Source organism: Sphaerodactylus townsendi, linkage group LG01 (assembly GCF_021028975.2).
Source record: "Sphaerodactylus townsendi isolate TG3544 linkage group LG01, MPM_Stown_v2.3, whole genome shotgun sequence".
Classification (NCBI taxonomy): domain Eukaryota; kingdom Metazoa; phylum Chordata; class Lepidosauria; order Squamata; family Sphaerodactylidae; genus Sphaerodactylus; species Sphaerodactylus townsendi.
This window is the reverse complement of record NC_059425.1, coordinates 192,836,190-192,907,692: the sequence shown is the minus strand read 5'-3', so window position 1 is coordinate 192,907,692 and position 71,503 is coordinate 192,836,190. Positions and strand designations below refer to the sequence as shown.

Below are 71,503 nucleotides of genomic sequence, written 5' to 3'. Positions count from 1 at the left end.
GCCGAAGGAATCCCGTCAAGGCCGGATGGCAATGAGAGGAATGGGGGAGGGGTGGAATCCACCAGCATCTTTACACTAGGACAGCAATGGCGAACCTTTTCGAGACCGAGTGCCCAAATTGCAACCCAAAACCCACTTATTTATAGCAAAGTGCCAACATGGCAATTTAACCTGAATACTGAGGTTGTAGTTTAGAAAAAATGGTTGGCTCCGAGGCGTGCGTTACTCAGGAGTAAGCTTGGTGGTAGTCGGTGGCTTTGCTTTGGAGCAACCGTGCAACTCTTCCAATGGGTGAATCATAACCCTAGGAGGGTTTACTTAGAAGCAAGCCCCATTGCCAGCAATCAAGCTTACTCCCAGGTAAAGGATCACACTTTAGCTCTTTGCATGAAAATCAGTGGGGTTTAACAACAGCCGCCAACAGGGTTACCTACACCGCTTCCCCAAAACTAGGGTCTTAGGCTTAATGCTAGCCAATCGAGCCCAGCTGCCCAGGCCAGCCTTAGATGTATGCAAGGCTCACAGAGAGGGCTTCCTGAGTGCCACCTCTGGCACCCGCGGGCTTACAGGGTTCGCCAACACTGACTAGACAAAGAGTAATGGATTTGAGGTGCAAGAAAAGAGATTCCACCTAAATATCAGGAAAAACTTCCTGACAGTAAGGACTGTTCAGTGAATGCATTACCTTGAAGTGTGTTGGAGTCTCCTTTTTTGGAAGTTTTTAAACAGAGGCTGGATGATCATCTGTCAGAAGTGTTTTGAATGTGTCTTGGATGACCTTTGTAGTCTCTTCCAACTCTATGATGCTGTGATTCTAGTCTAGTCTAGTACCAAAACAGTTTCAAAGGACTTCTTCAAGAATGATCATTCATTTCCCCAAAAGGGAAAAATGACCTTGAAAATCTGCATACTTTTGCTTTCCAAAACTTATTGGGCTGTCCCAGTTTCAGATCTATTCCAAATGTATCCATGGTATGTGGCCAATAGGTGTGTGAGGTCAATAAAATACTCATTTCTCCAGACAAAAGAACAAAAAAGGAAAAGAAAACAAAAGAAACCACTCATCAAGAAATATTTAAACTTCCATTACTAATAAAATCTATTCCAGCAGATAGTTTCAACAAGCATACTTCTTCGTAATACTTTTCAGGCATTAGGACTGACCACATCATTTCTTGAAACTTCAGCATAACTGAAGCTGTTGAGTGTAATAGTTTCTGTCCAGAATCTTTGTGTAATGCCCTATTGAGCTCAGCCCAAACACCACCTCTCTTTCAACATGGCATTCACTCTGAAGACACATACTAAAAAGCTGTATTTGAACACGTATTTAAGACAGATGTGGCAAAATCTATCACATCCCCAACATGTAATTTAGCCACAAAGTGCAGATGTGGGGAAGTAATTGAGGTAATAATCACCCAAGAAAGCCAGTGTGGTTTAGTGGTTAAGGTGTTGGACTAGGATCGGGGAAGCGCAAGTACAAATCCTCACGCACACCATGGAAGCTTGCTGGGCGATGTTGGGCAGTGAAACTCTTGGACTGTGACCTTGGACTGTTGGTTACCTTGTGACCTTATATCTCCAGATATGCTAGTGGGATCACACTTGAGTCAGTTTCCTCTCGCCAGCATGGCCAATTGGCCATGCTGGCAGGGGCTGATAGGAATTGTAGTCCATAACATCTGGAGTGCCAAAGGTTCACCACCACGGGGCTACACCCTTGAAAGACCCTCTGGCTTGGACTCTCTCACTCTCTCTCTGGTCTTTTGGCTTCGATCTGACCATCTGACTAATTCACACTTTGCATCGATCCCTCCTCTGACCAACTTTGGGTGCCACTCCACGCACAGTTTAAGCCTTTGGGGGTGTGGGTTCAAATCCCACAATGCCCTAATTCTGTATTGTGGTGAATAACATGTCATCTCCTGCCAAGGAAATTGCATTCATTTTATTCACTTTACTTATGTCTCGTGATTTCTCTCTAATGTGAGCCAAAGTAGCTGCTTGTTGAGTTCTCCTCTGTCCCATTTTATCCTCTGTGAGGTTGAGAGTCGCGTGACTGGCGTCAAGGTCATCCAGCAAGCCGAAGTGGGGATTCCTAACTCTGGCTTTCCCAGATCCTAGTAGTCCAACCTCCCCTGAACCACACTGCCCTTACCAAAACCTTCAATCAAATCCTTCTGCAGCGTAGAACTTGGCTGGCTACATTCTCCTCTGTTAATTATATTTTATAATTGAAGTTATAAGTTGTATTAATCACTTCAGAGTCTTCGGGGGGATGGGGCTGCATACTAAATTGAATGAATGAATGAATGAATGAATGAATGAATGAATGAATGAATGAATGATAATAATAATAATAATAATAATAATAATAATAATAATAATAATAATAATAATAATAATAATAATAATAATAATAATAATCTCTCATTCACTCTACCCCACAAGGAGGCTTAAATCCTCACACCTATGCCAATCTGGACTTCTTGGAGGAGAGACTAGAGGTCACCGGTCTTAATAAACACATCCAGATCCTTTGCATTTACTCTGGAAGCAACTACTACGAAATCCAAATGGCAGGTATTTATAGGATTGTAACCTTAAGTGTTCAGTGCATCTGGAGCATTGCGTACGGTGATCTTTTGGATTTGTTTTTGTGTGAGATGTTCACTAATGGACTTTTTGAGACTGGTACCTGTTTAAAGAACTCTTCGAAAATTGCTTCCTGACCAGAGTTTGTGCAGGTCCTAATCCTTTGCTTGCGGGTTTACATCAGCAGCGTAAAATCATAGACATGACGATACTTTGTGTCCAGTCTGTCAAAGGAATGATATCTTCTCTCGTTATTTCAACACAATAACAGCAGTTTGCCCTTAGAAAGATATGCTCCAAAGGGACTTTTATTTCTCCTGCCAGGACACTGGGGGGGGGTGGGGAGCCATCAGCGCCTTCAGGGGAAGGGGCAATTAAAAAACAGAAGCAAAAGTCCACACTGCCAACCTTCTCATGCTGCTGCAGGCAACGGACATCGCTTTTCATATCCTGGGAGTGGCTTTGCCATATCTGTCGCTAAGACCATCTGAATAACCAGCTGACGCTTGTTTCCCTGGGAGGCAGACAGATGCATAGCTGTAGTAGCTCGAAACAAGGATTTTTGGATGTCCAGCTCAGCCTCTCCAATGTCCAGAGACTCCGGAGGCTCTTTATTGCCAGCTAATGACCTTAAGAATTCATTCCCACCACCCCTGTGCAGCAACAGGCTTCTCTCGGATCTGTCAGCATCTTCTGCTTGCCATCCACATGGTAAGCTTCTTGCCAGTCTCCAAAGTGGGGACTCAGAAATCTCCCAGGGTTGCAACTGATCTTCCAGGTGACAGAGATGAGTTCTCCTGGACAAAAGGGCTGGTTTGGAGCAAAAGAACTCTATCATAGTCTATATAGTAGTGAAGGCGAACCCTTGGCAATTAGATGTTATGGACTATAATTTCATCCCACCCCTACCAGCATGGCCAATTGGCCATGCTGGCAGGGGCTGATGGGAATTGTAGTCCATAACATCTGGAGTGTCAAAGGTTCGCCACCACGGGTCTATGGTATTGCATCCAGCTGAGGTCCCCCCCTTCTCAAACCCTCCACCCGCAAATCTCCAGAAATTTCAATTCAGAGTTGGCAACCCTACTGTATTGACTCTGCCTGTCCCTGCCTTTACTTCTACAGCTAGACGAGTGATGGCTAACCTTTTTGAGACCGAGTGCCCAAACTGCAACCCAAAACCCACTTATTTATAGCAAAGGGCCAACACGGCAATTTAACCTGAATACTGAGGTTTTAGTTTAGGAAAAACGGTTGGCTCCAAGGCACGCGTTACTCGAGAGTAAGCTTGGTGGTAGTCGATGGCTTTGCTTTGAAGCAACCGTGCAATTCTTCCAATGGGTGAATCACGACCCTAGGAGGGTTTACTCAGAAGCAAGCCCCATTGCCAGCAACCGAGCTTACTCCCAGGTAAAGGATCGCGCTTTAGTTATTCGCATGAAAATCAGTGGGGTTTAACAGCGCTTAACAGGGTTACCTATACTGCTTCCCCAAAACTAGGTCTTAGGTTTAATGCTAATAATTGAGCCCAGTGGCCCAGGCCAGCCTAGATGTGTGTGGGGAGGGGCACTCTGTTTGCGTGTGCCAACAGAGAGGGCTCTGAGTGCCACCTCTGGCACCCGTGCCATATGTTCGCCACCAGTGAGCTAGACTATAGTCCTGCTAAATGACCAGTCAGGTATAAACCCCAAAAAACAACAGCTGTATTAGGATCCAGTGCAATAACACAAAGAACTGCAGTCTTTCAAATTCTCCAGAACTTTTCATCAGTGTGGATGTGGAGGTTGGGAGGAGTCTCCAAGTCAAGATTTTGAGTTCTGTAACAACTGCTGTTGATTCAACTTATCCATCTTTTTTGTATCATCAAAATCGGGAGTCTGCAACCTGCGGCTCTCCAGATGTTCATGCACTACAAATCCCATCAGCCCCTGATCTAAATCCCCCCCTCTCTTTTGCATCATCTAAACCCAATCATACCATAGTACTCCCCATTACTATGGGTGAATATGAAAGTTGGACAGTGAGAAAGGCTGACTGGAAGAAAGTCAATACATTTGAAATGTGGTGATGGAGGAGAACTTGACGGATCCTGTGGACCACCAGAAAGACAAATCAGTGGGTTCTAGACTGAATCTGCTACAGAAACCTGTAGGGTGTCCTTGAGGCAGACACACTTTCAACCTTGACCCTGGCAAGTATTTGAAAGAGACATCCAAGGAAGTTCAGGGTTGGCTATGCAAAGGCAGGTGATGGCAAACCACCTTAGTTTATCTCTTACCTTGAAAACCCTACATCAGTGGTGGCGAACCTTTGGCACTCCAGATGTTATGGACTACAATTCCCATCAGCCCCTGCCAGCATGGCCAATTGGCCACCACGGTTTGCCACCATGGCCCTACATGGTGACCATATGTCAGTTGTGACTTGAAGGGGAAAATAATCAAGCCTGAACTCTCCCTTGAAGCTAAAATGACTAAACAGAGGTTCTGATACTTTAGCCCAGGGGTAGGGAACCTGCGGCTCTCCAGATGTTCAGGAACTACAATTCCCATCAGCCCCTTTCAGAATGGCCAATTGGCCATTCTGAAAGGGGCTGATGGGAATTGTAGTTCCTGAACATCTGGAGAGCCGCAGGTTCCCTACCCCTGCTTTAGCCTCATTATGAGAAAGAGAGGAGTCACTGGAAAAGAATAATAATGCTAGGAAAAGTTGGAGGCAGCAGGAAAAGAGCAAGAGCAAACATGAAATAGATTGGCTCAATAAAGGAAGCCGTGGTCCTCAGTTTGCAAGGCTCTTAAGGATAGGACATTTTGGAGGACATTGATGTCAGGCTCTCGAACGTGGAAATAACAGAGACCATAGGCAAGTCCTAAAGCAGTTTATTTCTACAACACGTAGAGTAACAAAGAAAGCTGAATCTAAGCTCTCCCGCTTAGATCCAGCGATTATATCCTTCAATCCCCCCCCATTTGATTCCCACCAAATGTGTTTCACAAAGTGTATAACATTTGCACTGCAGAGCTTCAAGAGACCTGGGAACGTTCGCACCTTCCCGCAGGAGGGCTGGCGCCAGGGAATTGCCAGGGAGGGGAGAGGGAAACAGGAAAGCATTTACAGGAAACATTTGCAATCCCCACACAGCAAGACATCTAAGCACTGACAGGTTTCGTCCTGACATTTGATTCATAGGATCGTTGTAAGTTGGAAATGGCTTGATGGCACTTAAGACACACTCAAAACACTCCCAGCCAGCATGGCTTCTACTTAGCATTGCCTCCCGATGTGCACAGCCACCACCTATGTCCAGTGAAATCCCAGAGACTGGCTTGCTTCAAGAACACCTGTCCCCCAGCACACTTTTTTGTTTGCTGGAGCGCTAGCAACTTCACATAGATAGCTGTCTTTTTTTCCCCCCTGCACCCAGGCCAAAAAAGGTTGTGCATCTGTGTCTCCAGCCTTGTGTCAGGACCATGCCTGTCAGTGCCTTGATGTCTTGCTGTGTGTGAATTGTAAATGTTTCCCTGTTTCCCTCTTCCCTTCCTGGCAATCTCCTGGCGCCAGCCCACCTTCAAAGAGGTGTGAAAGGTTCCCACGTCCTTTGAAGCTCTGTAGTGTAATTGTAGTAGAAACTGTAGTAGACATTTGGTGTGGGGCGAAATGGGGGGTGGTGGTTTAAAGGATATAGGTCCTGGATCTGAGCTCTCTAGCTCAGATCCTGCTGCTTTACATTGTTACTCTTCGTATTACCTGGAATAAACTGCTTTTGGACTTTCCTACGGTCGCTGTTATTTCCACGTTCGAGAGTCTGACACCTTGTTCACATAAGAACTATGGCATTATTATACTTTAAGGATTGCCACATTATTCCCTTGGCTTTTAAAGAACCTGAGCATCACTTTTGGTGCTGTGGGGAGATTTGATCAATGGCTGGCTTTTTATATTCTCAGATGGACACTGTCATTTTTCCTTCTTCTTGGAAGAAAAATGTGTAACATTGGAAGAAAAATGTGTAATATATACAACAGATGAACCAGACTCTTTTTAACCATGGCCTAAAAAGTTTTTTCTTCCCCCCTCCATTCTATCTGTCCATCCATCCATCATTCTTGAATCATACGACACCTTTCTTCCCAATGGGGGTTCAAAGCGTTCTCCTCCATTTTATCTTCACAACAGCTCAGTGAAGTAGGGTAGTCTGAAAAGGAGTGACTGGCCCAAGGTCACCCAGCAAGCTTCCATGACAGAGTGGAGGTTTGAATCTGAGTCCCCAAAATCCTAGCCTGAAACTCTAACCACTCTACCACACTGTATTCCCCTTTAACATTCAGCTCAATGAAGAATTCTGGAGAACTGAAAAGCTTGCACATGGTTGTGAAATATTTTGGTAGGTCTTCATATCAAGTCATTACACGACTTTGTATTGTGAGCTGTGAGGAAAAGGAAAGATTTCAGTGAGGTGAACAGAATTCACAGTGAGTTTCAAAGACCAGCGGTTGGACACATCCAAGCGTGCACGTGCGCACGCACACGCACACACACACACACACACACACAGAGGATTTGAAGAGTGTTTGCTGTGGTGTTAATTTTTGTACCCATAATAACTAGAGACACTGGTCCAGGTTGGCTCCATCACTGCTACCATCCCTCACAGTGACGGAAAGTCACCCCAGTTTCCTTTGAATTTCCCCCTTCCCAATGAACAGCGCTGCACCACATCCCACGCTGTACAGGACAACTCTTCGACCCTCAAGAGCAACTTTGCAAGAAAGCGGTGGTGATTAAGATCCATGTTTCCAGATCCTACTTATAACTGCTAGATATGCGTCTCCTGAAATATTATGCCATAAGTCTGAATCTCCTTAAATGGCCCCCGATGCGGAAGCACATCCTTATTTTCCTTATACTGAGTCAGACCACCGGTCCATCAAAGACTGCATTGTCTACTCTGATCGGCAGTGGCTCTCCAGGGCCTCAGGGAGAGAAACACCATCACCAATTGCCTGGTCCTTTTAACTGGAGATGCTGAGGATCGAACCTGGGACCTTGCACATGCCAAGAAGATGCCCTACCACTGAGCCCCAAGCTCCCATGTCCTCTTCACGCTCTAAAGCAGGGGTGTCCAACTCTGGTGCTTCAGATGTTCATGGACTACAATTCCCATCAGCCCCTGCTGGCAAGTCATGGGAATTGTAGTCCATGAACATCTGAAATGCCAGAGTTGGGCACCCCTGCTCTAAAGGAAAGTGACAATATTTTTAAAGACAACCCCCATAAATCACCATGTGATGAACGAGAATCCCATCCTCACTATCATACAACGATTTTGTGGTCAGGGGGGACCTTGTAACACCCCCCCCCCGAAATTATTACCCCGAGGTCATTTGTTTTGCTGTATGTGCTTCCTGAATTTGTCATTAAATAATAATAAAAAAACACTTGACATTTTACTGGCAGCTTTACTTGGCGCTTGATTCGTAACAGTCCTGTGAAATAGCCCTGAATGGCTCACTGGGCCACCTGCAGGATTTTCAGAAATAAACAGCTTCAAACCAAACCAAGTATAATGGCCAGTGTTGTGTTTTGATGAATCCAAGAAAAGGACACGTGACAGATTCCAAATTCTGAAAAGGCTTCTTTTTCATCGCTTGATTTTTTAAAAGGCCCATGTAGGAAAAAATTCATTCCCGCCTTGAGTATACTCCAGGGACGTGAGACAATAAACATTTAAAATAAATAATAATTCAGGATGCTAGGTATTTCCAAGGATCCAACCAATTCGCAGTCTCCATAGAGCCATTATTGGCCATTGGAATGGAGCCTCCTTCCACTCAGCTCCTTAGGAGCCACCCTCCACCTTAAGTGGCCTTTCATGGGAGGAAGAGCCATTTATGCTGGAGGGGTGCTCCACGGATGATGACTAATTGTCAGGAGGCCTGTATTTAGGGGTTTTGCTTATGCTGCACTGTGTTTCACTGGAGGGAGGTTGGTGGGGGTTAATTCTGTTTCTAACTGTCTTTTCTAGCTACTGAAGAATGTCTGCGGAGGGCAGGAGGCTCCAAGGTCATGGAATGCTTTCCTTACACTGTTATCTATATGCATTTTCTGTTGGGCGCTCTTTCCCAGGCTTGGAGGGGGGGGGGGGCAGCGTCTGTGCTTTTATGTGCTGTGTGAAGGGAAAAATCCCAGTCTTGGCTTTTGCCACGGCAGACCCATCTTTCCAATAAAGCTGCTGTTCTACAACACGAGTTTTGTGGATTTACTGGGGGTTCTGACACTAATCAACCCCAGAGTAAGTTAGAACAGCCTAGAGCAGTGGTGGCGAACCTTTGGCACTCCAGATGTTATGGACTACAATTCCCATCAGCCCCTGCCAGCATGGCCAATTGGAGGAAACGGTCCATTTTCATATATCTCTTCAATTGAAAGTGCATCAATTAATAAACAATAATTGTAAGCCCCCACCCACTTGCAATGGTTTATTTTAATTTATCCACTAAGGTGGGTTTTTTTGTTTTTTTGCTATAAGCAACAAGAAGAAGGAGAAGAGTTGGATTTATATCCCCCTTTCTCTCCTATAAGGAGACTCAAAGAGGCTTACAATCTCCTTTCCCTTCCCCTCTCACAACAAACACTCTGTGAGGTAGGTGGGGCTGAGAGAGCTCCGAAGAACTGTGACTTGCCCAAGGTCACGCAGCTGGTGTTGGAGTGCACAAGCTAATCTGGTTCCCCAGATAAGCCTCCACAGCTCAAGTGGCAGAGTGGGTTCTCCAGATTAGAGTGCAACTGCTCTTAACCACTACACACACTGACTCTTGTATGCATTTTAATCACAGTTTATATACAGGAAGAATAGTGGAAGTATCTCATTTTAATAAGCCTTGAGAATAAGTATGGCAAGTTATTAGCTCACACAAGTTTGCTAGACCGCCTGTCCACAGGTACCGGTGATGGTCGTTTATGGAAAAGAAAACCCTTTCGCTAAAGCTCTCCTGGTCTGATCTGGGTGAGCCCAGGCTTGGATGTTAAGCAGGGTTGGCTGTGGTTGATACTTGGATGGGAGACCACAAAGAAATACTATGGTTGCTACACAGAGCAAATCACCTCTGTTCATCTAGAGAAGCGAAGGTTAAGGGGGGGACATGATGGCTATGGCTTATTCCGCACATGCAGAATGATGCACTTTCAAACTGCTTTCAGTGCTCTTTGAAGCTGTGCGGAACAGCAAAATCTACTTGCAAACAGTTGTGAAAGTGGTTTGAAAATGCATTATTTTGTGTGTGCGGAAGGGGCCTATGTTTAGATATTTGAAGGGATATCATGTCGAAGAGGGAGCAAGCTTGTTTTCTGCTGCCTCAGAGACTAGGGCACGGAGTAATGGATTCAAGGTGAAGGAAAAAAGATTCCACCTAAACATTAGGAAGAACTTCCTGACTGTCAGGGCTGATCGACAGTGGAATTCACTGCCTCGGAGAGTGGTGGAGTCTCCTTCTTTGGGGTTTTTTAAACAGAGGCTGGATAAACATTTGTTGGGAATGCTCTGATTGTGTGTTCCTGCATGGCAGGGAGTTGGACTTGATGGCTCTTATGGTCTCTTCCAACTCTATGATTCTATGATCTCTTACACTGTCCTGAATGGCCCTGACTAGCCCGATCTCATCACATTTTGGATGCTAAGTAGGGTCAACTCTGGTTAGTACTTGGATGGGAGACCACTGCGGAAGTCTACGGTTGCTAATTGGAGGCAAGCAGTGGCAAGCCAGCTCTGAAATCTCTTGTCTTGAACACCCTACAGCAGGGTTGTCAAACTCTGGCCCTCCAGATGTTCATGGAGTATGATGCTGGTAGGGGCTGATGGGAATTGTAGCTCATGAACATTTGGAGGGCCAGAATTTGGCACGCCTGCCCTATAAGGTTGTAATAAATTGCTTGCAACTTGACAGCACATTTCACCACCACCAAGACCTCACCTGTCTAGGTGACTCATACTCTCTACAGGTGATCATACAAGTGACAAACAATAAACCTGTCATGAGATATACATTGCTGTATCTTATTCCATCTCACCTCCATTCCTCTTGGGTTAAATTGACCAGGATGTTCAGTTCTGGCTTTTGTAGGAGCTGGTAAACGGCACTCACGTGATAGTTTTCAAGAACAGACATGTCATTATATAGCAATGCAACCTCAGACCTAGTGTCAAGGTTAACAAAAAAAGTGGTTGTGTTAACCTCTCATACCTAAGAAGCACGTAGTTGTTAATTTTGCATTGTCAGGTGTCCCAGAGGTAGATTCTCATTATCCTCAGAGATGAAACAAGAACACCCCCCCCCCCAGCTCCAAAACTCTTTTTAAGGACTCCACAGCAATAGCAGCTCTCTCCGTTTCTTGGAATTGACTCCTTTTTGCCAATTTTAAGGGATACTGACTAATTATGCCAGTACTTTGATGACATTGGTGATTTACCCGTGTCAGGACCTGAGGATTGAGCTGAAATTCTCCTGGGACTTGCAACATGTACACGGAAACATGACATGGCTGGGACAAGGAGACCCACCTTGTTTGGATATGGAAGCTATTTGTGGTCCCAGTGTGCCCATAATCATGGATCGAGGTGCTGAAAAAGATGGCTAATATCTCCAGGTCAGTGAACCAGTGCTAGTGAAAAGAATGAAGCGTTAGTTATATTCAGCATATCACTAATTTTTCATAAACCTTGTCCTAATGAACATGTTTGTAACTTTGGCTTGGCTTACAGTGAGTTCTTAAGAAGAGTCACCCCATTCGACGACCATTAATTTAAGTGGAATAATATATGAGGGTTCCCCAACCCTATAGACCAGTGATGGCGAACCTATGGCATGGGTGCCAGAGGTGGCACTTGGAGTCCTCTCTGTGGGCACCCGCACGCAGAGTTTGTCATGTGGGGGGTGGAAAACCACACCCACACACACATCTAGGCTGGCCTGGGCCACTGAGCACGACATGCGCGCACTGCTGTGAGCAGGGAGGACTCGGCTGGCGGGCCTGGTGCCTGTGCTCTGGGTGGCTGCTGCCTGAGGGGGGGGGCGCAGAGGAGGCAGAGATGCTACAGAGGCACAGAGTGGTGCGCGTGGGACTTGCTGGAGGCTAGAGCATGCTGGCCCCTCTCAAGCCGGTGGGGTGGAGGAAGAGGGAGCCAACCGGTTTTTTCTAAACAAAAACAGCATTCAGGTTAAATTGCTGGGTTGGCACTTCGCGATAAATAAGTGGTTTTGGGTTGCAATTTGGGCACTCGGTCTCAAAAAGGTTTGCCATCACTGCTATAGACATATGAAATGCATATCAATATATTCTGACCCAGCCTGGGAAACTGAGGAACTGAAAAACTGAAGTAGGGCAGATAAACTAAGGGAGAAGTTTGAGAAAACTGATGGGTATCTGTGAAATGTTATGGTTTGATTCAACATGTTAAAAACAGTGTATTGATGTTGTTAAAAGGAGGATCCTGCTGGGTTACTATAAACTAACAATAGAGCCCATTGTGCGAAAAATTGCAATGGGCTCTAGAAAACTGTTGCCGGTCATTTCTGTCATTGTTCATGAAACTTTACAAATCAGCATGTAGAAGCATTTGCAAGATGCCAGTCCTCTCAGGGCAAGAGACATTGAACCCCCTTCTGTTTGTGTGTCTGCGCAACTCTTTAAAAGTGAATCATCGTCAATACGCCTTTCCTTTTAAAGATATAGATAGATTATAATGAACGAGAAAACCCCAGTCTAGATTTAAGCCAGGATGACATTAGCTGCATAGCTTTTTAATGAGTTCTAGAATGGTCCATTCACCCACAGAACGTCCCCTTCCATGACTTTTCAACAGGAGTCCCATACACTGGCAAGATTCTGGCTACTGCTGTATCCAGTCACTACATATTTTATAGTATATCTACATCATTAATGCCCTGCTTTCCTGTGGTGGGTTAGCCAGATGTAAGCCAGTTGAAATCACCACTCATAGATCAGCTAATCACTACTGCAGATACTATTAATGTCAGAGGTGGTGGAATCTTTCAGTATTAAGCCTTTCTGTAAATTAAAAAAAAATCTCCATATCTTAACTAGATTGGAGTGTAGTAGCACCTTAAAGACCAACAGAATTTTAGGGGATACTTTCGAGACTAGACGCTTCCTTCCACAGAGCTTTGACTCTTGAAAGCTCCTATCCTGACAATCATGTTGGTCTCTGAAGAGCTACTGGAGTTGGATGTAGCTCCTCTATGGCAGAGTAACATAGCTACCCTCTGAAATTATCCATGTTCCAAACCATTTTTGCATTTCATGGGACGCCTCTTACCATGGCACCAGTCTGGAGCAAGATGCTGTGCACTGTTTGGGTAACATCTGCCGCATGGATTGCATTATGGTATGGGGCATTGTATTTGCTGTAGCCCCCTTCTAGCACGTCCGCAAAAGAAATTAAGGTGGTAAGAGGGATCTGTGGGAAGACATAAACAACTGGCCTCTAACAACTGCTAGTAGGACCAACAGCCCAGAACATCATCAATTCTCACATCTGTGTCATGAGAGACCCAGCTTTGAGATTATACCCACGTGGTAGAAGAAAGAGGGTTGGGGGGGGGGGGGGGGGGACTGGGATTCAGTTGATCAAAAAAAGCCCTTTTGTATTTGCTGCGTTTTCTTCCTGGATAGGTACCCAGAAACAAGCAGGAGCACCAGGCTCTAAGTAGGGCCTCTGGGATCCCTTAGAATTACAGCTCATCTCTAGAATGACAGCTCTGTTCCTCTGGAGAAAATGGCTGCTTGATCACTCTATGGCATTACATCCCACTGAAACCCCTGCGTTCCCCAAATCTCAACTTGGATCTAGCGAACGTACCCCCTCCATCTCCCACCAATAGTGGTGGTTGGGGGATGGGATGGGATGGTGACCTGGCAACCCTAGAAGCAATGCATTCAGAAAGATTGATTATTGGCGACCTTTTAATGCAATTTCTATTCAAATGATGAGATCAGAATGTTGCAAGGAATTATTTGGATTCAACCACCTTTCCCACTTCTTCTTCCTCAGTGCCCCTCCTTGCAAAGTCCCTGCCTCACGTTTGGCCCAGGAGGTCTGGTGGTCCCCAGGGCCCCCGTTCCTTTTCTTCCCCAGCAAAACTGGCTGGACTACAGTCCATTTAGCAACCACTGTGTGCCGTCAAGTCAAACCCAACAGATGCCAACCCCAGGATCATGAGGTTTTCAATGCAAGAGACAAGCAGAGGTGGTTTGCCTCTGCCTGCCTCTGCGTAGCAACTCTGGGCTTCCTTGGTGGTCCCCCATCCAAACAGTAACCAGGGTTGACCCTGCTTAGCTTCCGAACTCTAATGACATCAGTCTTGTCTGGGCTATTCAGGCTGTGACAACCCAATTTTTTTTACTTCGTCTTTAAATTTCCAGGGGGATTTTGGAGGGTATTGAGCTGGTGGTGGCCCTGTTTCTTGGTGAGCCCTGGAAGCTGCCTGTTGGGCATTATTCACTACGATGCAAGAGAGAACATGGCAAGGAAATGGAGAAATTGCTTCCATGTCGTCTGGGCAGTGGCATAGCTACAACGGGGACACCCGGGGACAAAAGTCCCGGCCAGCCCCCACTGAGTCACGTGGGAGGGCAGAAACCCCCCCCCCCACACACACTTCTGGCCTGGCTGGGCCTGGGTACAACGTGCACGCTCTGCCTGGCCAAGCCTCAGCCTGTCAGCCAGCCTAATGGGTCGTGGGCGTGCTCTCGCTGCTGCCAGAGGGGGCGGCTGAGGCGCAGGGTGAGCAGGCGCAGAGCAGCCAAGGGGCGGGCCAAGCTAAAATGTTGTTTGGTCATGGTGGGGCAGGGTGACTGCCCATACGAAAGGGGTGTGTGTGGAAAACTCAGATTTTCCCCCAGGCTCCATTTCCCCTAGCTACACCTCTACCCCTCTACCCCAAACCTTGATACCTGAAAACCCTCAGCAGCAGCAGTTCCAACCACTAGCATGTGTGCTTGTATTTGCATATGGAGGATGTGTGAAATCTCAGAAACAGATAAGCAGGAGAATAGTTGTCGATGAGCCCTGTGAGTTGTGATTTGCCAGAAGATGGCCGGCCAGGCCCCATCTGCTGTGTATTCTAATAATAAGAGCTAACTCTGCACAATTGTCATCTAGTGTAAAATGCCTAGAGAGACAAAATGAAAACCATGTTTTGTGTTATAAAATCTGGATTCGCCTATTTCTCTGAACGAGTGTTTTTATCCCCGAGATATCTGACCAGTGACTTGTTAAGACTTGGGGTGCTGGATTAAATGTGTCTGATTGTGCAAAGTGATGAGGACATTCTCAAGTGTTAGCGCGGGGATGGTGCTGGTGGAAAGTACTGCCAAGTTGCAGCCAACTTAACGGCAAGCCCTCATGGGGTTTTCAAGGTGAGAGACGTTCAGAGAGTGGTTTGCCATGGCCTTCCTCTGAGCAACAACCCTTGGTGGACTCCCTTGGTGGTCTCCCCTCCAAGTACTCCCCTCCCCCACTTCCCTTTCCCTTATACTCTGGGTTCTCCGCTCCCCTGTTTTATTTTCCAGGGTGGATCTATGAAGTTTATGTTTTTACGTTGGATGCCAATGTAATGTTATTAATTTGCTGTTTTAATGGGGTTTTATTGTAATTACTGTTTTATTGTGTTGTTCACCGCCCAGAGCCCTTCGGGGGAGGGATGGTATATAAAACCAATTATAAATAAATAAATAAATAAATAAATAAATAAATAATAAATAAATAAATAAATAAATAAATAGGGCTGCCAACCTCCTGGTGGCTCCTGGGGATCTTCCAGAATAACACCAGGTCTCTAGATGACAGTCATCTCTCCTGGAGGGTTAATTGTATAGATACAAATCAAGATCAGTTCCCCTAGAGCCAATGGCTGCTTTGGAGGAGGACTCGAAGGCGTTATAGCCCGCCAAAGTCCCTCCCCTCCCCAAACCCTGCTCTTATCAGGTCCCAGAGGTGGCTCATTCAATCAATCATGTTTTGCTGTGAATCTACATCTGACTATGGCAGTGGTGGCGAACCTTTGGCACTCCAGATGTTATGGACTACAATTCCCATTAGCCCCTCCCAGCATGGCCTATTGGCCATGCTGGAAGGGGCTGATGGGAATTGTAGTCCATAACATCTGGCGTGCCAAAGGTTTGCCACCACGGGACTATGGTGACCCCTGGTCGGGTTTTCAAGGCAAGAGACTAACAGAGGTGGTTTGCCATTACTTGCCTCTACATCACCACCCTGGTATTCCTTGGTGGTCTCCCATCCAAGTATTAACCACGGCCACCTATATTTATCTTCTGACGAGTTCAGTCTAGCCTGGAGCTGCCCAAGTGAGGAAGCTTATTTATTTTCTGTTTCTTAATTTAAAACATTCATTCCTCTTCTCCTGGAGAAAACGGCTGCTGTGGCAGGTGGACTGCGTGGCATTATCCGCTCCTTAAACCCCGCCCCCCAAGCCCCACCCTAAAACCACCAGGTATTTCCAGAGTTGGCAACCCTATGTGTTGCCCATACGTGTCCCAGGCGTGGTCTTATCAGAAGTCACCGATTTAATCAAGAATATAGGATTTGAAACTCATCTCCATTCTGTTGTATAGAATTTCTATACTCCCCCCCCCACCACGCCCTTAACATGAAAAGTTCCTGACCTTAAAACAGGTTATAAGGTCGTATTTGTTGAACATTTCACATATCATGTTTTTCAAGCTGTGCCCTTGGCTGGCTTCATTTAAGTTAAACACACTGAAACTCCACTGATCGACCTCCTGTTAAGGAAGGAAAAACAAAATAAAACAGCAAAACCCTTTGCTTTTTTCTGTCTGTCTAGGACATTTTATCCTGCCATTCCTCCAGGCAGGACTGAACAGTCTTCTCCTTTTCGTCCTCAACCAGTGGATTGTAGTGGGTAAGAGCGGTGGACTCTAATCTGGAGAACTGGTTTGATTCCCCACTCCTCCACGTGAGTGGCAGACTCTGATCTGGAGAACTGGATTGGTTTCCTGCACATGAAACCTGCTGGGTGAGCTTGAGCCAGTTCCAGTTCTCTCAGAATTCTCTCAACCCCACCGACCCCACAAGATCGTTGTGGGGAGAGGAAAGGAAAGGAGTTTGTAAGCCACTTTGAGAGTCCTTTCAGGTGAGGAAAGTGGGGTATGAAGTCAAACTCTTATTTTCCTCCAAAGGGAAAGCAAGTGTCAGCCTCTTTGAAAGAAGCAGGTTATGAAAATCTTTTTTCTGCTTCCTCATCACACCCCTGTGAGGTAGGCTGGGGGCGTATCCATGGTCTGTTAGTATCATGGCTGAGTGGGGATTTGAAACCGGGTCTCCCAGACCCTAATGTGACTCTCAAAACACCGCACCAAGCTAACTCCTTTTCTTAAACTACATTCTCAGACCATAACGGAAATTTAAATGCCAACTCTTTAAATTTTTTAGAAATAAAACAGTTTCCTCACAATCTGTGATTCAAGGACATTTGGAACACTGTGTTCAGTTCTGGCCACCGTGTCTCAAAAAGGATATTGGTTTTTTAATTTTTTTTAAAAAACATTATTTATTGATTTTCAAAATTTACAATTAAGATAACAAGAAATTTAACAATTAATATAAATAGCAATAATTGCAATTTTATACATTTTCTCTTACAATTTTAAATGTAAAATTCAGTAAATTTTTCATAACAATAATATGCTATATCTAATGGTTACAGATATACTTACACCTAATAACTGAATAATAAAACTACTGACTAATAAATAAGTACGTAATTTTATCTTTGTAATGTTAACATTTTATCTAATGGAATAAATTCTAGGTGAGATGTGTCATCAATAGATCTATCTTATTTATTCCTATACTTTACAAGTACACACCATGTTTTGTCAATTTTTTCTGGGTTTCCTCTCAATTTCCATGTTAATTTGTCTATTGTCATAATATTTGTTATATTTCTTTCCTAATTTTCTAACGTTGGTAAATCTTTTGTTTCCCAAGGTTTTGCTATTTCAGTTTTGGCTATTGTGGAGCTAGAACTGATGCATAATTGACTAAAATGCTGAAGAGACTGGAGCCTCTTCCCTGTGAGAAAACAGTGAAGATGTTATGACTTTTTACTTTAGCAAATAGTGACCGGGGGATGAATTACAAGATATTCTGCGTACCTTCGAGACAAATGGAAAGGGTTTTTCTTTCTTTTCTTCATCTCTTAAAATACTAAGAACTTTGAAGATGATGGGCAGTATGTTAAGAGCAAAAGGCAGTATTTCTTTACACAGTGCATAATTCACCTATGAAACTCCCTTCCAGAGGTGTATTGGTGGAAATGGCACTGTGGACAACACCTGCTCCAGGAGCCCCCCTGCGCTCAGCAGTGGGGCTTGGGGGCAGGGCTTGTGGGCAGGGGTGGCTCAGACGGGCACTGATCATGGTGGCTCAGACGGGCACTGCAGTGGCAGCAGGCCAGCAGCACCTGAGGCCTGGGGAGGGAAGGAGGCAGCTTGACGGGCGCTGCGGCAGCCGACCGGCTCTTGGCAGCAGGCTGGCTCTGCCTTTAGGTGCCTCCCCCGCGCCAACCCAGCTCTTCCAAGCTGGGTTGGCATGGGGGAGGATGAGGGTGGGGGCAATTTGGTGTCCCCCATCATTGCGCCCGGGGTCATTTGATACAACATGTCCCCATGGGTGGTACACCACTGCTCCCTGCCACAGAAGGCAGGGTGGCCACTAATCTAGTTGGCTGTGAAGGGCAGTTAGACACATTCATGAAGGCAAGGTCTGTTAACAGCTGTTAGCCATTGTGGCTAAATAGAATAAGAGAATCATAGAGTCATAGAGTTGGAAGAGACCACCAGGGCCATCAAATCCCACTCCCTGCAACGCAAGAACACACCATCAAGGCACTCCCGACATCTGCTCATCCAGCCTCTTTAAAAAACCTCCAAAGAAGGAGACTCCACCACTCTCCGCGGCAGTGAATTCCACCGTCGAACAGCTCTGACAGTCTGAAAGGTCTTCCTAATGTTTAGGTGGAATCTCTTATCCTTCACCTTGACTCTGTGTCCTCCGTGTCCTAGTCTCTGAGGCAGCAGAAAACAAGCTTGCTCCCTCTTCGACATGACATCCCTTCAAATATGTAAACATGGCTATCATGTACTTCGCTTCTCCAGACTAAACATCCCCAGCTCCCTAAGCCTCTCTTCGTAGGGCATGGGCTCCAGACCTTTGACCATTTTGGTTGCCCTTCTCTGGACCCGTTCCAGCTGGTCAATATCCCTCCCAAACTGCGGTGCCCAGAACTGTACACAATATTCCAGGTGAACCACTGTACCTCCATGTTGAGAGGGGGTGTAACCCTTGAATGCCAGTTGATGGAGGGCATCACATTGGGAGGCTTTTGCATCTGTGTAGGGTTGCCAACACCAGGTTAGAAAATGCCTGGAGGTTTGGGGTGGATAAAGGCAGGGTCTAGGGAGGGGAAGGGTGCCTGTGGGGTGTAGGGTCACAGGGTCCTCCCTGCAAAGTAGTCATGTCCTCCAGGGCAACTGATCTCTATAGTCTGGGCATCACTTGAAATTCCAGGATAGCTCCAGGCCCCACCTGGAGGTTGGCAACCCTAGTGTTGTGCCTATGCTATTGGGCATGCTGGGGCCTCTGGCTCGCCTCTTTGTGGGAAACAGATGCTCGATTAGATGGATCATGGTGTCGAACTTATCAGGCTTATTATCACATCTTTCTCTTCATTGGTGAAGGCCAGGAAGAGGTACGGCTCCCCTGGCCTCGTTCTAGAAACTTTGACAGCTCCCTGCACCATCTTAATCTGCGCCATCTTGTACTTGGCAGGAGGGGATGGAGAAGGGCAGCAAGCTGAACACAGCTCTTGTTGGTGAGCAGGGTGGGGCGGTGCCCAATTTGATGCCCGCTCCTCAGGAACAGGAAAGGAAAAGAGCCTTGCACTGAAGACTAGCTAATCAACTGGTAATCTTTCAGTCGCAGCTTTTCTCCTCATGAGAAAAAGGGTTACAGCATTTCCCTCAAAATTATATGTTTCACTCTTGAAAGGATGTCACAATGTCTATGTTGATTATGTACTACATAAACAAGGCAAAAATGTAATTAGTACCCAAAAGGCTATCACCACAACCACGTGATCTATTTTAACAAATTGATCAGTTTATAATTAAAAATTTTCAATAAATCATGTTTTCATACACTTCATATATTCATTTCTTCATCCAACATTATATCATATCAGAAATAAATACATAATTTTACATAAACAATTCTTTTAGAATAGAATAGAATAGAATAGAATAGAATAGAATAGAATAGAATAGAATAGAATAGAATCTTTATTGGCCAAGTGTGATTGGACACACAAGGAATTTGTCTCCGGTGCATATGCTCTCAGTGTACATAAAAGAAAAATACATTTGTCAAGAATCATAAGGTACAACACTTAATGATTGTCATATAGGTCTAGTAAGCAATCAGGAAACAATCAAATAGTAACGAAACCATAAAATGTAAAATCATAAAATAAAATGAATAAAATGAAATGTCAGCACAGGCTATAGTCATACAGTCGTAAGTGGGAGGAGATGGGTAATAGGAATGATGAAAAAAGTAGTGTAGTAATTATATAATAAATATATAATAAATAGTTTGACATTATCGAGGGAATTATTTGTTTAACAGAGTGATGGCATTCGGGAAAAAACTGTTCTTATGTCTAGTTGTCTTGGTGTGCAGTGCTCTGTAGCGACGTTTAGAGGGTAAGAGTTGAAACAGTTTATGTCCAGGATGCGAGGGGTCAGTAAATATTTTCACAGCCCTTTTTTTGACCCGTGCAGTATACAGGTCCTCAATGGAAGGCAGGTTAGCAGCAATTGTTTTTTCTGCAGTTCTGATTATTCTCTGAAGTCTGTGTCGATCTTGTTGGGTTGCAGAACCGAACCACACGGTTATAGAGGTGCAGATGACATTCTTACCATGTTTCCCCAAATATAAGACAGTGTCTTATATTAATTTTTGCTCCCAAAGATGCGCTATGTCTTATTTTCAGGGGATGTCTTATTTTTCTGTGTTCTGTTCGTCGGGCATGCTTCCAAACAAAAACTTTGCTATGTCTTACTTTTGGGGGATGCCTTATATTTTGCACTTCAGCAAAACCTCTACTATGTCTTATTTTTCGGGGATGTCTTATATTAGGGGAAACAGGGTAGTTACAAGCAAGTTGTCTTTCAAGTTGTGGTGATAGCCTTTTGGATACTGATTGCATTTTTGCATTGTTTATGTAGTACTTGTGTGCCCATTCTCCTTTATTATTGTATGTTGCTTATGTATGCTGTTATGATTATTGTTGCCATATAGCTTATGATGTTGTGATTTTTGATGTTCTTGTTGTTTATAATGCTATGTTTGTAATGTTATGTTTATTGATGCTATGTTTATTGATGTTTTGTTGCTTGATGTTATGATTACTGATGGTGCTGTTGTTCACGGCCCTGAGCCCTTTCAGGTGCATTTCCCCCACCCCTTTTGTATACAGGTTACTTAGATGTTGTTATCCTCTAAATAGCTGGATAGTCTTCCATTTAGGATGAACACTACTGTTTTACCAAAATGAAATGATTTCACCTTAAAAGCCGCAACCACTTCTGGTGAAAATGCGATGCCTGTTGAACTGGTGCTTGTACGGAACCGCCTAGAAGAAATGAAATGAAATCAGATGCAGGTCAGCTGCTTTTCACATGAAAGGTGACAAACATGTGCACACTTTTCCAGTTGATCTTAATTAGGACTACAAATGTCTTAGGTTGTGGAATTCCTGGCGATTTGTGGGTGGAGCCTATGGAAGGTGGGGTTGGGGGAAGGAGGAATCTCAGCATGATGCCTTAGAGCATAGGTGTCAAACTTGCAGTCCTCCAGATGTTATGGACTACAGTTCTCATCATCCCCTGCCAGCATGATGCTGGCAGGGGATGATGGGAACTGTAGTCCATAACATCTGGAGGGCAGCAAGTTTGACACCTCTGCCTTACAGCATCCCTTCCAAAGCAGCCATTTTCTTCAGGGGTCTGAACTTGGTAGTCTGGATATCAGTTGTAATTCTGGGAGATCTCCAGGCCCCTCCTGGAGGTTGGCAACCTTATGTGAGGCTGACTTATAAGTACATGGATTTACTCAGATTGAAATTCTTGCGAGAGAAAGATAATAAGTTAAGATCTCTTTAAAATCTTCCAGCCGTGACCTGAGAGAGGCCTCGGTGACCAGCTCCCCCGTAGCTTGAGAAGCCGTGCTTACCTTACTACAGGATGGCTGCTTTCAACTGATAGTCTGATTACTCGGGTTTTGGGTTTTTGCTCAGGTTTCATTCTGCATGCGGCATTCTTAGTTGTGAAGGTATCAATCAACCACTCCTGTACATACAGTGGCACTAAATCCAGCTGACTTCTACAGATTTCCTCCTTGCTGTCCAAAATGCACCTGCAAGCCACGGAGCCGTAGATGAAGAATTGCAAAATTGTGAGCGACCCACCACTTGGAAACAGGGAGGAAAGAGCAGTCGGCGGCCTGTTTGCTCCGGAAGCGGACTGTGGCTCAATCGGCTGGAGGCCAGCAGCTGACATCCTCCAAGGAGACCCACAGAGGTGAGTTTGAATTCCATCACCCACAGCCAAGTCCCTTTCCCCATGCAAGTGGGGAGGAAGTGTCACTAACCCAAACACAACATTTCCCTGTCTGTGCAGACTATTCTGCACAGGAGACCATGATGGACCACCCAAGAGCCCTTTCTCCAGAGGTTCAGATCCTGGCCCAAGAAAACTGGAAGCATTGAGGGAGTTCATAGATAAGAATTTGAAGAGTGGGTTCGTACGACTGGCCTCTTCCCCCCTGGCGGCTCCTGCACTTTTCCAGAAGAAGAAAGACGCAACCTGTGATTATGAGCATATTATTGGGGCCTACATGCCATCTCCATGACTAATCGCTGCACTTTGCCACTCCTTAAGGATTTGTTAGACTGCCTGGCTAAAGGGAAAGTGTTCACAAAACTTGAACTAAGGAAGCTTCTTATAGAGTCCAGATCTGCGAGGGTGACGAATGGAAAACCAGTTTTAATTCCCAATCAGGCCAGTATTAATTTTGCATCATGTCCATTGGGTTGATCTCACGGGGACACTCTAGGGGTGTTTATGAACCTGATCAACGAGGTGCTGCATGAACATTTGTATAATGGTGTCATGGTTTACTTGGATGATATATTGATTTACACAGAGATCCTGGAGTAGCATATACAATTGGTACAGCCTGTCTCAGCCTAGCTGCAGGACAACTCCCTGTATGTGAACCACTCCAAGTGTGAGTTTCACAAAGATAAACTGGATTTCCTGGGTTATTGGATATTGGCAGCTGGTACTGAGATAGACCTGGGCCAGGTACAGGCTGTGGGGGACTGGGAGGGCCCTCACACAAGAAGGCAGCTGGGTGTGGTGGTGGAAAACAAGAGGGAAGCTGATCTCACGGGGACACTCCTGAGACCACACCGAGGGCTTGGCTATTGTGAGGAGACCACACCCAGATACTGGCACCTTTGAGCCCATGAGGGTGTGTTTAGCTTAACTGGCAGCAGGGACGTAGGTATAGATTTTTTATGGGGAGGGGCGGGGGTGGGGCCACACCCCCACCCGCCCCTAGGGCATGGCGATGCCTCCCCTAGCCCCGCCCCTGGCCTAGCGCTTATAAAAGCAGCTCTCCAAGGTCGGGGATAGCAGACTCCCCTGCCCTGCCCTCCCCTGCCCCTCCCCTCTGGGCAGAGGCATAGAGGGAAAATGGAGCCTGGTGCAAAATCTGAGTTTTGTGCCCCCCCCCCCGGCAGCTGCTGTGATGCTGGAATCCACCCCCAAACAGCATCACTTTCAATGGTGTTTAGAGAGCCCAAATTCTCCTTTTAAATCCACCTTAAAGGGAGAATCTGGGGCCCCTAGTTAAAGAACATTGAAAGTGATGCTGTTTTGGGGTGGATTATCCCCCACCCTAAAACAGCATCACTTTCAATGTGGCGTGATGGTTAAGAGCAGGTGCATTCTAATCTGGAGGAACCGGGTTTCCCTGCTCTGCCACTTGAACTGTGAAGACTTATCTGGGGAATTCAGGTTAGCCTGTGCACTCCCACACACGCCAGCTGGGTGACCTTGGGCTAGTCACAGCTTTTCGGAGCTCTCTCAGCCCCACCTACCTCACAGGGTGTTTGTTGTGAGGGAGCAAGGGAAAGGAGATTGTCAGCCCCTTTGAGTCACCTACAGGAGAGAAAGGGGGGATATAAATCCAAACTCTTCTTCTTCTTCTAAACTGAGGACCTCAGATTCTCCCTTTAAATCCATGCCAAAGGGGGTGGATTTAAAAGGAGAATCTGGGGAAATTTGGGGGGTGCCTGATGCCAGGGGTGCAATTGTTAAGCTAGAAGCACCAAAATTTCAGGGTATCTTTAGGAGTCTCTCCTATCGATAACCACCCAGGTTTGGTGAAGTTTGATTCAGGGGGGTCCAAAGGGACCTCAAAGGTGTAGCCCCATCTCCTATTACCTCCCACTGGAAACAATGGGGATGGGGCTCCCCCTTTGGAAGTCCATAGCTTTGGACCCCCCTGACCAAATTTCACAAACCCTGGGTGGTATCAGTACGAGACTCTCCTGATAATACATCCCAGGTTTGGTAAGGTTTGGTTCAGGGGATCCAAAGTTATGGACCCTCAAAAGTGTAGCCCCCATCTTCTATTAGCTCCCATTGGAAACAATGGAGGATGGGGCACCCCCTTTGGCAGTCCATAACTTTGGACCCCCTGAACCAAATCTCACCAAACCTGGGTAGTATCATCAGGAGAGTCCCCCAAACAATTCCTGAAAGTTTGGTGCCACTAGTCCAAACAATGCGCCCCCTGCAGGCCAAAAACCGAAAAAGCACTAAAATGCTTTAAAAACCCACAAACGTAAGTGGGGCGGAGCTGACATGAAATGGGGGTTCAAAACCTCGAGAACCCCCCCCCCCTTACCTACGTGCTTGACTGGCAGAGTTAAGAGTGGGTTTGGTGAAACCCCAAAGCTGAATCTGTTCCAAGCCAGTGTGAGTTCCCTTTGGAGTTAAGGGTGGGAGTTCTAGAAGAGCCGTCTTGAAAATGTTTACCCTAAACAGAGACACTTGTGCATGTGTGAAACTATACGTGAAGTAATCTGGAAACTGAAACAGCCATTTTTAAGTGAAGCTGTATCCTGTAACTGAAACAGCCATTTAAGAAACTGCATTTGCTCTGTAACATCTAAGTAAATGTCATAAAGTCATAAAGAAACCAGTAATGCTAGGTACCTCTCTGTGACAACAACCTGAGAAGAAAACTTGTAAAACAAAATCTAGTTTTGTTTTATCTTTCAAAAGTCTTGCTAAGTGCAATTTTTACCTCAGATTTTGGTGGCAGCTTATATATTAATTTTCCTGACAGGATTTTTGACATAAAAGGCCTGTGTGTGTGAGTGAGTGGGAGTGGGGGGGAGTTCCTAGACCATCAACTGCCATAGGGTATAATCCCATAGAGCCAAAGCATCCATTTCCCCCAAGACCCCTAGTTCAATTCTCACATGGGGAGAACTGTGAAACCATCTGGACTGTGTCCCAAAAGGGCAGGGCTGTACCACCCATGGGGATGAGGGGGGGTCAAATTACTCTGGGTGCACCAGCAAGGGGGCAAAAAAATGGTCCTCATCCCCCTCCTCCCCTGTGCAGGGGAGGAGGGGGCAGGGGAGGCGACTAAAGATGTCTGAGCCACCTTTTCCCCTCTTCAGGCTCTCGGGGAGTGGGGATCAGAGGTGGGGGTTGAGGTGGCTTGGACGGGCACCCTGGTGGCAAGCCACCTCCTGTGCCACCTGCCACGGCGCCCTGCCCCCCCGCCTCCCTGCAGCCTGGCTTCGGGAGCAGCAGTGGCGTAGTGGCTAAGAGCAGGTGCACTCTGATCTGGAGGAACCGGGTTTGATTCCCAGCTCTGCCGCTTGAGTTGTGGAGGCTTATCTGGGGAATTCAGATTAGCCTGGACACTCCCACTCACGCCAGCTGGGTGACCTTGGGCTAGTCACAGCTTCTCGGAGCTCTCTCAGCCCCACCTACCTCACAGGGTGTTTGTTGTGAGGGGGGAAGGGCAAGGAGATTGTAAGCCCCTTTGAGTCTCCTGCAGGAGAGAAAGGGGGGATATAAATCCAAACTCTTCTTCTTCTTCTCCCCAGGGCCTGCAGGAAGTGGCTGGCAAGGAGGCATGGGGGTGGCAGCTCATGGGGGGTGGCTCGGACAGGCACCCAGGCAGCACCCTGGCCCAGGAGCTGGCCTGCCACTGTGGTGCCCATCTGAGCCACCCCGCCCTGCCACAAGCCCTGCCCTGGAGCGTGGGGGCAAGGGGGGCACCCAGCACGTGGGCATGGAGCTAGGGGGGCATCTGGAGTAGGTGTTCTCCCTGGGTGCCATTTTCCCGATGCACCTCTGCAGAAGGGGCTGACATTATTTGGAATGGCTGCTCATGCTGATTGGCCAACTCGGATGCCCACAATTTTGGCAACGCATTTCCCTGCACCCAGAGTGCTAATTTCCACTGGCCACTTGCATTCACCGCAGGGACATCTAAAAAAAAATATTTTACCAACTAAAGAAATACAGAAAAAGAAGAAAAAGATAAAAAAAACAAGCAAACATAACAATCGTAATAATAAGCAAATAAAAAGAAACAAACAAAGAGAAAGAGAAAAGAAAACGTATAAAAGGCTCCTTCCAAGAGCTCACAGCTCACTCCCACTTGCTAATCCTAGATTTTCTCAGAAGTAGTGGGTCTATCTCAGAACCCTTCTAGCCCACCTGTCAAATTTAAGGTCCCCAATCCTGGGGAGGTGAGAGCTGGGCAAAAACACCGTTCCCCTGAAGCATCTGAGGGACTTTTGTACTCCAACTATTCCTCCCCCCCGTCCCCCGTTATGGAAACTTGCACAGCTTATCAGAAGACAAAAGTGATGTGGGAAGTGGGAAACCTGGAAACACGCCCCCTCCTGCTTGCAAGAGCAAGCCTCTGCTCCCCCTTCAACCACCCCCCCAGCTGCCTCCCCAGGTGAACGATATGCAGAAGACAGCTGAGGTTGGGCATGAACAAGGGTGAGGAGCAGGGTGTCAACTCCCAGGGGGTGGCTGGAGATCTCCTAGGATTGCAACTAACCTCTGTGCAGTAGAGATCAGCTGACCTGCAGGAAATGGCCACTTTGAAAGCTGGACTGCGATGGCAGCCCCCTGACCCCCCTCCTGCCTCCCTCAAGCCCCAGGTATTTCCCAACCCAGAGCTGGTAACGCAAATGTGGACGGGAACCAATTCTCAATCTGTTGAAACCCATCAGTGGTGGCAAACCTTTGGCACTCCAGATGTTATGGACTACAATTCCCATCAGCCCCTGCCAGCATGGCCAATTGTAGCCAAATTGTAGCCAAAGGTTCGCCACCACTGATGGGTTTGGGTTTCAACAGATTGAGAATTGGTCATGCTGGCAGGGGCTGATGGGAATTGTAGTCCATAACATCTGGAGTGCCAAAGGTTTGCCACCAGTGATGGGTTTGGGTTTCAACAGATTGAGAATTGGTCATGCTGGCAGGGGCTGATGGGAATTGTAGTCCATAACATCTGGAGTGCCAAAGGTTCGCCACCACTGATGGGTTTGGGTTTCAACAGATTGAGAATTGGTCATGCTGGCAGGGGCTGATGGGAATTGTAGTCCATAACATCTGGAGTGCCAAAGGTTCGCTACCACAGTACTAGACTGACACAGACTCACAAACACACACACAGGCCTGCATATTGTCTCACTATGGCTACCAGTAGCATCCACAGGGACGCTCTACCTGCAGCTGCCTGGATCAAAGTATGGTTTGTGTGCTTTCAAAATCTGATTTAAAGGGGAAGGCCTTGGGGTGGCACAGCTCATGCTCAGAATGATATTCCCCTTCAATCCCCAGGACCCGCCCAGAGGCACCCACGCCTCTTCCGTGAAGTACTCACCGCAGAGAGGCAGGTAGGTTCTTTTTATCCCTGTGGCCAGTGCTTTTGGATTTTGCGGTGCTTGTGTTAGTTTTGACGCCAAGCTTCTCTCTCTTGTCTTGCGTCATATTGGCAGAGGCCTGCCCCCACTGACCGTCACCGCAGCGCGTTGCAGCATTGAAATACAGGTATCCTAGTACAGTAGCTCACGATTCCTAAGTGTACGCCATTCTTACTGATTTCCCATTGATGCTGTGTTCCGCAGGGAAAGCTACAAGCCCTGCCAGAAGCATTGTGATGTCGTACGGATGTCACAGCCGTTGTATGATTGGTTGTCTGTGAACTTACTTTCCAGGGTGTGCACATGTGTGTATTTTATTCTCCCTTATTTCACAGATGAAATAAAAGTGCTGAATATACTTATAGTCCAAAGAGGGAATGCAAGAGGTTTTTTTTTTAAAAAAGAGCTTTATAAACTGGGGTGTAGAGCCTTGCGGTACAGAGTGGTGAGCTATATCATAATCAAGCCTTTATTGGCATACCAAATTACAATAAAACAATTGTCCATAAAAGACAGATAAATATAACAAACATTCAGAGTCTTATCAATGGTGTAGTCCAAATGAACTCATCAAAAGTGCCAGTCCCATACACCTCTCCACGGACCAGACTGAAGACCCACCAACAGAACCCAGGCATCACAACAACATACAGTATCAACACTCCACTATAAAGCACAGAGTTTGTTGGGGTGGCGCCAAACACAAAACAAGGGATAGGGGACAAGGAAATGGGTGAACAATTGATCTGACTCCAATAGGTTGCCACAGCCTTCAATTGTCACACCATCCTGGCAACCGATAGCAAGACTACGACATCTCTCAATATGAATCACCCCCCAGGTTATTTGACTTTGGATGACCATGAACCCCTACAGGTTACTGGCAGAAGTAGGCACTGTATACCAGTAGTAAATAGTTGATGTAACCAACATTGTTGGCAGTTATGTTGGTAGCACCATCGAAAGCTTATTCATTTGAACGGCCGATAAATTAGGAACTATACACCTCATCAGTAAGCCTTGCGGCCAGTATGGCCACTGGCCATGCTGGTAGGGCTGATGGGAATTGTAGTTCCTGAACATCTGGAGAGCCGCAGGTTCCCTACCCCTGATCTAGATGGTGAGCTATAGCATGGCAATTTAAGCTCTACTCACGACCAGAATTTGATCCTGACAGAAGTCAGTTTTGGGTGATTGGCTCAAGGAGGGCTCAGACTTCCATCCTTCCGAGGTTGGTAAAATGAGTACCCAGCTTTCTGCAGGGAAAGTGTAGATGACTGGAGAAGGAAATGGCAAACCACCACATCTGCCTAGTGAACGTCAGGATGTGATGCCCCCCCAGGGGTCAGTGATTACCTTGTGCTTTGACAAAGGACTGACTGCCTCTGCTTTATAAGCTGGGTCCTTCTCAGATCAGAATGAAATCTTTCTGATCAAGACTGGTGCTTTTTAATTATCTTTTCATTTGCACAGGTTCAAAGTACCTAAGGGAAAGTACAGTGCAGTGGTCAGAGCACCTGATTAGGATCTGCGAGACACAGAATCAGATCCCTGCTCTGCCACAGATGGTGACTGGTAACATCTGGCCACTCACTAGAGTTGCCAACCTCCAGGTGAGGTCTGGAGACTTCATAGAATTAAAGCGATCAATAATGAAATATATAGTTGCACCACCAAAACGGCCTGGGGATGATTAATTTTTTAGTTTTACTGTATTTGAAGTAAACATGCATAACACACACACACACATATGTCTATATATATATGTTTATATATGTTTTATATATATGTATATTTTATATATGTTTTATATATATAAAAATAATATATATACATAATGCTAATATAAACAATCTTATACCAAACTATAACCTTGTCTTATACATATATTTCATTATTGATAGCTTTGATTCTGAATTGCACATTGATACAATACTGTACTTATTGAGAATGACTTCCTAGAATTGCAGCTGATCTCTCGGCTATGGAACTCTGCTTCCCTGAAGAAAATGTCTGTTTTTGGAGGATGGGCACCAGAGCATATATCCCTCTCTCAACCCCACCCTCTCCAGCATCCAGCCTCAAATATCAAATAATTTCCCTGCTTGTAGTTGGTAACCATGCCAAACACACATTGTCAGCATAACCTACTTTGCAAGGTTGTTGTGCAGACAAAATATAGGAGAGAACAATGTGAGTTGCTTTGGGTCCCAATTGGCCATGCCAGCAGGGACTGTTGGGAATTGTAGTCCATAAACATCTGAAGTGTCAGAGTTGGACTTGGACACCCCTGCCATAAAGCATCTGGGACTTGGGTGAAACACCAATACCTCTTTGGCACAGGGGCTCTTACAATACAGTTTCTTCTTCTCCAGTCGCTCACGGCTTCCCTTGGGCGCATGACAGTCACTCCAGTCAGATCTCACTCTTTACCTACAGCAAGCGGGGTACTCATTTTACCAACCTCAAAAGGATGGAAGGCTGAGCCAGCCTTGAGCCGAACACCAAAAACTGATCCTACTCTCCTGGACTCTTTTGTATAAAGTCCCTTTGTCCATTGGTAGGAACAAGAGACCTGCCAGTACTCCAGATGTGTGTGACATTTGGTAGCATGTTTTGACAATGGCTGCCGAATGGATTTCTTTTAAGCTTCCTCCACAAAAGTCTGTAGCTTTAAGAAGGGAGGAGTCGGTTTCCATAGTAAGTCCACAACAACAGACTTATGGTTTTCTGGCCTGCAGGCAGCTAGCTTTGCTGCAACAGCTTCAGCTTCTGGTACAGCAGCAACAACCTCAGATTTTTGCAATCTTCTGAAAACTGATCCAGTAGCAGTTATTTCTAAGGTAGGAGCTGGTTTGAAAGTTTTATTTACAGATTTATACTAATCACAGTTTTCCATTTCTGACTTTTGTTTTTCTCCCTCTCTGCTTCATAAAATGATCTCCCTTTTTGATAAAAATGTTCTGGCACAAGTCACACTTCTTCCATCTCCTTTCAGGGATTGGGTAAAAGGTAGCATGTCAGAACTTCACCAGGCTGCAGCATCGGGCAACTGCGATTTAGTGGACGAGATCCTCAGGAAAGGGCAGTGTGATCCAAATGGCCAAGACCCAGACTGGAATGACAGGACTCCACTGCACTGGGCAGCAATCAAAGGTAGGCAGCCGAACTAACAGGCAGTTTAGTGCAGAGGATATGGTTCTTTTGCACTTAGATGTTATGGAGGATTCACACCTGATTACCTTCGCTAGCATGGCTAATTGGCCATACAAGCAGAGGTAATAAGAATTGTAGTCCATAACATCTGGAGTGCCAAAAGGTTACGCCCTGCAGTAAAGGAAGCTGGCAGGGGTGATGGGAGTCTGTAGTCCATAACATCTAAGGTGCCTCCAGTTACATATTTACATATTACATATTTTAATAGATATAGATGCCAATTGGCCACGCTGGCAGGGGGTGATGGGAATTGTAGTCCATAACATCTGGAGTGCCAAAGGTTCGCCACCACGGGTTTAGGGGCTGGCAGGGGGTGATGGGAATTGTAGTCCATAACATCTGGAGTGCCTCCAGTTACATATTTACATATTACATATTTTAATAGATATAGATGCCAATTGGCCATGCTGGCAGGAGGTGATGGGAATTGTAGTCCATAACATCTGGAGTGCCAAAGGTTCGCCACCACGGGTTTAGGGGCTGGCAGGGGGTGATGGGAATTGTAGTCCATAACATCTGGAGTGCCTCCAGTTACATATGTACATATTACATATTTTAATAGATATAGATGCCAATTGGCCATGCTGGCAGGGGCTGATGGGAATTGTAGTCCATAACATCTGGAGTGCCAAAGGTTCGCCACCACGGGTTTAGGGGCTGCCAGCTCCAGAATGGGAAATCTTGCCAGGAGAAGGTGGGTTTCAGGACACCTCAGTGTGGTATAATCAGGGGCGTATCGCCCAGGGGAACATATGTCCCTGGGCTGTGGCCAGCTAGTCACGTGGGGGGGAGGGGAATCGGCCCCACACTCCTTCTTCTCCCCCACCAGGGTCCATACACTGACTTCAAAAAAAATGTTGTTTGGTCGTGGTGGGGGAGGGCGGCTGCCCATACAGGGGTGGAAAATTCAGATTTTGCACCTGACTACATTTCCTATAGATAAGTGTCTGGGTATAATGCCACTGAGTCCACTCTCCAAAGCAGCCGTTTTGTCCAGGCAGGATTACGAGGTCCCCCCTGGTCACTCGTGGGGGATGAGGGGGTTGGGTTCCCAGGTCCAGGTTAGGAAACTCCCGGAGATTTGGGGAAATCAGGGACCTCGGTGGGGTATTATGGCAGAGCAACCATTGTCTCCCTCCAGTTACATATTTTAATAGATATAGATGACGGCACTTGTATTAAACAGCTTTTGCATATTCATTTGACATTGTATTTTTTTAGAATAATCACTATAATCTACAGAGAGGCTAACATTGATCTTATTTGCATGAAATTGATTGTAAGTTCTTTCACACTGGTCTATTCCTCACAGCACAAATGAGATGTCCTGAGGACATTAAAAAAGCAATTCCACACAGCTTTTTCCCCCAAGGTGTCCTCAGAATGCCTTATATTTCTGCTCAAGGCGTATTGTTCTGAGAATGCTTTAAAGTGCACCTTTCCCCCAAAGCTGCCGGCACGATGTCTCCTGCCTGGCTGTGTGCAATGCAGAGCTCATGAAACTTCTTCTGTTTCCCACCCGACCATTTTGCTCTCTAGCCAGTTTCATTCCCAGCTAGCACCCAATATTTTGAATGCTGCTGAAGGGATTCTCCCTGCCTGCATTTGCTAAGGGTTGCGCCAGGACATCTGCTCTACAGGCTTGGATCCTGGGTGCCCTTTCAGCCCCAAAAGTACATAGTTGTACTCAGTTCATCCTGCTGATTCTGGCAATATATAGTTTTCCTACTTTTTAAAATTTGTTTTCGAGGAGCTTGTTACCTAGCCTAACAGGGGTTATACATTTATTAAAAGGGAATCTCCACCAGCTGCTAAGAGTGTAACAGTTATGAACTTGTATCGCAGTCACAGCGGGTGACATTGATGCAATAATATTTACAAGATTATGGACATTGTTGGTTTAACAATTACATGATTCTGGACTTGAGAGAAGGTTGTCTTGTAATAAATTGTTGCATGAATTGGATTTAAAGTGGAGATATATGTGTTATGGAGATATAATAGTCTGGTAAGTCTAATAGACAACAATTTGGCATACTTTGCAAGTAATTAATAGGTAATATAAATTGCTTGAGCAGGCGCCTATGTGCCACGCGTGTTTGTGTAACTTATACTGTTTTTAACGTAGCACATTTATCCTCAGAAGCTGGCCTGTATAGCGTCATACCCTTGCCGAGCACTCCTCCCTTTCCAGACTCCACTTTCCCCAGGGACTGCCCTCCCCCCCCAAAAAAAATGTCCAGGAACCACCCAAGCCAGAGGTGGCAGGCTTAGCACTTGAGGATCCTGTTTCCCAGGGAGCAATAGAAGGATATCAGGCTTTCCTTTCTCAGGCCCCTTCCACATGGGCCAATAAACCTAGGCTGGGGACGGGAAAAACCCCAATTTCAGGGGGAACTTCGCATAGATCCCACTCCTAATGTGAGGCTGCCCCGTGTTAAGTCCCCTGAAATGCAGTTTTTGAGAATAGCACTATGTGCAATTCTTTTGTTTAAACCCAGGATGCAGCCACTCACGACAGGGGCGTAATGAGGCAGCCCTGGGCAAAGCCTGGCAAGCCTCCAAGTAAAACTCCGAGTTGGATGCCCCATGTGCAGCCAATTCACCACTTCCACTCAAATTTATTTTTTGCACCAGGACATTGGTACACCGCAGAGGGGTACTTTAGACATATCCAGCACCAAAAATCCTACAGCGCATATCATCAGGAGATTCCCCTCATGCTACTCCCCAAGTCTGGTGAGAGGTTTGGTTTGGGGGTCCAAAGTTATATGGACTCCTGGGCAGGTGCCCTATCCCCCATTGTTTCCAATGGGAGCTAATAGGAGATGGGGGCTACAGTTTTGAGGGTCCATAACTTTGGCTCTGAACCAAACTGCACCAAACTTAAAAGCTTATCATCTCCAGATGATACCCTGAAATTTTGATGCTGATACATCCAAAAAATGCACCCCTCGCAGGAAATGCATCCCAGAAATTTGCCTCCAAGAATCTTTGTTCTGCATTGAGTTTTCTGCATTGCTGCTGTCAATGGGGGTTGCAGGCTGTGGGGGCACATTTCTGAAGGCACAGTCTCAAAACTTTCAGGGATCTCATCAGGAGATCGTTCTATCGATACCTCTGCAAGTTCTGGTGTAGTTAATCGGGGGGCCAAAGCTATGACCCTCGAAATTGTAGCCCCATCTCCTATTAGCTCCCATTGAGGAAACAATGTAGGGGATAGGCACCCAACTTTGGTAGTCCATAACTTTGGACCCCCTAAACCAAACCTCACCGGACTTGGGGGGGGTAGCATGAGGGGAGTCTCCCTGATGATATGTTGTAAATTGGTGCTGCTAGCCTAAAAAACTGTGTGCCCCCTGCAGGCCGGGCCAAAAATGAAGAAAACCACTGTAAATATCCAAAACCAGAACCCAGCATTTTGGATGCCCCCCCCCACAAGGTGATGCCCTGGGCAGCTGCCCACCTTGCCCAATGGGCATTACGCCAGTGACTCACGAGCAAACGGCTAGCCGGTAAACGCTTTAATTGGCCATACACCCCTTTTTCTTAAAATCCCCACCTCGCAGCTGCATGGCCATGCAGGGTTACAGGGATGACTCGTGCCACTGTGAGACTCCATCATGGATGTGGAGGTCCATGCCTGCCCGCCCCACATAGCTATGCAGTGGAGGGAGGTAAATTTAAAAAAAGATGCGCCTCTTTGCGAAGGTGCAATAGCAACCCACATTGTTTCCGTGGGCTCTGTTCGCTGCCTGCACGGAGGCATGTAAACGCGAAAACAGGAGAGCGGGTTACTTTATCCCAACTGCAATTTTATCCTGACTGCAACCCTCTCTGCCTGGGCTGTGTGGAAGGGGCCTTAGTGAAGAAGCAACATATTTTCCTCCTCCTCCTTTTCTGTCTCGTGCTTGTATTTCTGCCAGGAACGTCACGGATAGTGAAACCACTTGTGAGCATGGAGCCTGGCTGTGCCTGAGAACAGGTACGCTGGATGGACCCCGCCATTTGCTGCTGAGTTGGGGAGGCTGGGTGTGCTCAGGACGCTGCATTCTTTGCACGCTCCGGTGGATGCGACTGATCTCTACGGGGATACACCAAAGCGGATGGCAGAGATCTACGGTCACAAAGACTGCGTCAAGTTCTTAGAAAGGTGAATGTCAGTGACTCTGTTCAGGGCGAGGGATTCCCGCAGAACATCTTTCGTTTCTAAGAAGGGGGGCCCACAAAGGCTTGCTAGGAGGAGCCTTTGCGAATGGCACTCATGGCAAAATGGCACTTGGGTCCTGCCCCCCATACCCACCCCCCCATACTATCAGCAGAGTTTAAAGCGGAGTCACTCTGGTAAGATGAGAAATCCAAATAGTCTTCTTGCACTCACTGCAACCTTCTAGCACACTTGGAAGAGAATACTCTCCACACAAGATGTTCTTTCCATAGGAAGGTTTTACTTTAGCAGTTGCTAAGGTTACACAAGTATTCATTCTATACAAGACCATAATACTATACAGAACTTTTAGGCAAGAACAAAGTTCAGCACACACAGAACTCAACTCAGCCTCAATCTCTCTGAACTTAGCATAGCATATGCCCGTGGTGGCGAACCTTTGGCACTCCAGATGTTATGGACTACAATTCCCATCAGCCCCTGCCAGCATAGGCTGGCAGGGGCTGATGGGAATTGTAGTCCATAACACCTGGAGTGCCAAAGGTTTGCCACCACGGGCATATACAAAGCATACATTCCATTGGTTACTTTTCCCCGCCCAGGCAACAGCCTCTCATTGGTTGAATTCACCAATCATGTTAAAGGTTAACTGTCATTACTTCTTGCCCCTGGACTGACTGTCTCTGGCCTCTGGGTTGAACTTCTGCTGACTTAGAAGATGAACCTTTTGTGAACCTTTCTCACTTTTTTATATATCGTGACATGTACCCCCCCCATGGTGCCCCTCCCCCTCCCCCACCCACTTACTTTAGTTTAGCCGGCTGCAAAGAGCAACCGGCTGAAAAAGCAGCCTGGCTAGGCAAGGCCAACCCAGCAGTGGATTCTGCATGGACTGGTGGGGCGGGACGAGGGGGGAAGGAAAAGGGGTGTGGGGGAGATTTTCTGCCCCCCACAAGACCCCAATCACGGGTGCCTGGGGCGCGGCGACCCTTTCGACCCCGTGGTAGCTACGCGGCTGGTGCATAACCTGAAGATTATTCTGCATTCCTCTCGACTCTGAATTGTAAAGGAGTAAATTTAAACCACAGTAAATGATATGACATTGAACCCTCCTGTTTTGCTTTTTCTCTGCAGTGATTAGGTCAGGGTTCCTGCGGGCACCATATCACCCACGGAAATATTTTCTGGTGCGCACCAAGTATTTTTGAAAGTGGATGAGGCCAAATGGAGCTTTTGCCCAGCAAGGCTTCTGATTGGCCACTGGAGATTTAATTGCCTGTGCATATTTTAAAAGCGTTGTTTTTGCAGCAACAGCCCCCACAGCGCAAGGACCTTCGCTGACTGAATATCAGCCCTGACAGCCATTTTCTGACTACCTCATGCAGCGGCTATTTTTGGCAGCCATTTTGTGGCAGCAGCCATCATGCTGTGTCCAAATTCCAAAGGTGCCCACAGGCTTAGAAAGGTTGGGAACCTCTGTGTTTGTTGCTCACTGTGAGATTTCCCCCTCTTGTAATCAATCATTTCTGTTTCAAGTCAATACTTTGAGGTGTATGAGGTGTCTTTCATCCTCTTTGTGTACATTTTGAGTCCTACTTTCCCTTCCAAGGAACATTTATGTTCTGCATCACCACTCAGATTAAAAGAGAAAGGATGGCTGAAGTTACCATTCAAAATGACACAGTGAGCTTATTGCAATTGTTCTGTTTTCCTTAATGCCAGATACCGGTGAGAAATGTTGCTGCATTTGGCCGAGATGGCCCTTCTCTCTCCATTTCTTTATCCTAGGGCAGAAGCAGAGTGCAGGGGCTATCGCCAGGCAGCCAAATTAAAGGGTGTCCAGTTGGATGAAATTGATGAAGAGTGGGAGCTGAAGAAGGACGAACTCTTGAAAAGTGAACCCCCCCGGCAGAAAAAAACCACCAAGAAGTGTGCAAAAAAAGGCGGATATTGAATTCCTTAGAACTGAGCAACAAGCAGACCCTAGCAGACTAGAGGAACTCTGGAGTGGGATCCCAGCCGTCAGCAAAATGGCAGAGGTGAATTGGTCCATTATTGCGGGGATCGCCAGCCTCTTTGAGCCATGGGAACCTTTGGAATTCTGACACAGTGTGATGGATGCAGCCACAAAATGGCTGCCAAAGCTTACCTTCAGTTTCACAGTGAAAATCCTTGTGCTGTGGTGGCCGCCACAGCCAAAGCGAAAATTTTTAAAGCTTTGCAAAAACTACTCAGATCTGCAATCAGAAGCCTGGCTGGGAAGAGCATTCCTTCACTGGCGTAATGCCCATTGGGCAAGGTGGGCAGCTGCCCAGGGCATCATCTTGTGGGGGGCATCAAAATGCTGGGTTCGTTTTGGGGTATTTTAGTGGTTTTCCATTGTTGGCCTGCAGGGGGCGCAGATTTTAGGCTAGCGGCACCAAAATTTCAGCGTATCATCAGGAAACTGTCCTTATGCTACCCCCCAGGTTTGGTGAGGTTTGGTTCAGGGGGTCCAAAGTTATGGACTACCAAAGGGGGTGCCCCTATCCCCCATTGTTTCCAATGGGAGCTAATAAGGAGAGCGGGGGGCTACAGTTTTCAAGGAGTCCATAACTTTGGCCCCTGAACCAGAATTGCACCAAACTTGGGGGGGGGTATCATTAGGGCAGTCTCCTGAGTGAGACCCTGAAAGTTTTGAGACTGTGCCTTCAGAAGTATGTGCCCCCACAGCCTGCAACCCCCATTGACAGCAATGCAGAAAACTCAATGCAGAACAAAGATTTCTTGGGCAAATTTCTAGGATAGTTCCTGCAGGGGGTGCATTTTTTTTGACTTTATCGAATTCAAAATTTCAAGGTATCATCTGAAGATGATGGCACCCCCCAAGTTTGGTGCGGTTTGGTTCAGGGGGGCCAAAGTTATGGACCCTCAAAACTGTAGCCCCCATCTCCTATTAGCTCCCATTAGAAAGCACAATGGGGGATCAGGGGCACTCTCTTTGAGAGATCCATAACTTTTGGACTCCTTGAACCAAACCTCACCAAACCTGGGGAGTAGCATAAGGACAGTCTCCTGATGATATGCTGAAATTTTGGTGCGGATATGTCTAAAAATGCACCCCCTGCAGGCACCAATGTCCTGGTGCAAAAAAATAATTGGTCGTGGTGGAGTGGCCGCCCATGGGGGGGGGGGGCATCCAACTCAGGTTTTGCCCAGGGCTACAGTTTGCCCAGGGCTGCCTTGTTACGCCCCTGCATTCCTTGACTCCACCCACTTGCTAAACACACTCAGTAGGCTCCAGGAAAAAGCTGGTGGGTGCTCTGGTAGCATTGCAAGGTTTCACTCAGCCACGGTGCTGACAACTGACCGGGCCCCGTTGGCCAGACCCTGCTACACAGCTAGCACAGCAAGAGCCACTTAGCTGAAGTTTGCACCAGGGTTGGGGTAGTGTCCTACCCACCAATACACATAGGCTACCAACAGCACTTTTCAAACTTCTTACCTACATAGGTGAGTTCTGCATGGACATGTGGCACTTTCTCCACTGTAGTTGGGGGGTCGCAGAGCTTACCTGTGCCCCAGGAATTGCCAAAATCAATGCAAACAAACATTTCAAAGGACATAATGCTTACAAAAAGTGGGTGGAGGGTTAGGGTTAGGGTTGAAAACTTGACTGTTGGATTAGTTTGGTCTGAAAGAGCATTAAAATCATGAAATCAAGACATGTGGTGATCAAGAAAGGTATTATGTTTTTTGCTGCTAGAGACAGTAATTATCTGAATTAGTGGCCAATTACAGACAGGAGAGCTTACCTGCTCTCTGCCCCACCTCAGCATCAGGTGGGGAGCAGCAATGGCGTAGGAGGTTAAGAGCAGGTCCGCTCTGATCTGGAGGAACCGGGTTTGATTCCCAGCTCTGCCACCTGAGCTGTGGAGGCTTATCTGGGGAATTCAGTTTAGCCTGTGCACTCCCACACACGCCAGCTGGGTGACCTTGGGCTAGTCGCAGCTTTTCGGAGCTCTCTCAGCCCCACCTACCTCACAGGGTGTTTGTTGTGAGGGGGGAAGGGCAAGGAGATTGTAAGCCCCTTTGAGTCTCCTGCAGGAGAGAAAGGGGGGATATAAATCCGAACTCTTCTTCTTCTCTTCTGCGTACCTGAAGTACTGTAGCTTTCCATGGGGAAAGCCAAGAGCCAGAGCAGTAGACACGCAGCAATTTCCTTGCATGTCGGTATAAGGAAATTTTATGTGCCATTTCTGCTCCCTGCATGCAGCAATTTCCTTGTATACAAGGGAGTTTGCCACACCGGGGTTCAGTTACCAGTGAGCGCACCATGGAGGCCTCCTGCGTAATCAGCCAGTGAGCTATTCTGCATCTTCTGAGTGCGTTTCCACAGAGAAGACTTAGAGAAGGGCTGACTTCATTAATATGAAGACCACTACTGCAAACTGAACACAAGGATTCCACAAATATCTGGCACCAGCTCCAGTGGCGTACCTAGGCAAACTGGAGCCCTGGGCAAAACCTGAGTTTGTAGCCCCCATCTCCTATTAGCTCCCATTGGAAACAATGGGGGATGAGGGCACTCCCTTTGGGAGTCCATAACTTTGGACTCCCTAAACCAAACCTCACCAAACCTCACCAAACCTGTGTGATATTATCAGGAGAGTCTCCCGAAAAATCCCTGAAATTTTGGTGCTGCTAGCTAGCCTAAAACCTGCGCCCTCTGCAGGCCAAAAACGGAAAAACACTGAAAATACAAAAAATCCCACAAATGAGCCTGCAGTTCTTGCGCCCCCCACAAGGGGGTGCCCTGGGCAACTGCCCACTTTGCCCAATGGGAGGAACGCCTCTGACCAGCTCCTCCCAGCACCTAGACATTTCACTGTGGTTCCCAGTATATTCCTCACTGATTTCATTGCAGTGTTTTCCTCACTGATTTCATTGCAGTGTTTCCCAGCAGTTCTCAGTGGAAGTACAAAGGACTGGATTCAACCAGTTTTTCCATTGCTGAAAAAAAGAGGAAAGGAATCTCCTTTAACCATGTAAAAGCCTCTATTTGGGATCATGGGACCTGCATGAGCCAAAGCCATGTGAGATGGGGCTGTGCTAAGGAAAGGAATTGGCTGAGATGGAGTAAAATAGTTGGCCAGATCCAACCCGAAACATATTTATCATGTCACATCGGAATATTTTATTGTACGAGATAAAATAAATTCAAACTTAACTGTATATGCAAACTTAACTTTACAATGAACAGTGGTGACAAGACGAATTCCTTTCTTAACCAGTTGGCTTTTCATTCTATGCTGACTCCAATATGCAATTCAATGGGTTTTTTCAAAGCAGCATCAAAAATATTAGAAACTGGGGAGAAGTTAGGGTACAGTTAGAGGCTCACTCTTTGTTGAGGTTCTGACAAACAAGGTTACCCATTTCTGTCCCGTCCCCCACATCAAGTCACAGCTGAGTTATGGTAAAGAGCTACACCTCATGAGCAGAAAGCTCCAGAAGAGATCGTTGGTACGCTCACAGATATCACATCTGCAGACATAAACTTGGTGACATGGGCCTGTTCCAGAATAATTTACATATTTAAAGCATGGATTGCAAACCAAATATACAAAGCATGAACTTGCATGAACTGTTTGCATTGATAGGAATGATAAGACAAGGGGAACAAAGTGCCAGATTGAGTTCACTGAGCCACTGTTCCTGGGCCACTGGGTGCATTCCACCAGTGTTGATGGAGGAAGCAAGGCTATGCTTATGGTAGCTGTAACTGGGTGACCTTAAACAAATGTGAAATATTGATTGTTCAGAGAGTGTTCAGCACCATGCAAAGGAAAATGTTCTGAGCACTTTGGAAGTCTTAGCTCTCAATTCAACTTCAACAGAATTATTAGGCATATCAGTCAAAATAAAACAAAATACAGGACAGAGCGGGTATTAAAACAGGACATAAAACTGGACAAAGTGTGTAAGTTTGGTAAGGAAGAGGTGATCAAGCTTCCATGATGACTTTGACTTGAGCTCTTCTAATAAAAATTTAGCGGTTTTCCCAGTTTTCCCACCATCACTATTATTCAGCAGGTGGGGAAGCCAGGGCGCGCGCCAGAAATGACGCGTGCTGAGAGCAGCGCGCAGCATAGGGGGGTTGTGGCAAGTGGGGAAAGGCCCTTTGTTTGCTCCGAACAACTTTTTTAATTCCCTAGAGCCGGGACAAGTAGGGATTGTCTAGGTAACGCATACCTCGGGCAAGAAAACATAACATGCTCGAGGGTCTCAACAGTATCTTGACAGTATGCACATGTTCTCTCTTGAAGTGGAAGCTCTAAATTGCTCTGTCCCTTGAATCCATATAATGGTCACTTCATGGTGGGGTGGAAATAGGCCTCTGGTCTGTCTGCCTGGCTGCCTGTTGCTGTCTTGATATATTGAAAGAGGAAACATCAGACATTAAGAAGTCCTGCTGGAAGGAAAGAGGTTCTTGAGCGAGGAACCCAATTTGACCCTGCTTTGGAATCTAGTTTTATCCTAAGTGTTCGTGCAAAATAGTTACCAGTCGGGTATAAAATGATAGCAGACGCCTGTTGGAAATGCACACACACGCTGCAATCCTAGGAATGGTTGCCTGGAAGGTAAGCCCACTTTGGAGTAGACCATCTTAAGATTGCTTCCTCAAATATGCACATATGCACAGAGGACTCCTTGTTCTATGCTGCTCTCCTGCCCATCATTGTAACAATGTTTTGCTGGGGAGCTTGGAGGTAATGTTGTTCCACAGAGAAAAAGCCATGCATAGAAAGTCGACAGTAGAGCTGTATGTTTGAAATGGCTTCTATAGGCGCCCTGCCTGTGGCCCTTCAAAACACTGTCTTTGAGAGCTTTTGTTTGCAAAGATGCAGGTTTATTTTCCAGGTTTTTAAAAACTACTGTGCTTCTGGACAAATAGAAGCTTTGGAGCATTGCTTATTGGGATATGGTACATTTGCAGTGTTGAGTGTCAGCAGTCGGACCCCCTCCACCTCCTCCTGAGGTGTACCATAGTGGTACAAGGGCCAAAGGCTACCATAAGGTCAAGACCCAGCTCCCCACAAAATGGATACCTCTCAGAGGCTCATTCCACACATGCAGAATAATGCACTTTCAAACTGCTTTCAATGCTCTTTGAAGCTGTGCGAAATGGCAAAATCCACTTGCAAACAGTTGTGAAAGTGGTTTGAAAACGCATTATTTTGCGTGTGCGGAAGCGGACAGAGTGTTTTGGGATCCATCTTGGGTGGCAAGCCTGGGCAGGAAGGTGGTTGGGTGCTGAATTTCTTCCTGGACATCCCTTCAAGGTTGCTGTCACCCATTCCTGAATCCCTAGCCCTTTTATCTTAGTCCGCTCTTGTATGCTTCATGTAGGTCTGTTCATTGCTTAAAATAAGTTTCTTGTTTTATTATTTTTATTATTTAATACAACCATTTTTAATTATTTAACTGCCTGCTCATTATGAGATTTTTCATCCAGTAGACCATGCTCACCACTGATCTATGGGATTCCACGGTCACCCCATGGATCTTTACCAGACTATTTTTACAACCTCACATCATTAGTTTTAAGACAAGTCTTTATGCAGGCCCGTTTCAACATTCTCCCCACAGCAACAACTCGTGGAAGACATCTTCGCATTCCTTTGCACGAAAGATTCTGCCTCTGCTCTTTGACATTGGCCGTTTCCGCACGGCCATGATTGGGGTTGGGCTGGCGTATACAACAGAAACAGCTGGGAAGACGGCTCCGCAGAGTGCAGTTGCCCGGCCGACTTGCCGTGTCTGTGGCCGTCTGGCACATCGCCAAGGCCTGGGGACACGCCCCCCTGCCCTGCGCGAGTGCTCCGGCGTCGCAGGGCAGGGGGGCGTGTCCCCAGGCCTCGGCGACGCGCTGGACGGCCACAGACATGGTAGGTGGAGGGCGAAAGGGGGAGGGCACCTTCGAGCCGCTGCCATTCGCACGGCAGTGGCTCAAAGCCGCCGTTTTCCAAAAATCTCACTGGGGAAGCAAGGTTGGAAAATGGCGGCAAAGGTTGGAAATGGCGGCAAAGCAGCTGTGCCCCCTGTGCAAACGGCTTCCTGGGGACAGCGTTTTTGCCATCCCCAGGGCGCCTTATTTGGCCCATGCAGAAAGGGCCTTTGATTGAAATGGCAGAACATGTTCTACTGCACTGTGCCTGCCATATTGATTTACACAAACTATTCATTGAGACACAAATCAATTTAAACCCTTCTCTCTCCGATAGGGCCAAGATCCAGATACTTTTAAACAATTGCTGTTCCGACCGGACTGAAGACGTAGCAAAGTTCCTAGTTCTGGCTTTGTTATAACACTAGTTAAGTTGACTTTGATCTTATTTCTGGTTATCCTTGTTTTAAAACTATCTTATGTCTAATGAAGGTCACTGATTGATTGATAGATTGATTGGTTATCAATCTCTGTTACCCCTCCTCACTCTTTGTCTCCAGCTAATCCCCTCAGTTAAAGTACAGACTGCCTATTTAGGGTAGCATTAGGGATTTGTGGATTATTTCTTTTTTCTGTGATAATGAGGGGCTGATAATGATAATGAAACCTTTAATGGCATATATAAATTATACAATGGAAATTAAAAATTGGCTCGTAAAAAAGTTAAAAGATAATGTGGGACTGTAAATATCAGGTTAAAAAAACTCTGGGCAGGTGTAGATTTAGGAGTTACACTGGCTGTAACCAAACTTTTGACTTGCATAATTAAATTCAAAGGACCTTGAGCGTGGTAACTGGTTGGTTATTTAAATTATTTATTTTTGGGGGGTGTTGTGGGGTTTCTGGGCTGTATGGCTGTGTTCCAGTAGCATTTTTCTCTGATGTTTTGCCTGCATCTGTGGCTGGCATCTTTAGGGAATCCTAAAGATCCATACAGGCCTGGAAACTCCACAACACCCCAGTGATTCTGGCCATGAAAGTCTTCGACAATTTTTATTTTTTGTTGCATCTAGTGTGACATTTCTCAAGACCTGTAGCCCAAGTGAACAGTATCATTGAAGTAGATGTATTAAAAATTAAAGAGAGCATCGCCCAGCAGACAAAATCAGGACAAAACCCAGCCCAAAGACGGAACTGCTTTAGCCTTTTCCGAAGAAGGATTTACAAGTCCAACATCACTGCAGATATCACTAGTCCGACTAGTCCTGGTGTGAACTACGACTCATGTATGGGATGAAAATTAATCCTTGGAAACTTGGAGATTTACAAAAGCAGTTCTGCAGAATTAATATCCTATCGCACATTTTCAAACTGAGAACATGTGCCTGATGCCATCTGCTGCTCGGATGAATGCTTTTTTAAGTTGGGGATTGCCCCAGATCATGATCTGTGATTGCACGGAGGGGCACACGAAGATGACGGTTGTGATGATTTGATTTTCAGGAGTTCGCTCTGCAAATAGGTTGGAGAGCAGGAGCATCAGCCCGACAAAATTGAAGCTATCAACAATCAAGAGTGACGTTATCGTTTTCACGGCCTGAAAATGGGCAGCCATGCTTGGGTGGCTGAAACCGGTCGAGCCGTTCCGCATCAGGTGGGTGTGTCTCCACAGAGAAAAGAGCAAGAGGCTGGATGATGCAGCAGATACGGAGAACGCCGCTGAAAATCCCACCCCACAAAACAAGAACAGATTAAATAAATTTGTTTCCAAAGCAAGATCTTCCAGATGGGTTTGGTTCCCTGAGATGTTGGAACCAGTGTTATTTCTGCAGGTGATATTATAAATGCCCGATAAAAAAGGGCAAGTGTTGATCAGCGATCCGATGACAGAAACCAGAAGCATCCAAGGTACCAGTCTGGAGATTCCCATCTTCAGGTGAACAAACAGGCAATGCCTGAAGTTTGCAATTTTTACACAGCAAAACAAGCACTGGCAGGCCGAGAACCAGAAACAGACACAGGATAGAAACCAGATGGCGCCTCTGACCATTTGAAATGCGCTGGTCACTTCAACAGCTCTAGAAGAGACAGACATCCATAAAATCTTGCCTAGGAGCACACACAGGTAGCAAAACCTGGAGATTCCCAGAGCAATCAAGATTTTATCAGTACATTTCAGCTGTCTTCTTTTCATTCTATTGACGCAACTCACCGTAACAATGAAAGCATTTAGGGCCATCCCAATGACAGCTTGAAGCACCGAGAAAACCATGAAGCTGATAGATGACAATAAAGAATCGGCTGAGGTTGGAACGCTGCATCCGCTGGTTTCCATTCTTTCAGATATTCCGTCAGAAAAGCAGTGGCTCTCAATCTGAAGTCAGCTCTTGCCTTAGCCCCGTGAGACTGGGAAGTGTTTCAGTTGCAGCACACTTTATTTCCCCTTGATTTGCATGCCTTCACAAGGGCACAATGTAAAACATACAATAGTTTTGCAAAAGAGCTGCTGGTCAAATGAAGCAACACTTTCCACAAGGCTTTCCCCAACCCGCAAATCATGAAGCCAAATGATGTGGAATGAAGTGCCCAGTGGGATAGAACTCGAGTTGATATGCGTGTGCATTCTTGCAAGTCTGGAGGATGATTGAGTGGTTAGGGTGTGTGTTTTATTTGTTACTAGCGGGCCCGGCCACGCGTTGCTGTGGCAATTGTCCTTCTCATCACAGTCCGCAACCCACACAGATGTCCATGCAGGTCCAATGATCCCCAGCATAGCCTTTTGGGGTGGTCAAATGGAATCCCTCTTTCCCTTTTCAATGCACATCGTTATATGGTGCTGTCTTTTTTTTAGTATAGGTAACCCTTTCCATTCCACAACGGAACTGTCCAGAGTGTGAATCCCGCTGTCCATGAGGCTGGTTGACACGCACAGTCCTGGCTTGGGTAAGGCAGAACTGGGGCAAGCAGGCTATCCCAGTCAGGCAGCAGAGCAGGGTGGGGAGGCGCTCAGATCGAGGCCAGCTCCCTGGGTTCTTGTGAGGGGAGAAGGGAAAGGAGATTGCAAGCCCCTTTGAGTCTCCTGCAGGAGAGAAAGGGGGGATATAAATCCAAACTCTTATTCCAAAAACTCTTCTTCTTAAAAGCCCACGTGCAAAAGAAGCGGAGCCGGTAGTGTTGGTTCGCCCCCACTCCATGGATTTTCTTAGAAGGAAAAGGCAAACTCCAGCTCGCTTTTGAGCTGTGGCGAATATGGGTGAGGAAGTGGGTAAGTGGTGGTTGGATGTGAGGGAGGGCAGAGTGAGGTGTGTGAGGATGAGCTGGATGTGTATGAGAGTGTGTGTGTTGTGTGGTAGTAGTGGGTGAGGCACAGAGAGTGAAAGTTACCAGCGTGTGAGGGGGGGACCCCACCTGACGTCTCACACGGCAAAGTGTGTATGTTTTTCACTTCCACTCGTATTACCTACCAGTATTACCTATTTACTGTTTTCAATGCACATCTCTGGCCATCTGCGGGAACATTCTAAGAGCATACCAACCCCTCAGGCCACAGACATGCTGCACGAACATTCTATGGGTGACAGTTAAACACAGCCAGCTTCATGGCCTGGTGTGCCAGGAAAAAGACATTTTACCTGGCTCAGGTATGGACTTTCAGCGATTTGAAGGTCTGATTACCTGCCCACAACAGGGAGGGACGTCATGTGAAAATTTGGGGGCAATCCGTCCAGCAGCTTTTGAGGGAGACCATTAGGGACAAACACACATTTAGATTAATCTATCAATCAATCTATCAATCTATCAATCTATCAATCTATCAATCTATCTATCTATCTATCTATCTATCTATCTATCTATCTATCTATCTATCTATCTATCTATCTATCTATCTATCTATCTATCTATCTATCTATCTATCATCTATCTATCTATCTATCTATCTATCTATCTATCTGTCTGTCTGTCTGTCTATCTGTCTGTCTGTCTGTCTGTCTGTCTGTCTGTCTGTCTGTCTGTCTGTCTGTCTGTCTGTCTGTCTATGTGTGTGTATGTATGTATGTATGTATGTATGTATGTATGTATGTATGTATGTATGTATGTATGTATGTATGTATGTATGTATACACACACACACACACACACACACATATATATTCTGGAGAAATCTCAGCCATCACTCATGGTGAAAAATCACAGTGAGCACAGTGGTATCTGAAAGAAATGGATGAAACTCCAGGCTCACGTGGAGAAGCAAAGAGGAGCAGTTTGACCTTCGTGGACAATGTTTTCAGGGATTTAGGTGGTATTCGTTTCGGTGTGAAAGCTACTGTTCCATTCCCTTTCTTTAGAAGCATCTTATTTAAAGATTTAATTAGATGAATTCACTTTAAAACCATTTGCTTATTTAAAGAATGCATAGCCCAACTTTTGTGTCCAAATGCCTTCTCAAAGCGGCTAGCAAAAAACGCCTTAAACATTACATGCATATCTAATTTAAAAGCAGGTCCTAGAGTGTGGATTAATAGATCCCCAAAATGGAGCACAGTACCGGGGCGGGGTTGGGGGGGTGGGGAGTGCTGGCTTTCTGCAAAGCTGAAGGGAGTCCCAGGTTTGCAGAAAAGTCCGAAATCTAAAAATATACATTGTAGGATTAATATCCCCCAAAATAACAAACACCTGTAGCTTTAATAAAAGAATGTTCACTGAGCTCTCGGTTACCATTTTGCAGGTTGTTAGCCAACCCCAACAACATTGATGAGCTTTCCAAGCCATGGTTTCTGTGAAACAAAGCCATTGTGGGGTGGGCAGGGGGAGGGGGGAGGTTAGTGGGAGTTGAGTTTGATGCTAAAACTGGTTGTTCTGTTGGAAAAAATTCCAGTAGCCTCTCAGTAATGCAGAGACACGTGGATTGGCTCAATGAAGCACGTACGCTTTTATTGCAGTAAAGCGGAACAAAGTGCTGTAACCAGCCAAACCGACGTCCAAAGAGCACATTCCAAAATGCATCTTTTATCCAGTTTTCAAAGCAAGCAGTCTAACTTTGCAAATACCTGATTGGTGACATTTTGTCACCACCCAATTGCCTGCTGGAGATTTATTTGTTTGCTTGTTTGTTTGCTTGTTTGTTCCACTTTTATAGCGCCCTTCCCCGAGGGGCTCAGGGCGGTTTACAACATGATTACAGACAAGTGGATAAACAAAATAAAATACTAAATATTGGTACCAGTTAAAATGCAGCGCTCAAATTTCATAACCATTTAAAATACAGATGGCGTTCGACCATTAAAACTCCTCTAAACTCCTCTAAGAGGGGAACAGCGGGTCTCAGTTGTTAACAGGCACGTATCAGCAGCCGGCCTCTCCAAAAGCCCGGCGGATTGATCTGATGTCAGTACGGGCCACAGCTAAGGGCAGCCACCCGCAGAGTGGAACCCCCGTCTCTTAAAAGAGCAAAGGGTTCATCTGCTAAACGGGCATCTGTATCAGGGGACCCAGGAATGGTTCAGCAGGGCAGCAGAGTGAAGATAAACAGCATCTTACATACTCCGTTTCCCCCGAAAGTATACTTGTTTGTTCAGAGCATGGTCACATCAACAATATGTATATGACAGTTCTCACTTGGCTCCTTCTAATTGCTGACACTTAAAATCTTGGCCAAATTTGCTTCACAGTCTAATGCTTATACCCTGGCCAGAGGTGTAGCAAGGGGGAAAAGTGCCCGGTGCATTGGTGCGTCCTCCGCCCCGTCCCACCCCAGATCGGCCCCGCCCCAGAACGCCCCAGAATGCCCCTGCCATGCCCTCGCCACATCCCCACAGAGGAGGTGCGCCCGGTGCATCACGCACCCCCCATCCCCTTGGAGCTACGCCTCTGACCCTGGCACATTAGTATTACAATCTAATGTTTCCTACAGTTCTAGGAGGCATAATTCTCTCCTACAGCATTTTAGCAGTGCCTGAAGACTTTAGATCAGTGGCGGAGGGCCAAGGGGGAGGGGGGGCACGCCGTGTACCGGGCGTACGCCTGGGGGGTTCAAAATTGCCCCTTGGCCCCTCCCCCTTTCCCCGTGACCCTCTTGGCCCCCCGCGGCGCCCCCCTCATGGCACACACACACACACCAACCCCCTTTCCACACTTACCTACGTTCCTTTTCTTTTTGTAGTACTTTTTGAGGCTGAAAAAAGTGGCCTAGTTACAGTTCAGGGGAAAAACTGCCTGAGGAACTACAGTTCCCAGGAGACCTTGGGGCTCACACGGTCTCCGGGGAAGTATAGCTCGTCAGGCAACTAATGCTATTTCTTCCTGTGTTATTAATTCTTCCATGTGATTTCTCTCTTCCTGTGAAATGGTCTTTCATCGCATTTTTCATTCTGTTCATAACTAAACAACTTTTTATCTTCAATCTTATTTTGTGGGACATAAATGGGACGATTTCATACCCTCCAAAATGAAGGAGGTAGTTTTAAATCCACCCGAAAAAAAGGGGAAACAGCCTAGAGTGCAATGTTATTCCCCTTCTTTTCAGGCAGACCCATCCCGTTTTCAGTCCTGGATCTAGCTAATATATTTAATTCTATTTTCACATGTCTGTCACTGTTCAGTAAGGCTTTCAAATCCCTTTGGGCCAGCACTCATCTCAGTGTATGTGTCCAATGTTAGAATTTAAAGGGGGTGCGATTTCAGAGTTGGGCAGTCCCAGGGGAAAAAAATATTTATGGCGCTATGCCATGGCAGGGCATCTTGTTGTATATGAAGAAGAAGAAGAAGAGTTTGGATTTATATCCCCCCTTTCTCTCCTGCAGGAGACTCAAAGGGGCTGACAATCTCCTTGCCCTTCCCCACTCACAACAAACACCCTGTGAGGTGGGTGATGGGAACTGTAGTCCATAACATCTGGAGAGCCACGAGTTTGACACCTATGAGTTAGAGGCTCACTCTTTGTTGGGGTTATGACAACCAAGGTTAACCCTTTCTGTTCCACCCCTCCCAAACATATCACAGCTAAGTTATGGTAAAGAGCTACACCTCATGATCCCTGGCCCCTCAATGATGCGGCTGGCCTCCACTCGGGCCAGGGCCTTTACGGCTCTGGCCCCTGCCTGGTGGAACACTCTACCACCAGCTGTCCGGGCCCTGCGGGACCTTGGAGAGTTCCGTAGGGCCTGCAAGACTGAATTGTTCCACCGGGCCTTCAGAGAGACCAGCTGCTGAGGGTGCCTTGCTTTTATCCTCCCCCCCTGCTGTATAGGGTCCCTAACATCATCGAGACCCATCATTCTTCTGTTCCACCTCTCCCAAACATATCACAGCTAAGTTATGGTAAAGAGCTACACCTCATGATCCCTGGCCCCTCAATGATGCGGCTGGCCTCCACTCGGGCCAGGGCCTTTACGGCTCTGGCCCCTGCCTGGTGGAACACTCTACCACCAGCTGTCCGGGCCCTGCGGGACCTTGGAGAGTTCCGTAGGGCCTGCAAGACTGAATTGTTCCACCGGGCCTTCGGAGAGACCAGCCGCTGAGGGTGCCCTGCTTTTATCCTCCCCCCTGCTGTATAGGGTCCCTAACATCATCGGGACCCATCATTCTTCTTGGGTGGGTTGCATATGGGTTCGTGGGATACTGTTTTAGAATGTAAATTTTAAACTTTTATATGTTTATGTTTATATATGCTTTTATATATAAGCCCTTTGGGGGAGGGCAGTTTATAAACCCAAATAATAAATAATAAATAAATAAATAAATAAATAAATAAATAAATAAATAAATAAATAAATAAATAAATAAATTATATTGTTCACCGCCCTGAGCCCTTTGGGGATAGGGCGGTATACTAAATCAAACAAACAAACAAACAAACAAATAAATAAATGAGCCGAAAGCTCCAGAAGAGATCGTTGGCACGCTCACAGTTATCACATCTGCAGACATAAACTTGGTGACATGTGCCTGTTCCAGAATAATTTACATATTTAAAGCATGGATTGCAAACCAAATATACAAAGCATGAACTTGCATGAACTGTTTGCATTGATAGGAATTATAAGACAAGGGGAACAAAGTGCCAGATTGAGTTCACTGAGTGGCATCCTGGGCCACTGGGTGCATTCCACCAGTGTTGATGGAGGAAGCAAGGCTATGCTTATGGTAGCTGTAACTGGGTGTCCTTAAACAAATGTGAAATATTGATTGTTCAGAGAGTGTTCAGCACCATGCAAAGGAAAATGTTCTGAGCACTTTGGAAGTCTTAGCTCTAAATTACTCTGTCCCTTGAATCCATATAATGGTCACTTCATGGTGGGGTGGAAATACAGACTGACCTCTGTCAGTCTGCTTGGCTGCCTGTTGCTGTCTTGATATATTGATATATTTTTTCCTGCTGGAAGGAAAGAGGTTCTTGAGCGAGGAACCCAATTTGGCCCTGCTTTGGAGTCTGGTTTTATCTGAAGTGTTGGTGCAAAGTAGTCACTAATTGGGCATAAAGTAACAGCAAAGGCCTGGTGGAAAAAAGGCTGCCCTTTTTGTCGAAGGCTTTCATGGCCGGATTCAACTGGGCCTGGTGGGTTTTCCGGGCTGTGTGGCCGTGGTCTGGTGGATTTTGTTCCTAATGTTTCACCTGCATCTGTGGCTGGCATCTTCAGAGGTGTATCGCAGAGGGAAGTCTGTTTCACATTGTGTCGTGTCTGTTTCACACTGTGTCTGTTTCTGTGTCTGTGCTGGTTGGTTGGTTGCAGCAGAGCAGGTTAAAACGGAATCCATCGAAGACGGAGATCCTCTGGCTTGGCTGCGAGGGGGAGGTCAGGAATTTCCAGTCACCGGTGTGGGAGGGGGTCTCATTGGCGCCGACCTCCGCCGTTCGCAGCCTGGGGGTCCACCTGGATTCATCTCTTTCAATGGAGACCCAAGTGGCTCTTACGACCCAGACTGTGTTTTTTCATCTTCATCAGGCCCAGCGGTTGGCTCCCTTCCTCTCCCAAGCAGACTGAGCCACTGATTCATGCAACGGTCACCTCCAGGTTAGACTATTGTAACTCGCTTTACACAGGCCTTCCCTTGCGTTTGATTCGGAGGCTAAAACTGGTCCAACACGCAGTGGCTCGTTTTCTTCATGATCACATTCAGCCTGTGCTGCACTGCTTGCATTGGCTCCCAGTCGAGTTTCAAATCATCTTCAAGGTGTGGGTGTTGACCTTTAAGGCCTTACATGGCCTGGGACCCTCGTACCTTCGGGACCACATTACCCCATATGTCTTTGTTCGACCTCTGCGTTCAGCAGAGGCCAATTTGCTGGTGGTTTCTGGCCCCGCAATGATGCGGCTGGCCTCCATGCGGGCCAGGGCCTTTATGGCTCTGGCCCCGGCCTGGTGGAACACTCTTCCTCCAGCTGTCCGGGCCCTGCTGGATCTTGGTGAGTTCTGCAGGGCCTGTAAGACTGAGCTGTTCCACCGGGCCTTTGGAGAGACGAGCCGCTGAGTGGTGCCCCTCTTGTTTGCTCCCCTATATTGGGGTCCCTTAACATCGATGGGACCCACCGTTCCTCCCTCTTGGGAAAAATCTAGATGCTAACTTTCTTCCAATTGATTATTAAAAATATATATCCTTACGTATTTTTTTAATGTTTTCCCTTCGCTGTAACAATGTATTATCTAACATACTATACCTATAAACAATATACTATGCATTGTGATACAATTATAGATAAGTAGAAAGAAATCAAATTAGAGATAATAGAACCGAACAGAAACAAAAGCGTTAGGTTTAGTAAACAAAAATCAGTTAGAGAAATTTCTGTATTGTACTAATATATGATAAACCTAAATTGAAGGAGAAGTTCATCCAGAATTTTCTTAAAATAGCTATAGATGTGTGATAACTATAATTTTGTATTATTCTTTCTTCTCTTCTTTTTCCTTCCCCTTTCTTCTCTTTTTCTTTCTCCCATTCCATTCATTTCCTAGCTTTCTATCTTCTCTCTTTTATCTCTGCCTCAGATACTATCTCTCCTTTTCTATCCTATATTCTAGAAATAACTTCAAACTATGTAATACTACACAGTCAACGAAGATATGTTTAATTGTCGAAAAGTTGTTTTTTCTTTTTATTTGGTTGTAATTTCTTGAAAATTTTAACTAATAAAGATATTTTTTTAAAAAAAATCTATGTTAGCCATCTTTAATGAATTTGGCATTATTCCTCCTCGTAAAATAGAGTTGATTGTATTTTGCAGAGGTTTTAAAAGCTCATTTGCAAAGCATTTATAATACAAACATGAAAGTTCATCTGGACTGAGGACTTTTCCTGGTTTAATTTTTTATACCTTCCACCACCTCTCTTATAACAGTACCCATAATATGCCTGTGTTCATCTGTAATCTTAGGAAAATTACATTGTCTAAGATACTGATCTATTTTTATCATTGAAATTTCTTGTCCTTTATATAAATTTGCATAGTAGTAAAAATGCTTTTTGTATCAAAATATTGTCACCTTTCTGCAGTTTCAAAATCATTCGTTTTTCCTGTTCTTTTCTTAGATTATATGCCAGCCTCTTTTCCTGCTTTGTTAGCAAATTCAAAAAAAATTGAATTTACATATTGTAACTTTGCTTCCATCTCTCTTAATGTTAACATAGATATCTAATGATGTAATTTTTTTACCAGTTGCGAAACAATTTTATCCCTTGGTTGCCTTTACAATTTCTCTTCTTTTTAAAATCTCCTCTAATACTTTTGGAAGTACATTATCCTCCTCTAATACTTTTGGAAGTACATACTCCTCTAATACTTTTGGAAGTACATTATCACGATCTTGTTGGGATGCATTTGAGGCGGCATTTGATATATCTGTGCCCTTAAGCAAATTGAGTTTAAAGAATTCTCTCAGTATTTCCTGAGCCACTTTTGAGCCACTATGTATTTTTGTAGTAAAATTTCATTTAATCTCCATCTAAATGTATTAGATTTCTTTTTAAAGTCCAAATTTATTGGATTTTAATCTGAGAAAGTCTCTGGTAGAATCTCTACTTTCGTTACCTTAGGCCCAGTGGTGGGATTCAGCCGGTTCGCACCACTTCAGCAGAACCGATTGTTAAAATGGTGCTTGTAAACAACCAGTTGTTAAATTATTTGAATCCCACCACTGCTTAGGCACTTGCTGAATAATGCACTTTCAATCCACTTTCACAACTGTATGCAAGTGGATTTTGCTATTTGGCACAGTAAAATCCAGTTTCAAAGTGCATTAAAAGTGGATTGAAAGTGGATTATTCTGCATGTGCAGAAGGGGCCTTAGAGGTAACTTTGAAACCCAAATCACATCAATTCTTGAAAAAGAGTTATGTCTTGCAGAGTAATAAGTATATTATCTTGCATTTCCATTCTTATGTCTCTGTATGTCCTCCCAACCCAGAATATCCACCATATCAAAAAGTATTTTGGCAATTTACATTGTGTATTTTTAATACTTTCCTCTTAAATTCTGTCAATTTGTGGCAGTATTACACCATTCCAGTCCATTATAACACGCCAGCATTCATATCAGCGGCTGGGTGGTTTCTTGAAAAAATGTTCCTAAAAACTGCTTTGTCTTCATTTGGTGCATAAATCCCCAATGCCACAGTTTTAACACCCGACAGATTAATTTCCACCCCCACATATCTACCTTCTTCATCAGTTAATATTAATTTAGGTTCAAAACATGCTCTAATATATGACCATGAATGGCTCAAAACGTTTTCCATGATGTCATCCTGTGCAGCTTTCCCAAGGACATTTTGTAATCCTGCCAACAGGTGTCTCCCTTTATCATCCACATTAACTGCAGTGTTTATAGTTCAGTTCAGACGTTTCCATAGCAACCATCATAACTCATAATAGTCCCATCTTAATCTGACGATTAGGCAGCTGCAAGGTCACTTTACCAAGCAATGAGCATAAAGGGCTATGATAGCCACTCGTAGCTTGTCCAGTGGTGCCCTTTTTTTCGAACGTACCTTCATTAGAAGAAAAATAAATTCTTAGTTTAAAAAAACAGGAAAGAAAGAGCTGGTTCAGTGAAATCTTTTTGTCTCTCCATCCAAGTGAATTGTGGCCTTGCCTTTTAGTTGCCTTTTTTTTACATGTCATTGTAGCTTATGTCGCAGGGAGAAAAGTGATAGCTCACCACAAGGTTTCTTTCTCCAGATGCAAATGAGATCCCCCTGAAGCTCTTAGTCAAGGAATGAGGATGTGCTTAAAAAGGCCAATTATATTCTGTGCGAGACCAAGCCAGGCATGTCCACCCTGCCAGCAGGTCTCAAAGCCTTCATTTCCATGTCTTACTTAAGAGTAGAACTACTTCAGCTACTGTTGTTCATCTTTCAGCCGCCCCTTCTTTCTAGGGTGGGAGTGATTTATAAGCCATCGTTCATGAATTCAGATCTCACAATTCCACCAAGAATAGCCAAATGTCTCGGAGGTGACGGTGCTTCATCTCTTCCCATCAGACATCCCGGGGAATAGCCTTGCTTGGGAGGCAGGTGGTGGGGGTCTCTTTCTCTGGAAGATTTTAAGCAGAGGCTAGATGACCATCTGAGAGCAATGCTGATTCTGTGAGTTTAGGCAGATCATGAAAAGAAGGACAGGAAGGGTTAAGTCACTATCTGGCTCCAGCGGTGAACTGGGAGAAAATGGTGCTTGGAGAATGACCAGCTCCCCGCACCCCTTGCCCTGCCCCACTTACAGCTCCTGCGGCTCAACAGCCAGGGTGGCGCAGGCTTTGACACAGTGCTCCAGGTCCCAGCTGTGGCGTCTCCCTCTGTGTTCGGTGTTTGGTGGTGGGCGGCTCAGGCGGGTGCCTCCTCCTCCAGAGGCCAGGGCGGGCAGGAGCCAGTCTGTGGCACCCATCTGAGCTGCCCGCCTGAGCCTCCTGCCACTGAGCATGGAGGAAGCCACCACTGTGCTCCCATGTGATCAAATGGTGTGCCCCTAGGGACCTGCGATACCCCATGTTCCCGTGGGTGGTACACCACTGCCTGGCTTTCAGGGCTCCTTATTGCATGCCCTGGGTAGTGCACCATTGTTACTTTGGGGTGAGGCCAGATCCTGGAGGGTATTTTTGGCATCTTCTGGGCATGGACCAAGGGTTAATGGGGGTGTGGGGGAAGATAGTTGTGAGTTTCCTGTGTTTTTCAGGAGTTTGGACTAGATGGCCCTCAAGGTCTGTTCCAGTTCTATATTTCTGTCTATCAGGACCCCTGGTCTGTTCAAGAAAAGCACTTCTGTCATGGAATGATGCTATCGCTAGAGCAGAGGGAAATCACACATGACTGTGAAAAGCATCTTTGCCTTTTGATCTCACACATAGGGAGCAGGAAACCTGATGCAGAGGTGCCGGGATGCAACTTCAAAGGCCTAAATTACCTCGTGGCCTGAACAGAGTTTTCCTGAGAGGGGGAAAACAAAGGTTTTTGGATTCCATCTTGAGACGTGGTCAGAGAAGGATCTCTGGGCCATGGGTTCCCAGAATGGGGACAAAGAACTTCCAAAGGGACTGTATTCGGCTGAGTAATTGCATTTAAGTTTTATTTCTTTGTTTTGAACTTTTACAATAAATCGTTGAGAACTCAGCTGGTTGGAGTTATTGCAGAAAAGGACCCAGGTCTTTACTGAAACAAGCATTGGCTCTCCCAGGCTTGCTTTCATCATAACTTCCATGTGAGCAAAAGTCTTTATTTAGAAATAGCAGTTCGGGGAAATATATGGCATTTGACATTTATTGATAGAACTGGGAAACTCCCTTTTAATAGGAAAGAGGACTCGCCACCCTACTCCAAGCCACATCTGCTATCCCAGAAAAGCCCAACTCTTCCCTCTCAGTTGGAAAGGAATGTGGCGGACCCAGGGACGAACCGCCCATGAGGACAGGGGGACTTGGGGACATGGAGTTGTTCACTGTGGCTTCAGGCCAGCTCCTGCTCCCCCTGGGGAAGCCAAGGAGGGCAGGAGCTGGCCTACCTCTTCAGTGCCCACCTGAGCCAATTTTCCAAGCCACCCAGTGCTGATCCCTGCCCCCTGGCTTTCCTGCAGGCTGGCCAGCTGGACCCCCGCAGTCAGTTCTCCGAAGCAGCCACCTTCCTTTGTGGGAGGTGGGGGTGCAGCAGCCAGGTAAGTTGGTGGCAAGGGGTGTGTGTGCAGCAAGGGTGTGTGGTGGTGGGGTGCATCAGGGGGGAGAACCAGTGGTTGATCTTTTAGAATCCCATCCCTGGGCATGACACCACAGATTTTACCTTCCAAACCAGCCATCTGCTCCTGGTGAACTGATCTGAGCCATCTGGAGAGCAATTGAAATAGCAGATGATCTCCAGGTGCCACGTGGAGGTTGGCAACCCTGCTCTTCCTGCCAATCAGAAGGCATTATTAAGACCCAGCTTGCAGGAGGGGAGGCCACTCTTCCTGAGATATCCCAGCAGCACCATGTTTACAACTAGCCTGGCTGGGGGTGGAAAAGTGCCAACACATGCAGATCACAACCTCTCTCCCTCACAGAGCACTTTAACAGTCATAAAAATATAGGGTGTGAGTGGAATCCACACACACACACACACACAGAGAGAGAGAGAGAGAGAGAGAGAGAGAGAGAAGGAATACATAAGACTATACTGAGGAGCCACTGAAATCCACAAGCACCTAGACCAGTGATGGCGAACCTTTTTAAGACCGAGTGCCCAAATTGCAACCCAAACCCCAGTTATTTATTGCAAAGTGCCAACCCGGCAATTTAACCTGAATGCTGAGGTTTTAGTTTAGAAAAAAACGGTTGGCTCTCTCTTCCTCTGCCCCACCCGCTAGAGCAGGGGCCAGCATGCTCTTGCCTCCAGCAAGTCCTGGGTGCACCTCTCTGTGCCTCTCTAGCATCTCTGCCTCCTCTGCGCCCCCCACCTCGGGCAGCAGCAACCCAGAGCCTGCCAGCCGAGTCATCCCTGCTCATTGCGGTGCACGCACGTCATGCTCAGTGGCCCAGGCCAGCCTAGATGTGTGTGTGTGGGGGGTGATTTTCCACCCCCCACATGACGAACTCTGTGTGTGTGCACACAGAAAGGGCTCCGAGTGCCACCTCTGGCACCCGTGCCATAGGTTCGCCATCACTGACCTAGACAATTTCAACAGAAAGGAAGAAACTATGAAAATGAACAAAATTTGGCAACCAGTACTTTAAAACACTAGAATCTAGACAACGGTTAGTGAACTCCACCCAGACATAGAATGTCTCCAGGCAGAAAGCAATCAAATGGATAAAAATTCCAGGCAACTACTATGCAGACGCCCTCACTGATTATGCAACTTCATTGTTGCTTACATATGCTAAAATGGGTGGATTCCACTCAAGACACGCAAATCACACCCTTTACACTTGTTAACCAATGCAAATTGTTCTTTCTCCCACCCTCGACATTCCACAGGTATATATACTCCACTTGCTTTACTACCATCAGATCTTCTGAAGATGCCAGCCACAGATGCAGGTGATGCGTCAAGAGAAAATGCTACTGGAACATGGCCATACAACCTGGAAAACGCACAACACCCTAAGAATACGTTAACAGCTGATTCATTAATTCTATGACTGACTTTAGGAGAGAACATGATATCATTATCTGAAAGCAAGGTGAAAGCAAGGAAACTTTGAGAAACTCAGAAGCACTGTAACTTCCAAAACGGATAACCTAATGCATCAGTTGCATTTCACGTCTAAAAATTACCACAGAACAGGTCTAGAAAAGAAGAGATGACAATCCAGAAAACGCTGCTGCATGGTACATTGTGTGATGTATCTGGATTTTCTGCTGAAAGTGAAAGAACGAATGACAACAGGTCCAAACTCATGCCCAAATGCCCAACTATTATCTTTATTATTTGATTGGGTACATATTCTGTTTGTATGTCAATGTTAATTTCATGAAAGCTCCATTCATTTATTTAGAAAAAGCTTAGTCTGTTAAAAAAAAAGGAAATAGTGGGTTGTCAGATCTACTGTGCCTTAACTCTTCAGGAACATTTAACCTAGGTTCAGAAACCCTACAAAAGGTCTGTCTCCACCCTGTTGTGTGAGGATCTGGTGTTCTCCTTTCATGAGCAAACTGTTTATCCCTGAAAAATGTTCTTACTTGCTGCTGAAATGGTGCAAGAAGCACATAGCATGAAGCAAGGTCGTACATGCAAAGTCTCCAGTTTCCTTCAAAACTTTCTTGAAACTGCCCAGACTGAAGATGTAAAGCACCCTGATATTCTGGTCTGCTATCTGCTGAGCTTAACTGTCCTACAGAGACGAGTGTCCAAGGCTGGCCATGATAGCGGAAAAGTTAGATCCCAGAGGCCTGTGGAAGGTCTATTTGCTCATTTTCTGTCCTCTTCAAACAGCATGAGGAGAGACAGACCTGTATCCCTTTACTCCTCTTTTGTGTGTCACACAGAGAAAGCACTGGATCTCCCTTGGGAGACTCAGATCAGGACAACTAGATGAATACGCTGGGTATGGAGGAGAGCACCCAGAAGCACTGAGTGGTTTTATTTATCCTGTCTCTCTTAGCTCCTGACCGCCTACGTAGACCCCACTGATGAGTCTTCTCCAAGAGCACCCCCTCCCCCTAAAAATTCTGGATCTGGCCCCCTCCGTGTGACAGGAAGATGGGGGGGGGGGGGCGAATCCAATATTGCTACATGTTTACTGACAAGGAAGAAACTCTGTCTCCTGAAATGAACATGTGTCTTCACTAATAGTTGTAGTTCTGACCTAGACGGCCCAGGCTAGACCAATCTTCTCAGAAGCTAAGCAGGGCTGGTCCTGGTAAGAATTTGGGTGAGAGCCACCAAGGAAGTCCAGAATTGCTGTGCAGAATCAGGCAATGGCAACCCACCTCTGAACTTTCCTTGCCTTGAAACCCCTGTTGGTATCTACAGGTTAGCTGTGGCATGGCGGCACCTCACACACACACACAGGATGCCGCCCACTGAACTGATGTTTTCAACGTTGATTTCACCATTTGCAACCTCTGGGCTGCAGAGTTTGAAGGAATGCTCTTTTGAATTTGGGGTTATTCAGAATCAGGACGATGGAATGTACTGCAGGGCAACCATTTACAACAAATGAACACAAGGAGCTTACGACTCTGTCCTCTGAAAACACATCCGTCAGTAAGATCATCAACGCCACAAAGTTGACCAGGTAAATAACCAGGAAGTATGTTATCATTTTCACGGCTCGGACATGAGCAGTCATCCTTGGGCTCGTGTAGCTGGTCAAAGAATTTTTTAACTGCTGAGAGTGTCGCCAAAGGGAAGTCAGCAAGAGGAGGGCCGAAATGACAAATATGGCCAAAACCATGGAAAAACCAAAGCTGCAGAAAGAAAATACCTTGAGCAAATCAGTGTGCATTTTGGTCTGGTTTGCAGTCCTGTTTCCTGATACTGTGGCATTTGCAGTGTCACAATGCGTTGTGAAAATCAGATTTAAGAAAGGGAGGCTGTTGATCAATGATAAAAGCACAGAACCTAGAAGCAGTCCTGGAACTGCTCTGGCTATTCTTAGCTTCAGTGAGATGAATATCGAATGCCTGAAAGTTGCAATCTTCACACAGTAGAACAGGCACAGGCAAGCTGAAAGCCAGAGGTTGGAAGAAATGAAGAACCAGAGAATGACTTTTACTCCTCGAAAGACAAAGTTTTTGTAGTAGATCATTGGGTTTAATGTTTTAAGCAGTGCCCATAACATTGCTGTGATCAAGAAACAAAACCTGTTGGTGGCCAGGACCATCAGAATTTGGTCAGCAGCACGGAGGAATTTGTTTTTAAGTATATCGATACAGCAGATGGTGACAATGAAAGCATTTATCCAAGCCCCAATGAGGGTCTCAGCCCCTACAATCACCAGCAGGAAAAGGCCAGATGTCGACATGAACTCATCTGTGGCAACCCCACAATAATTGCTGGTCATCTTTTAAAAGGTGTCAGTGCTTCAGGAAAGAAGAGACTCTTCTCTTTGCAGTCCACAGAACAGAAACACCAACTCTGGGTGGGTGTGCCTTTTTTTAGAGAAAACGCAGCCTTCAGAACAGGCAGTAAAGGACGCGTCAATAACAACTCAGTGCCAGATTTCTGAGAAAATACAAATGCAGAGAGCATCATTTTACAGACAGTCTCTGCCACATGTATGGTTTTGCATCATTTTGATCAAAAGAGGAGACTACACAGTAGAAGCCAATTTGAGGGATCAGTGGGAAGCGGACTGTTGTCGCAACATAATCAAATGATGGAGGAACAAATTCTACATCATTCATATTTACATAGTACCAATTCCAGATGGCTCGTCTTTGATGTCTGCTGCAGCCAAAATATTGAAAGTCTTCCTGGGTTAGGACTGTCATGCAGAGCCATAGTGAGGGGGGAACTGGGCCTGGGGCGTGTGTGTGCTCTGCGCCCCTGCCCTGCCACACCCCAGAATGCCCCCACCCTGCCACATCCCGTCATGCCCCCGCACCAGCTTGCGCCCGGGGAAAGATGTCCCCCTGCCCCAGGCATGTGAAGGGCATGAGGGTATAAATATCCAATCTGGACTTTCAGTCATCCAAAATAGTCCATGAAAATTCTTTCTTCTCCTAAAGTTCTGAGATGATTGTTGTACACTGCTCAGTTTTTGTTTTGTTAACTTCATTCAGAAACAGTGGAAATAAGTGAGTATTGATAGTTTCCTTTTAGTTCCCATCCAACCCGCAAAAGTCTCATCCTTTCATTTTTATGTCTGGCTTTCATTTATGGTGTTCCAAACATTTGAACCACTTCAGAAACCTCGCTGGCAAAACAGAGCCTGGCAAAAGTCCCACTGAAAAAAGTCTGTTCAGAATTTCTTTCATTCAGTAATTAATCAGTGTCTCAATTGTGAATAACACAAACTTTATTTACTGGTTACATCTTTACTGGTCTTTTTATTTGCAAAAGTGTTGAGATCTTAATATGATCACCTAAGTGAATAAGTAGGGTCAATTCCCCACTTGCGGAATTGTCCTAGGATCGACCTAGGTTTGACCTAGGAACTCCCCACATCCCTGAGTTCAACCCAGGTCCATTCCAGCTCTGCCCCTTCTTACTGTTAAATTTCTGACTCCACCAGGGAGGTGCAGTTTTTTCTGCCAACCTAGGTCAAACTCAGGTCAAAGCTGGTAGAGTGGGGAATCTTCCTTGCTGTGATTCTCTCGTTCAGCCAATCACAGATAAGTGTTTTGGGCATGGGCAGAATAGGAGACTCACGGCGGGGAAAAGCATGCCTTTAAAAATCCTTCTTGTATACGAAGCAACAGCCATACATATAAACACGTGTTTACACATTGCACATGTTTACACTTTGCGGATAGCAACGAAGTCGCAACATTTTTCTGAACCTAGCGATGTAACAGCCAATCAGTTATGATCCCTCCCTCCTTTCTGGTGGCATGTTAAAAAGTTTGTCATTCTGAGGGATAGATGCCATTTTGATCTGATAGCTGAGCAGAGCAGACAACAGCCAATCGGGAACAAAAAGGAGAAGAGGCACCGAAGTGATCCCGCCCTCTGAGCACGGCTCCGGCACGACGACCTCGGCTGCTGTGGGGAGTGACTGTGGAATTGACCTAGGTCAGTACTTTCATGGACCCGGTCGAACCTAGGTCGATTCCGCAAGTGGGGAATCGACCTAGGAGAAAAGGGAGGAGAAAAGGAAGTGATGTAAGGAAGAAGGTTTAAATCTGCACTCAGGCAGGGGATCGAGAAGCCAACCTTTGACCCGGAAATGACATCACATGTCACATCCTGGAGGTTTGTTGAACCCTTGCTCTGACTTTTGGGTATATGGTGGCTAATGAATCATTAAATCAATTATAAAAGATGAATTATTGTAAGAATAATAATTATTATAAGCTTCTAAAATTCCATTGACTTGCTAAGAATGCTGCACACGCTCTTTTGTGTACGCGCAAAAGTTTTAACTTGATTGTACTTGACAGAAAGGGACAGAATTCTCATCCATCTTCGTGACAGCTCCAGAATCAGGAGGAAAAAAAATATTTGTAGCATCATGTACAGATGGGTTGGATCCGCACAGACCCTTTGACTAATGGTGGTCTCTCCTCCCCAAAGCACAAAGCAACTTCCCCTGATCCAAATGGCTCTTCGAAGCTCTTTTGCCAGGAAACGCTGCTGCCAGTTGTACTATGGATCTGCAGAACTCAGTCCTATGTCCCCCCCTTCCCCCAAGTTCAAAATTCTCCTAATTCTGATCAAGGAAGTAAATGGAGAAATAGCAGCTTTTGGCTAATTGCTGAAACGTGTTCCATTTTTTCATATGGAAAACAGCTTGTAGACTTTCAAGAAAGTGAAGATTTTGTTTTCTTAGGCCCAACACTGAGCCGCGGTGTGCATGAAAATATGGGAGACACTCAGTTACCGAATCAGCAGTATCACCTGCCAGTATTTGCATTGGGATAAGAGGAGGGGGACTCGTTTTGAGTTTCCAAACATCCTCTGCTCTGCAGCAGGGATCATCGATGGGCAGCATAGCTTGCCTTTGACAGCTAAATCGGTGTTCACCTTTGTGAGATGCAGCCATTTGGAGTACCCACAATCCCAGAGGAATTGTACCTCAACAGGGCAAAGCAGTGGTTTACCACATTTGTGATGTCCATTCACAGATCACAAACCACTGATCTTACCTGGCGAACAGGTTCTGAGTAGATGTGCAACCACATATTGTTGGATATAATACTGTGAGTAGGCTAAAGCTGTCATTTGCAATTGGATTCTCCTGCATGGGCAAGAAAATTGAGTTGCGAATGCATGCTATGGAGCAATAGTAGCAGAGTTTTCAATGTTGTGTGGATACAGGCTGAGGTACCCTTTCCTTCGTGTAGGGCATGATGATATGGGGTCTACCTATTGTGAAATATAAGCACAGATCTTGAGGGCAGGGTTCCTGCTATATGAATACTGGGACTTTCTGCTATGTCCTTGGATATAGGAGGAGGTTCCAGTTGTCAGGTCCATGCCTGTCAGTGCTTAGATGTCTTGCTGTGTGGGAATTGCAAATGTTTCCTGTAAATGCTTTCCTGTTTCCCTCTCCCCTCCCTGGCAATTTCCTGGCGCCAGCCCTCCTGCGGGAAGGTGCGAATGTTCCCAGGTTTCTTGAAGCTCTGTAGTGCAAATGTTATACATTTTGTGAAACACATTTGGTGGGAATCAAAGGGGGGGGGATTGAAGGATATAATCGCTGGATCTAAGCGGGAGAGCTTAGATTCAGCTTTCTTTGTTACTCTACGCGTTGTAGAAATAAACTGCTTTAGGACTTGCCTATGGTCTCTGTTATTTCCACGTTCGAGAGCCTGACACCAGTATCTCTGGCTACTCATTTGGCTACCGACAATGTGAGACAGATTGGGACAGACTTTGGATCCAAAGTGTGTGAATGAACATAGAATCAGAAATACTTGACTAGCATTCAACCCATGATTTCCACTTGGAATTAGGAAATCCATTGATCTGATTGGTTTGTAGGCCTGGGCTGACCTTGTTTCCAGGTAGGGATGCCAGCCTCCAGGTGGGACTGTGAGATTCCCCAGAATTACAGCTCATCTCCAGACTACAAGTTCCTATGGAGAAAATTGATATTTTGCAGGATAGACTCCATGGCACTGAGTCCCACTGAGATTGTCAGGACCAAGCCTGTCAGTGCTTAGATGTCTTGCTGTGTAAGAATTTCCCTCTCCCCTCCCCGGCAATTCCCTGGCGCCAGCCCTCCTGCAAGAAGGTGCGAACGGTTCCCAGGTCCCTTGAAGCTCTGTAGTGCAAATGTTATACACTTTGTGAAACACATTTGGTGGGAATCAAATTTGGGGGGGGGGGGGTGTTTGAAGGATATAATCTCTGGATCTAAGCTGGAGAGCTTAGATTCAGCTTTCTTTTGTTACTCTACGCGTTGTAGAAATAAACTGCTTTAGGACTTGCCTATGGTCTCTGTTATTTCCACGTTCGAGAGCCTGACAGAGATCCCCTTCCAGAAGGGACCTGGTAACCCTGTTTCCAGGTGTCAATGAAGTAGCACAATGTAGTTTCGGGGAAGGGCGGTTTCGGGGAAGGGCGGTTTATAAACCTAATAAATAATAATAATAATAATAATAATAGTTGGTGGGACCAGAAGGGGTGAGTGATATACCTTATGCACCATACATATGGCTTTTGTGAATGTAAGAGTTGACCTGGGCAGTTGAGCAGTATTAAATGATCTTTATCATGAGCAGCACTGCTCACGGAGTGAGCGAGGGACAGTGTGTGTTCTTACCTGCTGTGGTTGCTGACACGGGCCTCTCCTCTACGACTGCCACCAGCCAGGGACGTAGGTATAGATTTTTTATGGGGGGGTTCAGGGTGGGGCCACACCCCCACCTGCCCCAGGGCATGGCCATGCCTCCCCAAGCCCCGCCCCTGGCCTAGCACTTATAAAAGCAGCTCTCCAAGGTCGGGGATGGCAGACTCTCCTGCCCTGCCCTCCCCTGCCCCTCCCCTCTGGGCTGAGGCATAGAGGGAAAATGTAGCCTGGTGCAAAATCTGAGTTTTGCGCCCCCCCCCCCCCTGGACAGCCGCTGTGATGCAGGAATCCACCCCCAAACAGCATCACTTTCAATGGTGTTTAAACTAGATCCACCTTAAAGGAAGAATCTGGGGTCCCTAGTTAAACAACATTGAAAGTGATGCTGTTTGGGGGTGGATTATCCCCCACCCTGAAACAGCATCACTTTCAATGTGGCGTAGTGGTTAAGAGCAGGTGCATTCTAATCTGGAGGAACCAGGTTTGATTCCCTGCTCTGCCACTTGAGCTGTGGAGGCTTATCTGGGGAATTCAGATTAGCCTGTACACTTCCACACACGCCAGCTGGGTGACCTTGGGCTAGTCACAGCTTTTCGGAGCTCTCTCAGCCCCACCCACCTCACAGGGTGTTTGTTGTGAGGGAGCAAGGGCAAAGAGATTGTAAGCCCCTTTGAGTCTCCTACAGGAGAGAAAGGGGGGATATAAATCCAAACTCTTCTTCTTCTTCTAAACTGAGGACCTCAGATTCTCCCTTTAAATCCATGCCGAAGGGGGTGGATTTAAAAGGAGAATCTGGGGAAATTTGGGGGGGTGCCTGCTATCAGAGGTGCAATGGTTAAGGTAGAAGCACCAAACTTTCGGGGTATCTTTAGGAGTCTCTCCTAATGATACCACCCAGGTTTGGTGAAGTTTGGTTCAGGGGGTCCAACGTTATGGACCCTCAAAAGTGTAGCCCCATCTCCTAAGCTCCCATTGGAAACAATGGGGGATGGGGGCACCCCCTTTGGGAGTCCATAGCTTTGGACTCCCTGGACCAAACTTCACAAAACCTGGGTGGGATCAATAAGAGACTCTCCTAATAATGCATCCCAGGTTTGGTGAAGTTTGGTTCAGGGGGTCCAAAGTTATGGATCCTCAAAAGTGTAGTCCCCATCTTCTATTAGTTCGCATTGGAAACAATGGAGGATGGGGGCACCCCCTTTGGGAGTCCATATCTTTGGACCCCCTGAACCAAACCTCATCAAACCCGGGTAGTATCATCAGGAGAGTCCCCCAAACAATCCCTGAAAGTTTGGTGCTGCTAGCCCAAACAATGTACCCCCTGCAGGCCAAAAACTGAAAAATGACTAAAACGTTTTAAAAACCCACAAACGGGTGGGCGGAGCTTCGGACATGAATGGCGGGGGTTCAAACCCGAGAAACCCCCCCCCCCTTACGTACGTGCATGCCACCAGCTTAGAGTAAAATTGTCCTTGCCTTTTAATTGAGGCTTAATGCATGAAAACGTCCTGGTAAATAACACCCTGCTAAGCCAATGTGAAAGGTCCTTTTTTCCCTCCTTTCTTTCTCCATTCTTTCTCTCACCCCATCATTCGAGATACACAGACTCTTAGTCTGATGTAGATGGATCTTGCTGACTGTGAAACCAATGACTTATTCTTTGACTTGGGTAACTCCAAACACCTGTAAACTCTGAGTAAGAGAAACTGGCTTACGTATTCATGATGCTTTTCACCAGCATGGAGATATGCAAAGGATTGTTTTGTTTTTTTCTACCCAAGGCAGGATATGTTTTGTTACTAACTATTTTGCTGTAATCCACATGTAAATGTGGTCAGTATTCTGTTACTGAGGTATGGAGTCATACATCAATATTTCAAAGGGATCAAAAGGTCAGGCTATTACAATGTAGATGTCCTCACTAATTGATTATGTTACCTTCATGGTTACTCACATGCTAAATGGGTGGATCCCACCCAGCGCATGCAAATCAAGCTTGCCAATTGCACTCTTTACACTTGTTAAAAGAGACAAATGGTTCTTTCTCCCACCTGTGTCAGGACTGCAACTCCCAACATGCACTGCTTCCCGCCTTTTCCCAAAAAGTGCAGGAAAACAAACTGAGAAGCTACATTCCACCAGAGCTTCAGAGCCAATGGGAGACCAGGAGCTGGAAGGAGGGGAAGAGTTGATTGGTTGCTGTCTGTCTTTGTAAATAGTTTAAATACTGGAACTGAGGACAAGAATCCTCAGTTCCAGCACCCTGTACTTAGGGCGACATAAATCAATAAAGTTCCTTTTCTAAAGTTAGCTTTGTCTGAGTGTGTTCAGCCTTATACCTGGACATTCCACAGGTATATATACTCCACTTGTGTTACTACTATCAGATCCTCTGAAGATTCCAGCCACAGATGCAGGTGAAATGCCAGGAAGAAATTCTACCAGAACATGGCCATACAGCCCTGAAATCATACAACATCCCAGTGATTCTGGCCATGAAAGCCTTCGATAATACATCAATATTTCGTTTTTTGTTGAAGAGCTCTGAAACCTTTCCTACTAGAGGGAGCAGAATGTCAGGAGGCCTGTTATTATGGGGATTTTGCTATTGCTGCCTTCTGTATGCTGGGGGTGGAGGAATGGGTTAATTGCATTTCTAACTGACTTTCAACTGTTTTCTGTATGATGTTATACTGTACCAGGTGCTGCTCAAGGTCAGTGCCTGGCCACCTCTACTGTTATCTCTTTCACAGTTCCTTTTGGGTGTGCTTTCCCAGGATTGGGGGGGGGGGTACAAGCTACTTTAACTACTGGGTTTTGCGTGGGCAAACCTCAGTTCTGGCATGACCAGAGAAGATCCTCAATACTCAATAAACTACTGTTCTTATACATGAGTTTGTTTCAGTTTTTGGGATTCTGACACCTACGTGAGTTGTTTACAGTGTATACTGGCACCAAATTGTACTTCTTTCTTTTAATTCCACACATTTACCCTCCAATTTGGTTCCAGAAATATTTCCTCTTCATTTCTCCTTTAATGTTTTCCCAAGCACTTTTATTGTGATTTTGGGATCTATTTTTGAGCCAGCTTCCCTTGTTGAAACTGTCCTTGTTTCTCCACTCCACCCAACATCTGACCACAACGTTCCCTGGGAACTGCCATGCAGCCATCAGATTGGTGCCACGCAGATAAGGGGCTGCCTGGCAGCCAGGGGGAGCTGCCTCGGGTTGCTCAGATCCACTCAGTGTTTTGCAAGTTCCAGGCAGCACTGGGGAACACTTAGAGGGACTATTGCCTGGCCTCTATTGTTACTCGAATTGGTGGGAATCTCTTCCTTTTAGAGTGGGGAATTAGCAAGAGCAGAAGTCTGGACCAGCTTGGAAACTTGGTTGCCTATATTTACAGAAATAAGCTTTTGCAAAAAATTCCATGGGAGAGAGAATGAAGTTTAACAATTTTTTAAAAGGACAATGGGCCTCCACAAGCACAAATTAATCAAAGCAGCAGAACATACAGAGTCCTAAGGTATAAATAGTGTTGAGTGGATAGGTTTGGAATAGATGAGGGAATTGGGAAGTAAGGGTTATACTCACCTGATTGGACAGAGGAGTGGTCTGATGAACAGAGCTCAGTAGCCTGTGTTTTGCTCTGGTAGAAGAACAATGCATTGTGGAACAATATTACAGAAAGAGAGGTGTCCAGAGATATTGAACAAGGGCTACTGGGAGAGGGGGATTCTCATGCGGGGCAAAGGGACTCTCAGGGTCATGCAGAATGACCCTTGATCTCCCAGAACAAAGAGGAATCCTGTCTTTCCTGGGAAAGACAAGAGACAGACATTAACCTTACTGGTTGTTTTGGTAATCTAATGGTTGAGGCTGTGGCGGAATGGGCTTGCTTTGCCTGGCAGGCCCTATTCCATTCCCAAGCCTCTCCCAGGGGTTGCCAACTTTTCCTGGAGAGAGCTACCTTTCTCTCTGGGTAAACTGCTGCCACCACCTGACCATTTGAGGAACTTCCCACTGGAGAGGGTCAGGGCTCCCTAACCTTAAGAACATAAGAACAAGCCAGCTGGATCAGACCAGAGGGCATCTAGTCCAGCACTCTGCTACTCACAGTGGCCCACCAGGGGCCTTTGGGAGCTCACATGCAGGATGTGAAAGCAACGGCCTTCTGCTGCTGCTGCTCCCGAAAACCTGGTCTGCTTTGCAATCTCAGATCAAGGAGGATCAAGATTGGTAGCCATAGATCAACTTCTCCATAAGTCTGTCCAAGCCCCTTTTAAAGCTATCCAGGTTAGTGGCCATCACCACCTCCTGTGGCAGCATATTCCAAACACCAATAACGTGTTGCATGAAGAAATGTTTCCTCTCCCACTGCCCCTGCTTGCCACATCCATCTTCTTCTCCCATTGCTCCTGCTTGCTAACCCTCACCTTCCCCTCCCACTTCCCCTGCTTGCTAACTCCCACCTTCCTCTCCTGCTGCCTCTGCTTGCACCCACACGTTCCTCTTCCACTGCCCCGCAAGCTAACCCCCACCTTCCCCTCCCACTTCCCCTGCTTGCTAACGTCTACTTCCCTCTCACATTTGTCCTGTTTGCCCCCCTGACTTCCTTTTCCACTGTCCTTGCTTCAACCCCAACATGTCCCTCTCAGTGCCCCTGCTTGCACCCCCACCTTCCACACCCACTACCCCTGCTTGCTACCCCATCTTCCTCTCTCACTGCCCCTACTTTCTACCTCCACCTTCCTTTCCCACCCCTGCTTGCTACCACGACATTCCACTCTCATTGCCCCTGCTTGCTACCCCCCCCCCCCGAACAATTCTGCACCCCTATGCTTGGTGACACCACAATGGCAGAATAATGTGGTAGAAAAGCACATATCCTCATGGATCCTCCTGATTTTTCCTATTGAGCACCCCCAAATCACCATCACATCACAGCTCATGCCCCTGGCCACATGTCTGAACACAACAGTCATGCATCCCACATTCCATGGTGCCACAGTGGTGCAAAAAGCATTGAGAGGTGTGGGATGGTGTGAGGCTTGCTGTTATGCCCAGCTAGCTCTGTGGTAGAGATTTCAGTGGGAGGAGGGGATCTGATGGGGGTACTGCTCTTGGTAGGGGCAACAAATTTTCTGCAGGGCTGCTGGTGAGTCTCCTGAAAGGAATCAGCCAACTTTGCTTGCGTGGGAGGGGCTTCGGAGGAGGGAGGGAGAGAGAGAGAGAGAGGAAGGAAGGAAGGAAGGAAGGAAGGAAGGAAGGAAGGAAGGAAGGAAGGAAGGAAGGAAGGAAGGAAGGAAGGAAGGAAGGAAGGACGGACGGACGGACCGACGGACCGACGGACCGACGGACGGACGGACGGACGGACGGACGGACGGACGGAAGGAAGGAAGGAAGGAAGGAAGGAAGGAAGGAAGGAAGGAAGGAAGGAAGGAAGGAAGGAAGGAAGGAAGGAAGGACGGACGGACGGACGGACGGACGGACGGACGGACGGACGGACTCCCCTTGGGCCTCCCTTGAATGGCGATCCCTGTGGACGGGTGGCCACAGGAGCCAAATTAGAAGGAGGAAAGAGCCGCATGCAGCTCTCGAGCCTCGGGTTGCCTACCTATGCCTTAGAAGTACATTTGGGAGAAAAGGGGATGATACATCATCCAAAGAGTCATCTGCCATCAACTGGCTTGGACATTCTGTAATCTTTTGCAGTTCTTTTTTTTTCAATTGAAAATTTTAAATTAAATAACAGTACACATGCCAAAAAAATAAAGACTAAAGAAAAACAATTCACGCAACTATATAAATTTTAAAAATTTAGATTGAAGTAGATTCTACCTATCCATCCATGTTCTCCTCATCATACCTAGATAAGCCTAGTTATAAATATAAAATAGAAATATTAATAATATAACAAGAGATGAAAAGAGAAAAAATCTGTTAAGGGAAAGAAAGAATAGAAAGAGAAAAGAAGAAAAAGAGAATATTTAAATGTACAGGTTTGTTAATGTCAAAATTCTTAATGTCTTACCTTAAATTAATTTATTAACAACTATTTACTCTGTGTATTGTC

At 46.1% G+C, this 71,503-nt stretch overlaps 4 protein-coding genes across 4 annotated transcripts; 1 reads left to right on the top strand and 3 right to left on the bottom strand.

The window, feature by feature from the left end:
• Window positions 1–2,259: 2,259 nt before the first annotated feature.
• On the bottom strand, window positions 2,260–26,103 carry LOC125438348 (calcium/calmodulin-dependent 3',5'-cyclic nucleotide phosphodiesterase 1B-like). Its single transcript, XM_048506756.1, is given in 12 exon segments — window positions 2,260–2,271; window positions 3,007–3,060; window positions 3,062–3,103; window positions 7,595–7,601; window positions 10,666–10,791; window positions 11,156–11,256; window positions 12,932–13,072; window positions 16,300–16,416; window positions 21,284–21,350; window positions 21,950–22,132; window positions 25,360–25,411; window positions 26,040–26,103. Coding segments are annotated over 12 exon segments (966 nt in total).
• Window positions 26,104–30,475: 4,372 nt separating this feature from the next.
• Window positions 30,476–37,399, top strand: ANKRD66 (ankyrin repeat domain 66). The gene is given in 6 exon segments (XM_048506741.1): window positions 30,476–30,598; window positions 30,754–30,911; window positions 33,473–33,536; window positions 34,898–34,955; window positions 34,958–35,124; window positions 36,928–37,399. Coding segments are annotated over 5 exon segments (594 nt in total). The 5' UTR covers window positions 30,476–30,598; window positions 30,754–30,772; the 3' UTR covers window positions 37,094–37,399.
• A 7,036-nt stretch (window positions 37,400–44,435) lies between these two features.
• Window positions 44,436–45,404, bottom strand: LOC125438338 (taste receptor type 2 member 40-like). The gene has a single exon (XM_048506727.1). It carries the CDS (start codon window positions 45,402–45,404, stop codon window positions 44,436–44,438), a length of 969 nt encoding a protein of 322 aa, XP_048362684.1.
• Window positions 45,405–56,990: 11,586 nt separating this feature from the next.
• LOC125438331 (taste receptor type 2 member 40-like) lies at window positions 56,991–61,032 on the bottom strand. Its single transcript, XM_048506717.1, has 2 exons — window positions 60,205–61,032; window positions 56,991–57,176 (listed from the first exon to the last, which is right to left on the bottom strand). The coding sequence occupies exons 1-2, from the start codon at window positions 61,030–61,032 to the stop codon at window positions 56,991–56,993; spliced, it is 1,014 nt and encodes a 337-aa protein (XP_048362674.1).
• Window positions 61,033–71,503: the final 10,471 nt, after the last annotated feature.

Coding starts and splice junctions, on each gene's coding strand:
- LOC125438331 (XM_048506717.1), bottom strand. CDS start 61,032: ATGACCAGCAATTATTGTGGGGTTGCCACAGATGAGTTCATGTCGACA. Junction 57,177..60,204: donor TGTTTTCAGAGGACAGAGTC/GTAAGCTCCTTG, acceptor CCTCCCACAAAG/GAAGGTGGCTGCTTCGGAGA.
- LOC125438338 (XM_048506727.1), bottom strand. CDS start 45,404: ATGGAAACCAGCGGATGCAGCGTTCCAACCTCAGCCGATTCTTTATTG.